This window comes from Macaca fascicularis, chromosome X (genome assembly GCF_037993035.2).
Source record: "Macaca fascicularis isolate 582-1 chromosome X, T2T-MFA8v1.1".
NCBI lineage: Eukaryota > Metazoa > Chordata > Mammalia > Primates > Cercopithecidae > Macaca > Macaca fascicularis.
The window spans coordinates 12,835,215-12,907,303 of NC_088395.1; the positions used below are offsets into that span (position 1 = coordinate 12,835,215).

General features: G+C 41.3%; 2 long non-coding RNA genes across 4 annotated transcripts in view; both read right to left on the minus strand.

Annotated features, from left to right (window-relative positions):
- Positions 1-24,740: 24,740 nt before the first annotated feature.
- Positions 24,741-39,609, minus strand: LOC135969334 (uncharacterized). Of its 3 annotated transcripts, none has more exons than XR_012430355.1 (3): positions 39,525-39,609; positions 25,612-25,715; positions 24,741-25,173 (listed from the first exon to the last, which is right to left on the minus strand). It is a non-coding gene; the product is annotated as an uncharacterized lncRNA (long non-coding RNA). The 3 variants fall into 3 exon arrangements; XR_010584515.2 differs by having other exon boundaries at positions 25,612-25,794; XR_010584514.2 differs by lacking the exon at positions 25,612-25,715.
- Positions 39,610-65,167: 25,558 nt separating this feature from the next.
- The window catches only part of LOC102142610 (uncharacterized), a 16,507-nt gene continuing 9,585 nt past the window's right edge, over positions 65,168-72,089 (minus strand). Inside the window, exon 3 of the long non-coding RNA XR_001487758.4 lies at positions 65,168-72,089. This exon is cut by the window's right edge and continues 840 nt beyond it. This is a non-coding gene — a long non-coding RNA (uncharacterized lncRNA).

Sequence of the window (72,089 nt, forward strand, 5' to 3'; positions counted from 1 at the left end):
AACTGTTAATTCTGTCACACACTGGGCCCCATGCTCTGACACTGGCACAGAATATTTGCAACAGGCATAATCTCAGGAAGTCTGAGCGTGAGTGGTTTTACAATCACAGGCAGGCCTCAAATATAAATATGCTGTGTTCCAAGAATTTGTTTATAAACCAATCATCTTTCTTATATCATAGAAAAGGTATTGGATACATCATCTGAAAAATCTAGACTCCAATACTGACTTGCATTTAGTAGCTGTGTGACCTTGGACAAGACTTAACCTCTTTGGGCTTCAGTTTCCTCATTTATAAAATAACAGAGGTGGACCAGATGAGCATGCAAGCTTCTTCTGACTTTAAAGTTCTGTACTTTTATATCCAATATATATTCTCCACAGAATTAGCACTATCGATTCCAAGACTAGCACCAGAATATTTTTTTCTGAGTAAAATGATCCTGGAAATTTGAAAAAAAACCCATAGAAATATTTCTGTGGACTGGAACCTGATTTTATTATCTGTGACTTGGGCAAGTCATTTAATAGATGTGAAGCTGTTTTCACCCTGGCAAAATGAAAATAAATAATATTTGTTCTGTGGGGAATCATAAAACTTCAAACAAGTTATCTATCTATCTATGTATCATCTATCTATCTTTATGTTTTATAAGGTGATATGTATTATACACACAGGTATGTTATTTGTTGTTTATAACCTCATTCATCCATTTATCTATCCATCCATCCATCCATCCATCCATCTATTCATTCATTCATAAAGCATTTATTGAATGCCTGCCCACTTCTTGTCAAGTACTATGTGAATAGTGGAGGTATAAGATTAGAATGCAGTGTGATAGAGGCTCTGAGAAGGGCAAGTACAGGGTGCTCAAAATGGGCACCTAATCAAGTTGGGTGTGTTTTGTGTGGCGAGGAGGGGGAGGAGAAAGCAGGGAAAATTCCCCAAGGAGTTAATATAAAAGTTGAGACTTGCGGGACAATGTTGACCAGACTGGTGGGAGTGGAGATAGAGCGTGGGAAGGGAACACAGGACACAACATGGGCCAAGGATAGGCCCAGGCTGAGAGGCATAAGGAAGCTGAATTATTTGTAGTCAGTGTGGTCGATGCATTTGGACTTCTCAGAGCCACGTTTCACGCAGCGAGTGTAGGGGTAGTGTAGACGGCTCCAATTATGGGATGGTGCAAACAGCTGTAGTTTGCAAACTTTCAACCTATGCTTAGAAAAGGATCCTTTCTTAAGCAGCTTTTCTTCCTCCAAATTGGGGGAATTGGGGGAAAGATCCCTGGAGCAAGTCCTGGCTTCTTTTGAATCCCTCTGAGAATTACTTTTCGTCAGAGGTTACGTATATAGTCATCAGCCCAGGATGTCCTAAACTCCACATCGGCCTGTGGCTTCATTCCTCACCTTGCACCTCTTTCTCCACTTTCCTTCTTCCAGCCAAGAGGGCATGGAGGCTGGAGACGGAGGCTGGAGACTGAGGCCATGTTTGGGGGTATACTTTCCTCTTTGAGGCTGGCTGACTTTAATCCAACTGCTCCTGGGTTAAGATTCTGGGAGGTGCTTCTCTTTCTTACCTTTCTCCTCTCAGCCTCCCACTGCCCCCTCCTGATCCTACCCTGGGCCTGACCTGTTTCAGGAGTCTTAAAGACATGCCTTGCTTCTCCGGAGCTCATGCAGAGGCTGCTGAGGCCAGAAATCTCACAGATTACTTTTGCTCCAGCCTCTGGTTTTTTTAAGAGCAATTGCCTGGGAGGAACTCTGAGGGAGGCTTTCTGCTAAAGAAGGGAAGTGCTTTCAGTTTCGGCGTTTTCATCTGGAGTTCAGCAGGGCCTCCCGCAGCCTTTCCAAACAGACCAGGCACATGCAGAGTGGGGAGATGGCGTCACCCAGAACACTTCTAATTTTCCTTATCCGAATGATTTATGTGACTCAGAACTCATTGGCTGATGCAAAGCCAGGGAGCTGGGAGCTCCTTTCGAACTGGTGGAAAGACTTTCTATGCATGGGAACTGACTTTCCTGGGCACCAAGTGCTCGTCTCTGGGGCCCTATTTTGTTTTCATAGCTGCCTTCTGGTGGAGGGGAGAATGTATTAAATACCATGATTACTTGCTCCCTGCCAGCAAGCACTGCCTGGCAGGTTGTAGACCCCTGGATGATTTGGTAGAAAAGGGAAAATGTGGTCAAAGAAGCTCAGGGCCTGGGTGCTCTCGTTATCCTCTTTCAGGATTTAGTCCAGTATACCACGGTGCATTTAATGCATCTGTATTTTTTTTTTTTTTTTTTTTTTTTTTTTGAGATGGAGTCTTGCTCTGTCACCCAGGCTGGAGTGCAGTGGCGCGATCTCGGCTCACCGCAATCTCCACCTCCTGGGTTCAAGCAATTCTCTACCTCAGCCTCCCAGGTGGCTGGGATTACGGGTGCCTGCCACCACGCCACGCCCGGCTAATTTTTTTTTTTTTTTGTATTTTTAGTTGAGATGGGGTTTCACCATCTTGGCCAGGCTTGTCTTGAACTCCTGACCTCATGATCCACCCACCTTGGCCTCCCAAAGTATTGGGATTACAGGAGTGAGCCACCACGCTGTGCCTGCATCTGTATTTTTAAGCAAAAACAATTTCCCCTTTCAGTTGGAGAATTTTCATTCTTAATCGTTACTGCCTATCTTTCTCAAAAATTCCTGTGTCAATTTTGGAAAACACTAATTATTTGGATAATGGGGACATCCTTATATTTAACAGTTGCTTGGCCTTTAATTACCAATGGAAGGGGGAAAATTATAGAATTTTAAAAAATGGTTGTGTTGGAAGAAGATCTTTTAAGCAGTCAAAGCAAGTGGTAGCATGTGGCAAAGGGGTGGCATTGATGGGAGAAGCATTTATTTATTTACTGATTTTTGCCGTTTTAAAATGAATTTACTAATTTGGGTTAGTAGATGACTCATAAAATAGCCCTGTATGTGTTGTATAAAATAGAAGTGAGATAATGTCCCTTTTCTATTTAAAAGCCTGCGATGATGAAAGTAGCCCTATTCACAATAGCTAAAAGTGAAAACAACCCAAATGACCATTAAATGGTGAATGAATAAACAAATTATGACATATGCATTCAACAGAATATTGCTCAGCCATCAAAAGAAGTAAGGTACAAATGCATATTTGAATGAACCTCCAAAATATGATACTAAGTGAAAGTAGTCAGTCACAAAAGTCACATATGATATGATTCCATTTATATGAAGTGTCCAGAAGAGACAAACCCATAGAGACAGAAAGCAGACTGTGGTTGGCAGGGGCCATGGGGAGGGGATGATGGGGAATCACTACCAATGGGTATGGGAATATCCCTTTGAGGTGATGAAAATGTTCTGGAACTAAATAGAGGTGTCGGCTGCACAACACTGTGAATACACTAAAAATGCCACTGAATTGTTCACTTTAAAATGGTTAATTTTATGATGTGTGAATTTCACCTCAGTAAAAAATAATAATAATTAAGTAAGATCTGGAATGGTTCCCTATTTCTCCAAGAATATAAGCCAAATCCTTACAGAGGCCTGCCAAGTCCTACAGGAGATGGCCCTGTTACCTCCTGGCCTCGTCCTCTCCTCCTCCCACAACTGTCTCACTGAGTACCTTGACCTCCATCAGTTCCTCCTAATGCCAGGCATGCTCCCACTCCCAAACCCCCTTTGCACTGGCTATCCTGTCTGCCTGAAAGACACTTCTCTCCAGTGCCCACATGGCTCCTTTAGTCTTTTATGGCAATGCCCAAGGAGGCCTGTCCTCACCACTCTATTTCCAATCACACCAGTCCCCAAGTATCATTCCCTTTATTCTGCTCTACTTGACTTATTTCCTTCTAACAAACTATGGCTTTTTACTTATTTATTCTGTTTATTCTCTTTCTCCTTCTCCTCCCTCTAACCATTGGAATGTAGCTCCACCACCAAAAAAAGAATTTTAATATGTTCTGCATTCTAGGCTCAATTTGTATTGATTTTTTTTAAATGTGTACAAAATCAAATAACAAAGAATTACACATTCAAACAGATTCAATTAAGTGGATTCTGAAAGAAATATCTGTAGAAAACGAAGTCTCAAATCCCATAGTAAAGCATCTTCATGGCTTTTTATTCTCTGCCAATGTTTATATTTCCTGGATGCATAAAATCATTCAGGCTGAAGTTAAAACATTTTTCTTTTATCACAAGTAGCTTGAGTTTTGAACCCGGAGGAGGCACTCTGGGTTGAAAGTTATTCATTATAGAAAATGGTTGAACTATAAAATGTCTTCTACTGGGAGAAGGTCAGCTTATTTGGGTTGCTACAACTTTATTGAGGGTGGGGCAGGGAAGAATATAAAAGTCTTTTTCTGCTGCTGCATTTGTTTATCAAATTTGTGCAAGGCCTTGTTGATCACGGGAAGCATAAAGAACCCAGATACTATATTCATGTGTAAAGTGAGGCAACGGAATCTATCACAAGGGGAGTGAAAGTCTAAAAAAAAAAAAAAAAAAAAAAAGGGGGAACAGAGAGAAAAGAAAGGGCAAGAATTTAGAAATAGATAGCCGCCTGAAATATTTTTGTACACGAACAGGAAGTTGCTTTCAGAAAGCCAGGCCACAGACTGTTGCACTCAGACATTGCACAAGGAGCTCTAGGATTAGAAAATAGCATCATGAGCTGAAAGTGATTACATTTTGCAGATGGGTGTCTCTATTAATTTGGATGTATACTGTGGCTAGAGATCCTGCTGTCTGACGGAAAAGCAAAGAATGTAAAAGCCAAAAAAAAAAAAATGCTGTAACCCTTCTCTTAATATTGGCATTAAAGCTGAAAATGTGCCTCTATTTATCCGAAGCATAAGGAAGTTGTATATCATAGTAGCAGAATGTATCAGCTATCTAAGATTGAGTGCAGAATTCTGATAAGAGAGCTCTTGAGCACAGAGTTTCAGCTTTGGACAAGGAAGAATTTCTCTGTGTCATTTTGCTTAGGGAACTGTTTCCCGAATAATACACATTTCATTTTTCTGGCATGGACTTGGACTCATGTGGATTCCATTTGAGGAAAGCAAAGCTCAAGAAGCAGAGGGGTGGTGGGATTTTTTTCTGACTGCTGCAATTTCACAGAATGCAAAACTAGCGTGACCCACTAATGGTGACTGTTGTGCTGTAGAATGTCCTGTTCATAGCCACAGGGGAAACCGCTGCGATTCTGAGGCAGAACTGGCTAGTTCAGGAACCAGCAAAGACACTAGAGTTAAAACCCACATGCCTCCCCTTGTCTTGTAATAGCAAAATTTTGCCTGATGTTGGAAGAAAAATTCCTTTTCTTAATCTGGTGTAAAGCAAGTGCATGTGAATGTTTCCCTTGATTAACTTAAGCTCCCTCAAACGATAGGTGCATTTGTGTTTTTGTGAAGAGTTGGAAGGTGGATCGGTGGTGAGGTGAGACAGGCATCATTGTCGTTTAGGATTTTTCACGTGTCCTTGGGACATAAACCAAGCTAAAGATATCCAAAAAAGCCAATTCCTCTTAGAGCTCTCATGATGTAGTGTGAAACCTGCCTAGGAGACTCCAGTGGTTCTGAATCAGAACACAAATTGGCGGGGGGTACATTTTTGGTTATCATGATTGGAGGCGGGAAAGGGGCAGTGGAAAGGCTGCTCTTGTCGTGGAGTGGGTAGATGCCAGGGCGGCTGCTAACCATGCCACCATGCACAGGACAACTCCCCTAATACAGAGTTGTCCAACCAAAAATGTCACTAGTGCCGAGGCTGAGACATCCTCATCCTAACACACCCCCTAAACAATAAACCCATTTGAAACATTCCCCAGAACGATAGTCTGATAAAACAAAAAACAAGCAACCTAGTAAGTAATATTTCCTCCTTCCTCTTTCCCATTTCACAGAAAATCGTTGAATAAATGCAAGCAGGATATTTTTAAGAAAACAATTCTGTAAGCAATCTCCTTAAATATGTTTCACTTCAATTTCTGCCATTCTCTAGAGGTTATTATATGCCCAGTACAATTATTGAAATCACTGTAACAGTAAAAATTTATAGCCATATTAGTGTCTTTTGGCTAAGTTGAAATAGCAGATGAGGGTAAAACACAAAAATCCTTTAAAAAAACATAGCTTATTTGATTGCTGCACCAGTTTGAGAAAAAAGGCTAGAATTTATGTTAAAACTGTCTTTAGGGCCCGGCACGGTGGCTCACGCCTGTAATCCCAGCACTTTGGGAGGCCAAGGCGGGTGGATGACTTGAGATCAGGAGTTCCAGACCAGCCTGGACAACATGGTGAAACCCAGTCTCTACTAAAAATACAAAAAATATTAGCCAGGCATGGTGGCGGACACCTGTAGTCCCAGCTACTTGGGAGGCTGAGGTGGGAGAATTGCTTGAATTCTAGAGGTGGAGGTTGCAGTGGGCCGAGATCACCCCATTGCTCTCCAGCCCGGACAACAGTGAGACTGATATGGCTCTGATGAGTGGAGAAACACCAGGGTTCTTGGTCCTCATGTTGGTTTAGATAAAACAACATGGACACACATGGAGTGGTTTTAAGGAGCGCAGAGTTTAATAGGCAAGAAAGAAGGGAGAAGAAAGAAGGAAGAAGTTCCCCTGTACAGAGACAGAGGGAGGGGATCTCCAAATCCAAGAGAGGAGGCCCCATGTGCCAAGGATACCAGCCAGTTTTATGAGGAGGCTGGAGGAGACAGTGTCTGATTTGCACAGGGCTCAGGGGATTGGTTTGACCAGGCATATCATTCATGTAGCCTGCGAAAAAATTGCCCCCTCACCCTAGCTTTTAATATGCAATTGCAGGGCACCATGACATTCTACACACGTGGGGATATGTGGGGGTGGCCATGTTGCCAGGCACATGTCTGGGGGTAAGGGCAAGAGGACAATGGTGGGAATCGCCATGTTGGGTGGACCCAGTTTCTAATGGCCTGCATTTGCATATCAAAGGTTGCCGGCCTGGGTCTAAGAGCCAGGGCTTTTCTGCTAGACAAGAAACGTTTCTGGAGCTGCTTTAAAAAAAATGAAAACTTTCCAAGGACCCCTTTTCCTCTCTATCTGCCTAAAATAATTTTTTAATAACTCCTACCACAAGACTTTGTCTCAAAAAAAAAAAAAACAAAAAACAAACAGAAAAACCTGGACACAGTTTAGATCTTTAGATGCAGGACAATAAGTGACTTACATAAAAATTCAAGCCCAAGAAAACAATGCCTGTTTCAATACTCCTGAGCTTGTATCTCTTTTAATTTATTGGCCAGAAAGGAAACAGCTTCAGTTACTCTTCCTAGTTGGGAAACTTAACATGAAAACCTAATATGAAGCCCAAGATCCTTAGAGAATGTTAATACAGAGAGTCCTGCCCATAGCTTGAAAATTTTTGTGCTAATAGCATTAATTGGGGTACTCAGGAGGTTTGGGATTTTAGGACAATTGGTGTCACCACTTATCTGTGTGGCCTTGGCCTTCAGTTTCCTTACCCGCAAAACAAAAGCTATGACTTCCAAAGTCACTTTCAACTAAAGAAACAATGGTTCAAAAATAGTCAAATACAGGCAGACCTTGAGATTTCTACCAAGCCATCAAATGTCTCTAGTAATTTTTACTGGTTTGGAAGTAAAATGATAGCTCACGAAGCCGTGAATGTGTTCTTTAACCAGTAGAGAAAAGAATATTTATTAGTATCTGCTTTAGAAGGATTGCAAATAGTTAAGACCAACCCTCTTTCCTTCATCAGAATGAATGAATCCAGGTCCTCTGTGATAGAGAAATGATTTTTTCTCCCACATACAAATCTATTTATTTTTCTGGGATATCTGGAGTTGAGTATTTAGATCCTTTTAGGCCATTCTATGTCAATTTAGCCTTGCGGAACCCCCTGAGACAATAGTACTTCTATCTTAATATTAGTGCGAATATTAATTTTTTTTTTTCCCTGAGATGGAGTTTCACTCTTGTTGCCTAGGCTGGAGTGCAATGTCGCAACCTCAGCTCACCGCAACCTCCACCTCCTGGGTTCAAGCGATTCTCCTGCCTCAGCCTCCCGAGTAGCTGGAATTACAGGCATGCACCACCACACTTGGCTAATTTTGTATTTTTAGTAGAGATGGGGGTTTCTCCATGTTGGTCAGGCTGGTCTTGAACTCCCAACCTCAGGTGATCCACCCACCTCAGCCTCCCAAGAATGTTAATGTTAATTTAGAATTTTCCAGGCATATCTGTGTGCAACAGAAATTACCTGGCAGCATGGTATATCAACATCTAGTGTACTCTCTCTGAGAGGCTCTTGTAAGCTGAAAACAGGAGAAAACACAGGGCAGGAGCACAGAACATGGGCAAACAGCATCACTACATGTTTCCTCCTTTACAGGAAGTCTCTTGCCGGAAGCCGTGCCACAGAGCACACAGGCAGTTTGCGGAGAAGGATGCAACCCACACTATGTCCGAAGCGGGCTCTGGGGAAGGCAGGGTTTGATTGTTTCTCAGGTTGTTTTACTGCCCTGCCCACACCCTCCCACCCAGAAAAGTTATTCCTTCTGCAGCTGTGTGCAATTTTTTCAGGAAGGGTTTTAGTCTTTGTTTTTCCCAAGACTTTGTCTTGCCTTTTCTCCTCTTCTTGGGCTTGAGTTTAGATGGGCCATAACAGGAAAGAGCAATGAATCCCAAACCCAGTTTATTTTTTCATTCATTTGTTTTTTTTTTTTTTTTTTTTTTTTTTTTTTTGAGACGGAGTCTGGCTCTGTCGCCCGGGCTGGAGTGCAGTGGCCAGATCTCAGCTCACTGCAAGCTCCGCCTCCCGGGTTTACGCCATTCTCCTGCCTCAGCCTCCCCAAGTAGCTGGGACTACAGGCGCCGCCACCTCGCCTGGCTAGTTTTTTGTATTTTTTTTAGTAGAGACAGGGTTTCACCGTGTTAGCCAGGATGGTCTCGATCTCCTGACCTCGTGATCCGCCCGTCTCGGCCTCCCAAAGTGCTGGGATTACAGGCTTGAGCCACCGCGCCCGGCCTCATTTGTTGGTTTATTTTTATCTCAGCAATAGTTTAGTGAGAAAGAAGGTTAATATGATGACAAAAATACGGGTCTGGAAGACCCTTCGTGAGTTTTAAGAAGACAGGCCACCATGGCAGCTGTAGCTACATAAGCATTTGCTATATAAGTCAATTACTAAAAATTGTGTGTTGTCTACTTAGAAATGTTTCTTGGGTTGTTTATTAAGGTGCGTAACTTTGAGAATGAGGAATAGAGGAAATGGAAGACGAGTAAGAGAAACCATCCTCCATTTGAGATCTTGTGACCCAGCTCTGTTTCCTTTGCTCTCTGTCTGAAGTTAAAAAACAAAAACAAAAACAAAAAACAAAACAAAACAAAAACTTTAAAACCCTCAATGGAGAAATATATAAATATTTACCAAGGCTTCCCTTCTATCTACAATACCTTTGTGCAAGATACATCATCTTAAAGTCTTGCAATTTGATTGCAGTTGAAATTAATGGTGCAAGAGGTTTTCTTTTTTGTTTGCTTTTTTCTTCATAACGGAAGTGTAATCTCCTTGCAAAGCTTGTGAGCATGCATCCTAAATTGTGAACTTCATCTGCCGTGGAAGGGAAAACCTTGACCCAATACCATTGGAATCTAAAAGTGTGGTCCCTAGGATTCTGAGCATACTAGACGAGATTTAAGGCCCCTTTCAGACTCTGCATTAATGCTTGTTCAGTAGTGATAAATAACATCGATTGGTATTGAGACCAGATTAATAACAGAAGGCAGCTAAAAGATATTCCCTCTTAGCCTAATTTCCCAAAGGGCATCACTCAGCTACCTTAGCGGGGTGAGGCTCTTCCTTCTCTAAGTGGTGTCTTTAGAAGCTTGAGGGATTATTGCTCAGGGGAAAATGGCTCAATCTGAGGGATTCTTTTTTATTGAGACGGAGTTTTGCTCTTGTTGCTCAGGCTGGTGTGCAGTGGTGCAATTTTGGCTCACCGCAACCTTTGCCTCCCGGGTTCAAGCGATTCTCCTGTCTCAGTCTCCCGAGTAGCTGGGATTACAGGTGTGCAACAACACACCCAGCTACTTTTGTATTTTTAGTAGAGATGAGGTTTCTCCATGTTGTTAGGCTGGTCTCGAACTCCTGACCTCAGGTGATCTGCCCTCCTCAGCCTCCCAAAGTGTTGGGAGGGATTCTTAAGAGCAGCTGAGAAAGGGGCCCTGCACTTCAGCTGGCTCCAGTTTGTCATTCTTTGTCTGGTATCTTCAGACATTGCAATAAGAAAAAATAAATACAGTGTGAGAAATCAAATGGTTTTTGTCAAAGTGTAAAAGGGACTGCGTCTGACTAACACTGGAGTTGGACAGAAGCCATAAAGGATGTTTTGTGTGAATGTTTCCGGCTGCAAAATCTACCTGACTGTTGCGCTGAAACCACAACTATCTATCACATGCTTGTGAGAAACCCCCAGGAGCTTCCTGTTTCGTGTGAGTCGTGAGAAGATTGCACAGCACAGTACAGCTCTCATTGTCTTTGAGCTAATCTCAAGCTAGGAGAAAGAAGGATAATTCATATTTTGTATGTTCAGGTATTTAGAAGTCTTTACACCCATAAATCGATTATATATAAATTAGTATGCAGATTCACTACCATGGAGAGGATACTGTGTACATCTGAGGATACTGTGTACATATGGTTGAGCCGTTCCGCCTAGGCCTTGGGGAGGAGTTGGGGCATCTCCAGGGCTAAAGTAATGTGGTTTGGTACGGGGACTTCCAAGGAAGCATCAGTATGAGATAGAACATGGCTGACCAATGGCGAGATGATGCCCCACAATGGAACAGATGGGATTGGCGTGGGTGGGGTAGTTTGTGAGACCAGAAGACTTGCAATCTCTCCTGCTGAGACCAATACCAACCAAAGAATAATTAGAGAGCATGGAGGACAACATGAACTCATGTGAATTTCACATCATACCTCACAAGTTAACTCTATATATCGCCTAAGGAATGGCTGAAGCTTCTTTTGTTGTAAATGACAATAGACACATATCCAATGCCATTAAGACAGCATCTGGTCACCCAGTGGCCAATAATGTCAAAGTTCTGATCACAAGGTGAGCAGTTTCCTGAAAATAGAAGAGCACTATGGCCACAGACATGGGTCCCAACATAGCCACTCTCTGGAGCCACCAGACACCCTCCTCACACTCCACAGAGTTTGCTTAAATGTGCTCTGAGCTGGATGCATTTGTAAAGGTTTTTCTCTTCCTCTTTGTTAACCCAAGAAAACAGAAGGACGTCTCAGCTAGACACCAGCCGCTGCCACCTCATCTCTTCTCTGACTCTGCTCCGGCAGCTGAGGTTTCCTATGTTCTCTCAGTGGGTTAGGAGAATAGGGGTGGCACATTGTCCCTTAATTAGACAGCAAGAGCAGCCATCTCCTGCTCAACTTGCCTGGGCAAGCTTTTTATTCATCATACCTGAGAGTAACAGTAGTAGCTTTTTGTATGGCATATGTTATATGTAATCATGATGACCTTTTTATAAGCAGAAGAGTGGACAAAATACAGGAGGAACTTAGAACTGACATTCTCGCTTCCATCATGTGGACTAGACTATCAGCATGTTGCTGTGTCTCCATTTCATGTTATTAATTATTTAATTAGGGATCAGGCTGGGCGGGGTGGCTCACATCTGTAATCCCAACATTTTGAGAGACCAAGGCAGGAGGATCACTTGAGCGCAGGAGTTCAAGACAGCCAGGGCAACATAGCTAGATGCCAGTGTTTCCATAAAAAATAAAAAATAAATTAGGCGTGGTGGTATGTGTTTGTGGTCCCAGCTACTTGGGAGGCTGAGGTGGGAGGATTGCTTGAGCCTGGGAGGTCAAGGTTGCAGTGAGCTGTGATCGCACCACTATACTCCAGCCTGGGCAACAGAGCAGCACTCCTTCTCAAAACACACAAAAAAGGATCAGCAAGCTTAGATGAAATATTATTTTCATAAGTGAATTTTTCATTATGAAAAATTTATTGAATTTTTCGTAAAACAATATTTTTTCATAAAATAATATTTAATTTTCAAAAACAATATTTAACAACTGTAAAAAATTTGAACAATATAGGAAAGCACAATGATAAAAAACAAACCCCGCAAAACCCTTATGGACTTCATTCTCAGCCAAAATTGCTGTTAATATTTTGATGTATTCCCCTCCAGTATTTTTTTTCTCTGCTTCTACATATGTTGGTAAACACGTGTCCCTCTTTTTACAAACCTAGATCATTCTGGATATTCAACTGCGTACCCTATCTTTTTTCATGTTATGTAGCATTTTAGCCTCATTTCCCCATTCTCTTATAACATGATTATTAATGGCTATGTTCATTTTAAGAATATGCCATATTTTTTTTTCTAATTGTTGTTGAGGGATATGAGGTATAGAATTTTTCTCCATGGTAAACAACATCACAATGAATATATCTGTCCATAGATTTTTAGACTATATCTCTGAATACTGACCAAACATGTGATCCTTGAATTAAATTTTTCAACATCAACAGAGCTAAATATTTTTATGGTTGTTGATGCATATTGTCAGCCTGACCTTGAAAATGACTACATCAATTTATACTCACATCAGGTCTTTAAAATTTTTATTATCAGATGATCCTTGGTACCAAGGACTAATAGTGACAGTGCAGTGTCTTAAGTGACAATGAAGAGCATAGACCAGCTTCATATATGGAATTTAAAGATCCAAGAGAAAAACTGATCAGATGTGGAACTAAGGGTGCTTCCCAGGGTTGTTCTAGAAGGAAATGGCCATTTTGGCAGAGCCACTGACCTTTTTAACAAAGATACCAGAATGAGTTGAATGCTTATTCTGCTTGAGCATGAAAAAAACATATACTTCATCCAGAATTTCCCTTCTATCCCCCAGACCCACACTTCTCTATTCAAGTCAGGGTTTGTGACAGGGTAGCCTAACAGGGTTTGAGGTTTCCATAAGGAGAGGGCTCATATGCATGAGGTTAGTTCTTGCAAAAAGGAAAGCATAGAAGTTGATCTTTGAGGTCATTTTGTGCACAACGTACAGTAGGCAACGAGAGGTGAACCAACCTTGATTCTTTTCTGCTTCTGGCCAGAGCTGACTCTGTCATTGTCTGTTTTTCCACTGATGATAATAATATCCGTTGGCTTCCAAAGGGTAGTTGGGGTTGAATTCCTGTTTATCAAAGGGTTGGAAGAGAGGCCCTCTGATAGCCTGTGCAAATGATTGATAGAAAAGTACAGCTGTGGCCTTGGAAGCCCACATTGTCTCTCTCAGATGGCTATCAAATGAGGCCTTGGGTTGCCTCTAATGTAAGGAAGCTAGAGTTAATAGTCTCCATCTTTACAGAGCTCCTGGGCTGATTGTGCAAGAGATTCATGATCTGATCACAAGAGCAAAAAGAACGCCTGTGTTGCAGATAACAAAGAATTACACAAGGCCTGAAACAAACCCCAATGTTTTAAAACACTTGGTGGAAATTTAAGTTGCAAAGCATTTTATCATCTCAGGCCATCTCTCAGAGGGGCCAGCTGAAGCTACCCGTACACATCATTTTACAAGCACTGGGCTTTCAATGGGTCTTTTAAAACCAGCTGAACTGTGGTTTGCTTTTCAGTGTGTAAGCTGGTCAGCTTACAGCAGTACAAATTGGCAGCGTGGCAAGAAAGAAAACTGAAATTCAATCCAACACTGGGATTGGAAGCTCTTGAGACTCAAATGTCACCGACACCAGGGTGCGGCTTCTCCTCTAATTATCCTGTTAAACGAGGGTTGAAAATGTCAGCACAGACTTCAGGCTGGGCTCCTCCAGCAACCAATGAGAGTGGGCTTGGGTCTGGTTTAAATGATGAAGAGCAAATTTGAAAAACCCTTCAGTTGATTTCAAGACTTCCTGGGACGGCGATGTTTAAACCACAATGTTCTTCTTTTGGGGCAAAGTTAAGAGCCAATAACAGTTAAGGTTTCTCTGCATGTTCTGCCCATATTTGGCTGTAATCTTGCTTCATCCAACTAAATTTATAATATACGTGTGTGAAAAGCAAGCCTTTGGGATTTGTCTCTCTCTTTCCTTGTTATAAAGGAAGCCTTATCTTTAAGCGTTTGAGGCTACCTGTGAACTTACAGTCTAGCTTCAAAGCAAAGAAAGGAGCCAGTGTAGAAAACTTCGTTTTTACTTTTATTTTTTTAAAACAAGCTTTAATTGTAGCTTCTGGCTTTATACCACTTACAGGAAAGTATGTAGAAAACCAAGTCTAGTTTCGGCCTGTGCAGTACTGACCAGGAGAGGCTTATGAGATTACGGGGATATTGAAGAACACAGAATGTCATATGGATGATTGTATTTTATCTGTAATGTATGTGTAGGAGAGATCCATTTCTCAGAGATGCCAAGAACTAAATGCACCCTTTAAAGTATTTTCTTAGGGGTTGCTTGAGGAGGATGATCAAGTCTTACAGAGAGATAAGACACAAATATGATAAAACTTATTCTCATTTTAAGTGACTATTGACCACTTGATATGTATCATCCATTTCATTCTCACCACAATCCTATGAAGGAGATTCAATTCTATCCACATTTTACAGTGAAGAAACTGAGGCAGATCATGTAACTTCCCCAGATGCCCGAGGGACCCCAGAGTCCAAGACACCAACTTCCACTGCCTCTCAGGACCCTAAGGAAAGAAAACTGAGAGGTCATTCAGCTTGTCTCAGGTCCAGAACTGTCTGGTCAGAGGGGATCCTGGGATCCACCAGTTGAGCCCTTCATTCAGGGCCCCAGTTATTCCTAGTCTTGGGAAACCCAGCTCTAGAAGCCCCTCCCGAGCAAGACTGAGGACAAAGGGGCTAGACTAGAGACCCAGCAACATGGTCCTCCCATGTTCTCAAAACTCAAGAGACCTAGGAAAGAGAAGGGTGACAAGGCAGCCCAGCACCTGCCCCCCCCCGCCACCCCCCACTGCCAGGGGCCAGAGAGGCCCCACTTCACTCTGTAGAGCAGTGGGATTCATCTGGGGGCCATTTGGCCCTCCAGGAGGTGTTTGGCAATGTGTGGAGAAATTTTAGGTTGCCACAGCTGGGTTGGGGAGGCGAGGGTGCTACTGGCATCTAGTGGGTAGAGGCCAGGGATGCTGTTAAATATCCTACAACATACAGCACAGCTCCTGCCACAAAGTGCTGTGGTGAGAAACCCTGCCCTCAAGTCTTGGTTGGGCACATTCCACCCACAGCTCTGAGGAAGCTCCATCTGGGGCTTCTTCAAAGAGTCATTCTGCAACCAGGAAGCTGGCAACCCATACAACTATGCAGAAGGTGAAAGAGAGAAGGCGGGACTATGAGCACGGGTTTTAATTACTGCATGTTTCTTTCTGACAGAGAGAGGTCGGTGTTTGCCTCAATTTGCAGGTATCAGGACCAAGGTGGGCGGTGGGCAGTGGCGGGGCGGTGGGGGCGGCACTGGCTCTGTGTAGCAGGCTGAATAATGGCTTCTAAAGATAGCAGATCCTGATCCTGGTAGCCTTCTATGAAAAAAGGTGGTCTTTGCAGATGTGATTAAGTGAAGAATCTTGAGATGGGGAGATTATCCCATATCATCTGAGTGGGTCCTAAATGTAATCACACGTATTCTTGAGAGAAGGAGGCAGAGGGAGATCTACATGCACATGGAAAAGGCGATGTAACAACAGCAGAAATTGGGGTGATGAGGCCATAAGCCAAGGAATATGGATGGCCACTAGAAGCTGGAAAAGGGAAGGATCAGATGCTCCCCTAGAGCTTCCTGGGGGAACATGGCCCTGCCCACACCTTTATTTGGGCCTAGCGAGACCGATTTCAAAATTTGGCCTCCAGAACTGTAAGAGAATAAACTGTTGTCTTAAGCCACCAAGTTGGTGGTCATTTGTTACTGCAACCATAGGAGACTAATCTACCCTGATACTCCTGGTGCCCCCAGATGGATCTTCTGAGGCTGAGGGGCAAACTCTTCCATGCAGGCAAAGCCAGAAAAAGGGGAATGGAAATTTCCTTTGCACTTTCCTTGATACACTTACCTTTCCCACCCCACCCTTTAAGCACCCTTTCCTGTGAAAACATGGCACCTGCCCCCTCATCGGCCTCTATCAGTCAACAATTTCAACTGAATGTCGGGCAAAGCATATGACATCACTAGTGCTTGGTTCAAACCTGTTTGAGTCACCTGTCACTTTCTACCTTGAATTTTTGTCACCAATGTACATGCAGTAACTTCTGTACTAAACTATGACTCAAACATTCACAATCACACTCAAACACAGTCTAGTGTTTGTCACAGCCTAGTATAGAAGGTACTGCATGTACATTAGAGCAGGGGAGCAGGAGCCTGATCTGATTTATTATGAAGTCTCCCAAGGCCTCCAGCACACAGTATCAGGCACACAGGAAACAATCAATGATTAATGTGTGCTTCCTCCATCCTGACTGTGAGAAATATTACTTAGGTCTCTTTATTGACGGGTGGCCAAAAAGCACAAAGCCAAATCTGATGCTTATTAACAGTAATCGCATGCATGCTGTAAGCCCTGCAACAACTATCATTATCCGTGTTTTGTTTTTCAATGGAGGTATAATTTACATACAGTAACATGCACACATCTTAAGTGTATAGCTTAATGAATTTTTACCTAAATATACCTCCTGGAAACCACTGACCACACAAACATCTATCTCTTTCCATCACTCCAGAAAGCTTCTTTGTTCCCTTTTCCCAGTCAATTAACCCCCATGCCCCTCACACTCCAGTGAACCACTATTCTGCTTCTACTCCCATAAACTAGGTTTGCTTGTTTGTAACTTCATATAAACAAAATTGTACAGAATGTACTCTTGCGTCTGGCTTCTTTCTCTTAACATAATGTTTCTGAGATTTATCCAGGTGATTGTGAGTATCAGTTTATTCTTTCTTTTTTAAATTTGCTGTGTATTATTCCATTGTAAGAATATGCCATAATTTGTTTATCCTTTCTTCTATTGATGGACATTTGGATCATTTCCAGATTAGGCATATTGTGAATAAAGCTGCTATGAATACTGGTGTATTTTATGGACCTGCACTTTCACTCCTCCTGGCTATGTACTTTTGTAAAATTGCTGGGCCGTGGAGAAGGCATCTGTTTAACTTAATAGAAGTTAGTATCACTATTTTTGATTTGGATATGAGAAAAAAAAGGTTTTTTTAAAGAAAGAAATGAAGCAGTTACAATGTTTCTTCACTTATTTTCCCAAATCCGTTCACTGTATTAACTTTTTAAAGAGTAGAGTGTCTCTTTCCTGTGCCACAGGCATGGTTAATTGAATCAGCAGTACAGAAAGTTAGAGGGTCACGAGGTACGAAGAATCCAGCAAACTCACATCTGCATAAATACACTCTCATATCATTTTATATGCATTCACACCAACCTGTATCTTTAAAACTGGACTTTCCTGACATGGGGGTTGACCACAGTGCTGACACAGACAGAATTCCTATGAAAGCAAATATTTTAAGAGGAAAATTTCCCCTATAATGAAATCCTGATTGAAATGACAATTGCAAGCAGTGAAAAGCGTGTGGAATATGTAGAATGAGCAAAATCAGATCTTTCTGTGGTGTCCTTTCTGAGTATCCAAGGAAGTCTCATTCCCCTGCCAAATGCACAGCTCTCCTAAGGCCTGGGCACAAAGAGAACTGCCCGGTCTTCCCAGCTGCCAGCTCCCTTCCAGAATGAATTCCCGAGTCCCAGCTGCTCCCCACTGGAGTGCCACTGAATTCTACAAAATCCTGACCAGCATTGCAAAAGCGAATAAACCGGGACAAGTATTTTAAGACCCTATGGTGTCACAACACTGAAGGCTGGTATGCTAAAGGGAAGAACAGAAATGTCCAAGCTTGTTTCTCTACAAGGTATATTTTACAACAGCCATTACTCATCACAAATAAAATTCCTTTCACCAAAATAGGCATTTCATACAATTTTTCTAATGATACACAGTGCTTATTTTCAGGTTACCTAAAGTCCCAACCCTTCTGCTATCTCAAACTTTGACCACTGTCTGTGAGGTGCATCTAGAGTCTAATTAAATGGCAGCTTGGTACAATTATACATTCCTTGGTCCTTTCTTACAGAATCTGAGATGACACCCCGGGATTGCCATGGGAAAAATTGCCATGTCTGTGTGATATCAAATAGTCTGATCAAGTCAGCAAATAAGAAATGTCAATCACTCAGGTTTTGTCGTTGGCACAAGGAAATCAAAACAATGGGGTGATTCAATATCTTTCCCTTTCTTTTCTTTTTTTTTTGGTTTGTTTTTAAACATTTATATTTTTTCCACTGCTCTCCTGTTGTGTTGATAGTCATTTTCTGAACAAAAACAAAACACTTTCTACTTGATCTTCTTTGCCATTTTTTGAGAGACTATCACATGTACTTGTCCTGAAACTGTTTTCAGAGCAGAATTTGGCTTTCTCAGTGGGGCTGGTAAACAATGCAATGGGAATTAGCCCTACATTTTCCACATTGCTTTCCTGCAGTTAAACTTCCATATGAGTTGTTTTAATATGTAACTTACTAGATCTGTCATGATTTGGAGTTAATTTCTCTCTTATTCTAAAGAGCACACTGGATTGCTTAGGGAGAAATGACCAAGGACTGGCAGAGGCTTCCTTATTAGGAAGTCAATGTATCTGCCACTGAAACCCCATATGATGAACCTCAGAAGCCTCCATCGTAGTGGAGGATTTAGTTCTCTCCTCCGCATATTTTTTTTTTTTGAGATGGAGTTTCACTCTGTCTCCCAGGCTGGAGTGCAGTGGTGCAATCTCGGCTCACTGCATCCTCCGCCTCCCGGATATAAGCAATTCTCTGCCTCCGCCTTCCGAGTAGCTGGGATTACAGGAATCCACTACCACGCCCGGCTTTTGTGTGTGTGTGTGTGTGTGTGTGTGTGTGTGTTTTTAGTAGAGACGGGGTTTCACCATCTTGGCCAGGCTGATCTTGAACTCCTGACCTTGTGATCCACCTGCCTCAGCCTCCCAAAGTGTTGGGATTACAGGCGTGAGCCACCACGCCCATCCTCCTCCACATATTTTTTATGGAATCACTTATTTCTTATTTTAGTTCCACTAGCACAAGTAAGTTTCAATTTGGGAAATGGTGAATATATTACCACAAATGTTTTTGTGGGCCCACAGACTCTATCATAGACTTTTTGTTGTTGTTGTTGTTGTTGTTGTTAATGTCCGATTTAATGATATAAAATTTACCTATGGTGTAATTTAACCCTTTTTTTTTTTTTTTTTTTTTTTTTTTGAGACGGAGTCTCGCTGTGTCTCCCAGGCTGGAGTGCAGTGGCGTGATCTCGGCTCACTGCAAGCTCCGCCTCCCGGGTTCACGCCATTCTCCCGCCTCAGCCTCCCCAGTAGCTGAGACTACAGGCGCCCGCCACCACGCCCGGCTAGTTTTTTGTATTTTTAGTAGAGACGGGGTTTCACCATGTTAGCCAGGATAGTCTCGATCTCCTGACCTCGTGATCCACCCGCCTCGGCCTCCCAAAGTGCTGGGATTACAGGCTTGAGCCACCGCGCCCGGCCAATTTAACCCTTTTATGAATACGATTCTATGAGTTTTGTGAAACAAATGTAGAGATGTAACTACCACCACAACAAGATATTGAGTATTTATATCACCCCATAAAGTTCCACTTTGCTTCTTTGAAGTCAGTCTCCTCCCACCAATCCCCAGTTCCTGGAAACTACTGATCTGTTTTGTGTACCTATAGTTTTGTTTTTTCCAGAATGTTGTATTAATGGAATCATATAAAACATGGCCTTTTGTCTCTCACTGTTTTCACAGCATGACGCTTTTGAGATTCATTTATGTTGTGCATATCAGTACTTGTTTCTTTTTATATCTGAGCAGTATTCCATTACATGGATATACCAAAGTTTGTTTATACATTTACCTATTAATAGAGCATTTGGATTGTTTCTAGTTTGGGGCAATTATGAACAGTGCTGCTATGAACTTTCTCTTAGAAGTACTTCAGTAGACAAGCATTTCCATTCTATGAGTAAATTACCTAGAAGTAGAAATGCTGAGTTGTATGCTATGTTAAAAGAAACTCCCACACACAGTTTTCCAAAGTGGCAGTATCATTTTGCATTTCCACTAGTAATTTATAAGATTTCCAATTGCTTTGCATCCTTGGCAGTATTGTCAGTTTTTGTTGTTGTTGTTGTTTGTTTGTTTTTTATTATAAGCCAGGCATAGCCCCAGTTACTTGGGACGCTGAGGCAGGAGGCTCACTTGAACCCAGGAGTTTGAGGTTGCAGTGAGCTAGATCACACCACTGTACTCCAGCATGGGCAGCAGAGTGAAACTCCATATCTAGAAAATATTTTAAAATAATTAAGTAAAAACTGTAGACATTCTCTTGGGTTTTCAGTGGTATTGCATTGTGCTTTTAGTTTGTATTGCCCTAATGACTAATGATATTGAACATTGACTAATGATATTGAACATTCATGAGCTTCATGAGCGCATTTGCCGTCTGTTTCTCTTCCTTAGTAAAGTGTGTAATCAAATCTTTTGATCATTTTTTAATTGAGTTGTTAGTTTTGTTTCATTATTGGAATGTGACAGTTATTTAGATACTTCTCGATATTAATTTTTAAAATGAGATACATGATTTGCAAATATTTTCTCCAAACTCTTGACTAGCATTTTTATTCTCTTACCAGTGTCCTATTATACACTGTCATTTGTAGTGAATTGGGGTTGTTTCTTGCCTTCACCCCTGTCATCTTGGACAGCAGGGTAAGGAGATAGGTGGTGCCATTGGCTTCTCGTCCAATGCATAACACTCTGGCTGTAGCTTAAGGTCTATTATAGGTTGAATGTTTTGTGTTTACCCCAAATTTACATGATGAAATCCTAATCCCCAATGAGATGGTATTAAGAGATGGGGCCTTCAGGACATAATTAGGTCATGAGAGCTTGTTCTTGCTCTCTGCTCTCCATTATGTGAGGACACAATGAGAATCTAGACATCTGTAAACCAAGAGGTAGGCCCTCACCAGACACTGGATTTGCCAGCACCTTGATCTTGGACTTCCCAGCCTCCAGAACCATGAGAAATAAATGTTTACTGTTCAAGCCTATGGTACTTTGTTATAGCAGCTCATACTGACTAAGACAAGGTCAATCTCCTGAGAGAAGAATATTGACCTAAACACTGGATTCTTCACTTCTGTAACTGTAGAGTACACAGAATAATTGGGAAAGTTTGGTTAGTATGCAGATTTCCAAGCTCCACTTCCAGAGATGTTTATTCAGTACCTGTGAATGAGACCTAGATTGTTGCAATATTTAATAAGCAGCCAGATTATCCTGATACAGGTGACTCTGGGATGAGACTTTGAGAAATCCTGAATATCTAAAGCCACTCATAATGCTTCATGTGTGGTGTGGTAAAGATGCAAAGTCTATGTCCAGGCCTAAACAAGATGGTGAGGTATAAGTCAGCGCAGGGGATGTTGCCACACAATTAGACAAAAAGAGAAGAATCACCAAGAATGCAGGAATTTTAGGACATTTTTACTCAACATTCAGCCTATTCCCTTATCCATCACTTTGCTATCATAGCTTTCGTGTGTGATATTTTATTTGAATATAAACTGGAGGGGAAAGGTTGTTGACAAATAAATAAATTATGGCACATTAAAAAATATCAATCAGGCTGGTGTGGAGGCTCATGCCTATAATCCAAGAACTTTGGGAGGCCAAGGTGGGAGGATCGCTTGAGGCCAAAAGTTCAAGACCAGCCTGGGTAACATAGCAAGACCTCATCTCTATTAAAAAAAAAATTAATTCTTAACTTTGATCCTGAATAAGAATATTGTCTCTTTATGTCATACATTACTGGGCTGCCAGCTATGGTGCTGTGATGGATTCTGGTTCATATTTTTAGGTCCACTGTTCTTACAGGAAGTCATCATGACCTTTTTCAACAGGGATGTGTGGAAGGTCTTTGGTCTTACAATAATACTTTTCTAGACAAAAGTAGAACTTGTCCTGCTTATTTTCAAACAAATTCATGAAGGATGTTGGAGTATGCATCATTATTGTTTTTCAGAGAAAAGGAAACACAAACAGTAGCAACAAAACACCCAACTTCTATGTAGGGGCAAAGGGAATTTTTCCCTTCCCCTCTGAAGGTTTGAGTCTGCTGAAATAAACTGACAAAGAGGAGAAAGGGCATACAAGTTTATTAATGTGTAAGTGTATATGGGAGTCATACAAAATATGATACTAAGAGAAGGGCCAGATGGGTAAAGCTTAAATAGTACATTCTTCATAGAAGGGAGAGAAATAGAGGAATGTAGGCAATTTTGAGGTGTAGTAAATGATTTTCAGGGGAAATGAATGAGCCCATAGAACAGACAATAGCCTGGGACAAAATTTCTCTGAGCTCTGGGAGAGGTGACTGACAAATTTCAAGAAGGTGAGAGGTAGAACTTCACTATGAACAAAGGTTGTCTTATCATGTAAGTAAAATCTTCCAGGTAATCTCTTGGACCTTCCCTCAGAAGAATAGAGGAAAAGTCTGCCTGGGCATGGGGGTGACCTTTAGTCTTTTCTCTTCTTTGGTGGCCAATCTTTCCTGGTTATTTGATGAGATTGATAGATAAGGGGTTTTAAGACAATTGAATCTCTTTTGCAAGAAGTTTTCTTCCCACAGATAAAGGAACTCCCAGAGAGAGCCCCTTCATGCACTTTAAGGGTAGAAACAAGGGAAGGTTACAAAATCCTTGGTTCTAAAGGCAGCTTTTAAGGACTTCCAATTTCCTTCACTTCAAAAGTGCTCAGCATGCCACAGCTGATACTTTGGGGTATCATTTTTCTGAGCCCCAACCTCTATAAAATCCAGGTATCCAGATATTTGGACTGTGTAATACCAAACAACCAGCTGATCTGAAGTTTTTCTTGAATTGGACAAACTATTCTGACATTGCATAAGTACAACCAGCATGATTTAAGTTTTATCTGCAGACAGAAACCAATTGGGACTGACCTGATTTTCTATGTTAATTAATCAAATATTGTTGTTCATTGGTACCTCTCAGCTAAAAGAATTTAAAAGACCTGTTACTTTAATCCTGTTGTGGAATGTTTTTTAAAACTTACAGCTAATTAACAAATCTTCATGGGCAACTGGAGCACCTCAGGCTCTGGTAAACGTAAGGGATCAATGGTTATTAATCAAAGGTGGTGTAGTTGGAAGACGCCTGGAGTAGGAGGCAAGAGACCTAGGTTCTACTGCTTGCTTGAGCTGAACTGTGCTTCCTTAAGCTTCCATGAGAGTAGATACCTTCTAGAAAAAAAAAAAAAAAGAGAGAGAGAGAGAAACTAGATACTTAAGGAAACATACATTTGTAAAAAGACTAAAACCAAAGTGATTACAGTCTAAATATAATTCATTCCCAAAACAGGCAAGCAAACAAACAACAAAACAATCCTAACAATGTAGGTGTTTATGTACCTCCCATGTAAAAAGGATCTGAAACCCTGAAGCCACAGGATTCAACCAGGCAAGTAGAGAATTATTTTCTTTATTTTAAAACAATACTCAAGTCATGCATAATTCATGCTGAAAAATTAGAAAATAAGGAAAAAGAAACTAATCAATGAATAAAATCAATTAAAACTCTACCACTCAGTAAAAACCACTGCTTAGCGTATCAGTGCTATATTCGTCCATAGATCCATATACATACGTGATGCATGTATATTTCAAATGGGATCATGTTGTAGCCGCTGTCCTGAAATCCTGAAATCTGCTTCTTTGAGCTAATGCCGTATTGTGAAGCAACTTGCATGCTAATAAATATGCATCGTCATCACCCATTGTAATGACTACATTATATTCCACTGTAGGCTTGAAAATATTAACAACTGCCGGGCACGGTGGCTCATGCCTGTAATCCCAGCACTTTGGGAGACCGAGGCGGGCAGATCACAAGGTCAGGAGATCAAGACCACCCTGGCGAACACGGTGAAACCCCGTCTCTACTAAAAATACAAAAAATTAGCCGGGCGTGGTGGTGGGCACCTGTAGTCCCAGCTACTCAGGAGGCTGAGGCAGGAGAATGGCGTGAACCTGGGAGACGGAGCTTGCAGTGAGCCGAGATCACACCACTGCACTCCAGCCTGGGAGACAGAGCAAGACTCCATCACAAAAAAAAAAAAAGAAAAAGAAAGAAAATATTAACAACTAACAAATCTAGTGCTTCCTCTGTGCCCAGCACTTTTCTAAGCACTATAACAGCATGCCTGTAAGGTAGGTAGTATGATTACTCCTGTTTTACAGACAGGGAAACTGAGTTAAGGAGAAGGTAATTAACTTGCCATCTGGGGTTCAACCCCAAATGGTCCAGGATCAGAATCCAAGCTCTGAACACCTGGCCATGCTGCTCCTTGCCTCTTCCTTTTGGTTGGATCTTTACGTTATGTCTAATAGTTCATTATTTTAAACAGTGCAGGTTAATTTAAACCTCTATGTCCTCAAAAGAGTGGTGGTGGAGGGTGGAGGTAGTGTCATGCGCTTCCGTGTGAAGAGACCACCAAACAGGCTTTGTGTGAGCAACATAGCTGTTTATTTCACCTGGGTGCAGGCGGGCTGAGTCCGAAAAGAGAGTCAGCAAAGGGAGATAAGGGTGGGGCCGTTTTATAGGATTTGGGTAGGTAAAGGAAAATTACAGTCAAAGGGGGGTTGTTCTCTGGTGGGCAGGAGTGGAGGTCACAAGGTGCTCAGTGGGGGAGCTTTTCGAGCCAGGATGAGCCAGGAAAAGGAATTTCACAAGATAATATCATCGCTTAAGGCAAGGACCGGCCATTTTCACTTCTTTTGCGGTGGAATGTCATCAGTTAAGGCGAGGCAGGGCATTTGCACTTCTTTTGTGATTCTTCAGTTACTTCAGGCCATCTGGGCGTATATACGTGCAAGTCACAGGGATGCGATGGCGTGCAAGTCACAGGGATGCGATGGCTTGGCTTGGGCTCGGGCTCAGGCCTGACAGGTAGAAGGGGAAGCGTTGATAACAGATGACTTTTTAATAAGAGAGTAAAAGAGAGACATTCTTTTGGGTAAAATCAGATTAGAAGGTGTTCATTCTTATGGTAAAAGTGAGAGTTCATAAAATTACTATAGTTACTTAGGGGAGGGGGAATTTTCAGGCATGTGCAGAAGGCATACTTGCAGGACTGTGAGACAGACAGATTCCACTGATTACATAAATCTACATAGAAGAAAATGTTAGTAGCAACTGCATAGTAGAAAATAGTAACCCTGCTAATGAAAATACAGAGTTAATTTTCTGTAGTCTGAACTTCGACCCATTGTGAAGACAGAATTAGAAGTCCTTGGCAATTAGAGTAGGAACTTGCTGTGAAGGAAGTGAGCATTCATTTGAGACTGGGTGTGGTGGGAAGTAAGCAAAGGATGACTCACAGACAGATCAGTGGACAAGGCGAGGCCTGGGAGGAGCGGGGAGATCTGAACGAAGCTAGGCAGGCGCTTCTCTGTTCAGACTCGCTAGGCATCACTGGCTCACTCTGGACACGGAATATCTTTACTCATAGCTGCACATCATTATTATTTCATTTTAAAAGTTACACAACTGGCATATTCCCACTGTAGAATAGTTTTAAAGTAGAGATGAATAATAAGAAAGTAAAGTGAAATCCATCCATCACCTTAAACATTCTTAGATACCCATATTAAGAGTTGGCATATTATTTTCACATTATTTTCCTACATACTTTAAAAACAAAGATGGGATTTTCACCACTCAACAATAAACATATAATTGCATCATTTTTCATATAATGGGATGCTATGTAGGCATTAGAAATGATAAAAATATGTTATTTGACCAAATAGTAATGGGCATTGTACCTACATAGTCTTAACTAGCCAATAGCCATTTTTCCTTTGGTTCATGGAATTCGTGAATTCTACAAAGTTAATCTTATCTTGGGGTGATCTCATTGACTTTTAAATGCTGCTGCAATTAAGTAAGAGTGGGGATGGGGTATGAACTTCAGGAGTAAAACAAAAAAAAAACAAAAACAAAAAAAAACCAAAACGCTTTATTACAATATCTTTTCCAAACTACTTTGGCTGGCCCAGAGGAGGTCAGGAAACGAGGAGAGCGATTATCATTAAATCTTATTCCTCTCTTTACAGCCATATTAACCTGAAAGAACAAAAATGTAGAATACTTTCCTCATCTTCTCACTTTTTCTCTAACTATCACATAGTAAGGAATCCAGAAGAATAAGGCTACAAAGCTACAGGCAAAACAGTAACAGGAATGGCAAGCGTGTCCTGTTTATGGACTAAAAACACAGAGCATTCCTTGGAAAGCCAACCTTTTGATAGTGAGATTAGAAAGAGGTTTTCTAGGGCAGCACAGGTCCAAATATTAAACACGAGTCAGATCTTATGAAAATCTAAGCAGGTCATAGAACAACCCAATGAGCTTAGAAGAGAGGAGAGCTATAGTTAGAATGCATGGACCCTTGATTATCTTATTTCCATGAGCTCTAATTAGCATAGTACAGAAGACATTAATGCAATCAGCCACAATATTTATTGAGTTTCTACTATGTGCCAGATGTTTTTGTGGGTGGTGGGTATGCAATGCTGAACAAAAGTATCATGGTGACTACCCTCACAGAACTTATAAATTAGCAGCAGGGTGGGGGTGGGGGATGGTAAACAAGTGAACAGGTAGACAAATAAATCATTCTAAAGAGGGACAAGATTCTAAATAGACATTTTTCCAAATAAGCTATTCAAATGGCTAATACCCACATGGAAAGATCCTCAATTAGTCATTAGGGAAATACAAATCAAAATCACAATGAGATATTTCATCAAACATACAAGAAGGACTATTATAAAAAAAAAAAGACAAACAACAACAAATGTTGGTGAGGATGTGGAGAAATTAGAACTCTTTTATACTGCTGATGGGATTGTAAAATGGTAGAGCCACTTGGGAAAACAGATTGACAGTTCCTCAAAAGTTTAAACACAGAGTTACCATATTGTTTCCTTATGCAATAAAGAATTTGGGGCAAACCCATAGGGTAAAGTGAAAGAAAGCAAAGGAATAAAAGAATGGCTACTTCATAGGAGTAGGATCACTCCATAGCAGTGGCATGAGCTGCCCAACTGAGTATACTTATAGTTGTTTCTTGATCATATACTAAACAAAGGGTGGATTATTCATGAGGTTTCTGGGAAAGAGGTGGGCAATTCCTGGAAGTAAGGGCTCCTCCCGTTTTTAGATCATTTAGGGTAACTTCTGGACATCGCCATGGCATTTGTAAACTGTCGTGGTGCTGGTGGAAGTGCCTCTTAGCATGCCAATCCATTATAACTAGTGTATAATGATCAGTGAGGACAACCAGAGTTCACTTACGTTGCCACTTTGCTTTTGGTGGGTTTTGACAAGCTTCTTTACTGCAACCTGTTTTATCAGCAAGGTCTTATTGACCTGTATCTTTTGCTGACCTCCTATCTCACCCTGTGACTAAAAATGCCTAACCTACTGGGAATGCAGCCCAGCAGGTCTCAGCCTTATTTTACTCAGCCCCTATTCAAGATGGAGTCACTCTGGTTTGAACGTCTCTGACAAGATGACCCTGCAATTCCTGTCCTAAAGAAAACAAAAACATACATCCACACAAAAACCTGTACACAAATGTTCATAGCAGCATTATTGATAAAAGACAAGAAGCAGAAACAACCCAAATGCCCAGCAACAGATGAATGGATCAACAAAACGTGAATAAATAAAATATACATACGGTGGAATATTATTCAACCATAAAAAGGATTGAATTATTGATACATGCTACAACATGGATCAACCTTGAAAGCATCATGCTAAGTGAAAGAAATCAGTCACAAAATACCAGAAATTGTATAATCCCATTTATAAGAGATGTCTAAAATAGGCAAATCCATAGAGACAGAAAGTAGGTTAATGGTTGCCAGGGACTGAGGGTATGGGGGAATGGGGCGAGACTGCTAATGGATATGGGGTTTTCTTTGGAGGTGATAAAAATGTTCTAAAGTTGATCATGGTGACAGCTACACATCTTTGTGAATGTACTAACAGCCACTGAATTGTACACTTTAACAGGATCAATTGTACGATTTGTGAGTTATTCCTTAATAAAGCTCTAAAAAACAAAAGGTGATGAAGTGTGTTGAGGAAACAGAAAGAGGCCCTGAGGCACGAAAGCGCCTTGTGTGCTCCAGGAATGAAAGAGGAGGCCCATGTGATCAATGCTCTAGAAGACTTGGAGGGGACAGCGGATCTCGTGCTTAGGCACATGAAGTCAGTAATTATGGCACTTTGGGATTATGTTCAATGGGCAGTGGAAAGTCCTTGAAGGCTGTAACACCCAGCAGTTATGTGACTCAACTTTTATTTTTAATAGCTCTTTGTTCCTGAATTGTTAGGGCAGAATTAGATTGCTGTTATAGCTCCTAAAACCAGATAGAGATCCTTAACTTAAAAATTTGGTGTTAAAATTAGCAAGGGGCTATTTTCTTTTGATTTAGTACACATACCAGGAAAATGAGGATATCAAAATGCTTATTCCTTAATAGCACAAAAGAAGAGCCTTATTATAGTAAATAATGTAAGTTTTTCATTTTTTTAAACCTGAGCATATTCTGTTGCTTCTATAGGACACAAGTTGAGAATTAAACCATTTATTCATGCTCAGTATCACACTTATATTACACATAGGTTCAGGTTTAATTGCATTGAAGAGAAGGAGGGAGTAGAAGATGTCTAGCAAAAGTCATGGTGGAGCGAGCCAAGGCATTCCTGTATGTCAAATGTGGGATCATCAGTCTATCTGCACAGGGCACAGGGGACTGGGAATTCATCTGGCTTCTTGGTTGAAAATGTGAAGATGTTATTGGGACTAATGATTGAATTGCACAGATTTGGAGACTAATACTCCCAGATGAAAAGAGATGGGCTTTGCCAACCTCAGGGAGGGCAAGTAAACAGCTCAGGAAAATGAGGAGCAGAACTGTGCTGGAAGGCAGCTGAAGGCAGTGTGCTCAGCCTGGGACAGCAACTCAGAGCCCAGCAGTGGGGAGTGAACAAGCTCCACTGTGGCACCTGCCAGGGGTCCCAAAAATGCCCAGGTTTTTGTTTTTGTTTTTGTTTTTTTAATGGAGTCGCACTCTGTTACCTAGGCTGGAGTGCAGTAGCACAATCTCGGCTCATTGCAACCTCTGCCTTCTGGGCTCAAGCGATTCTTGTGCCTCAGCCTCCCGAGTAGTTGAGACTACCGGCACATGCCACCACGGCCAGCTAATTCTTGTATTTTTAGTAGAGACGGGGTTTCACCATGTTGGCCAGTCTGGTCTTGAACTCCTGACCTAAAGTGATCTGCCCATCTCAGCCTCCCAAAATGCTGGGATTACAGGCGTGAGCCACCACGCCCGGCCAGATGCCCAGGTTTTTGTGAACCCTTCCCAAGTTCTTCAACAGCATGAGGCTTGTGAAACTTCCGGAAACAATTTCCCTTCACAGCTCCTGGTAATGACATGAGCAAGACAAGAAACAAAATATAGGAGGAGTGGCACTTAACAATTTTAGTAGAACATTCAGGTACACACATGTGCGCACGTGCACACACACGCAGGCCCCCCGCAAGCACCATGCTAGGGAATTCCAAATATGTTAAAACCTGGTGAAGAGAATCCATGGGGAGGAGAGAAGATTGGTGAGCCTGATTCTTCATAATTTAATTACCATTATCTTTGAATGCATTCCATTGCTTGATTGTATTATAATTTACTTAGTCTTGTAACTATAGACCTTCAGGTTTCTTTCAACTTTTTAGCATGACAATGTTGAAACATGTATCTATCTGTCTACCTCTCTGCTGGGACTACAATCATGTGCCATATAATCTTTAAAAGAAGTCACCAAATTGCTGTCCAAAAACATTGAAAAACTTTATTTGTCCATCAACAAGTGTATATAAATGTATGCTAACACCCTTGCCATTACTAGGTGTTATAAAATTTAAACTTTTTGGACAACCCATAGTTTAGTATAATATCTCATTGTTTTGATTTTCGTTTTGATTTTTCTTTTTTTCTTTTTGAGACTGGGTCTTGCTTCATCACCCAGGCTGAAGTGCAGTGACACAATCAAAGCTCACCTCAGCCTCGACCTCCCAGGCTCAAGTGATCCTCCCACCTCAGCCTCCTGAGGAGCTGGGACCACAGGAACGTGCCACCACACCCAGCTTTTTATAATTTTTTTTTTTTTTTTTGTAGAGACAGCATCTCACTATGTTCTCCCAGACTGGTCTCAAACTCCTGAGCTCAAGTGATCCCCCTGCCTCAGCCTCCCAAGATTTTTGATTCTTAAATTATAAGTCAGAAAGAGTTCACTGGCCATTTGTTTTTTTCCCCTCCCTTCCCTTCCAGAAACTTCCTGCTTGCCTGTTTTCTATTGGATTATCCATCTGCTCTTAATGATTTGTGTGAGCTTACTGTCATATCTGTTGCAGTATTTGCTCCAGTCTTTTGGTTTAGAAATAACGTTTTCTGAAATAAAGAAGTTTATATTTTTTATGTAGTTAGATTTATAAATAATTCCCTTTATGGCTTCTGGATTTTATGTCTGGCCTAGAAGGCTGTTTTTTCCACCAAGATTAAAAATACATTCACTCCATAGAATTACCATATGATCCAGCAATTCCACTTTTAGGTACATGCCTTAAAAAATTGAAAACAGGAACTCAAACAGACACTTACACACCAATCTTCATAGCAGCACTGTTCACAATGTGCAAAAGGTAGAAATAATCCAAATGTCCACCAACAGATGAATGGATAAATAAAATGTGCTCTATATACACAATGGGATATTGTTAAGCCTTACAAAGGAAGAGAGTACTGATCATGCTACAATATGGATGAACCTCAAAAACATGCTGAGTGAAAGAAGCCAGACACTTCTGACAAATATTTTACAATTCCACTTGTATGAAGTTTCTTGAATAGGAAAATTTATAGAGACAAAAAGTAGAATAATGGTTGCCTGGGGCTAAGGAGTAGGGGAATGGGGAATTGGTGTTTAATGGGTTCAGAGTTTCTTTTTTTATTTTTATTTTTTTTGAGACAAGAGTCTCGCTCTGTTGCCCAAACTAGAGTACAGTGGCAGGATCTCAGCTCACTGCAACCTCTGCATCCTGGGTTCAAGTGATTCTCATGTCTCAGCCTCCAGAATAGCTGAGATTACAGGTGCATGCCATCACATCTGGCTAATCTTTGTATTTTTAGTAGAGACGGGGTTTCGTGTTGACTAGGCTGGTCCTGAACTCTGACCTCAAATGATTTGCCTGCTTTGGTCTCCCAAAGTGCTGGCGTGAACCACTGCGCCCAGCCTGAAAGTTTCTGTTGGATATGATGAAAAAGTTCTGGAGATGAATAGTGTTGAGAACAGATTTAATGCCACTGAATTGTACACTTAAAAACTGTTAAAACTGTAAATTTTATGTTATGCGTATTTTATCACAATAAAACAATGGAATTAATTTAAAAATACAATCACTCAAATTACTTTCTAGGCCTTTATATTTTATTTCCTATATTTAAATCTTCCCATTTCTGCATTTACTATTTTTATTTTCTATCTCTCCTTGACTCAATTAAGGTAACGTTTTCTCTTAGGAAAACATTCATTTCATTGAAATTTTAAAATTTATTTGCATGAAATTATGGTGAATAGCAATTTAAAAAATGTTCTCTTTGCTCAATTATCTATTTTCATTCTTAATTCTGCACCTTCCCCATTTGTCTTGATGGAGCTAGCTAGCACCTTGTTTTATTTTATTACTTTTAAAAAGAGCCAGCTCTTCTGTTTCTTAGTTCTATGGTTTTCCTGTTTTCTAACTTATTGGTTTCTGCTTTTACATTTATTAATTCCTTTCTTCTCTTTTCTTAAGTTAATTTTATGGTTCTTTTTATAAATTCTTGAGCTAAATGTGCAATTAACTAATTAAAATTTTTAGTAAAGTAAGTGTTTAAATTCATAGCTTAAAGGTATAGAACAGCCATATTCCACACATTTTGACATGTATTATTTTTGTTATCATTATTTTCTAGACATTCTAGTATTTTAGTTAATATTTTCATTTCAAGACAAATGTACTTAAAAGGAGAATTTTCTTTTAAATCTCAGTGTTGGATTTTTTTTCCTCTTTTTATAATTATTTTCTACTTTAATTTACCATGGGTACAGAATAGCCCTGTTTTCTTTTAATATTTGGGAAGCTGTTGAAGTTTACTTTTGTCACAGTGGGTGAAAAACATACATTGTTTCCAAGAAGGTGTATTCCCTGTTACTGATTAACTCAGTGCACTCACTTTCTCTGCATTATCTGAGTTGAGAAAAGTGAATTAAAGTGTGGTTTCAAATTGATTATGTTATTTATTTTAGTATCTGATATGGTTTGGCTCTCTGTCTCCACCCAAATCTCATATTGAATTGTAATCTCTAGTGTTGGGGGAGGAAACTGGTGGGAGGTAATTGGATCGGGGGCAGACCTCCCACCTTACTGTTCTCATGATAGTGAGTGAGTTCTCATGAGATCTGGTTGTTTAAAAGTACGTAGCACTTTCCCGTTGGTTCGCTCTCCTGATCCACCATGTGAAGATGCGCCAGCTTCCCCTTTGCCTTCTGCCATGATTGTAAGTTTCCTGAGGCCACCCAGCCATGCTTCCTGTAAAGCCTGCAGAACCATCAGCCAAGAAACTGCTTGAGTCCTTGTTTTCAATTCTTTTGGGTATAGAGCTAGGTGTGGAATTGCTGTGTCATATGGTAATTGTATGTTTAACTTTTTGAGGATCTGAGTTTCATTTTAGTGGTTTTTCTCTTTTCTTTTCTTTTTTTTTTTTTTTTTTTGAGGTGGAGTCTTGCTCTATTGCCCAGACTAGAGTGCAATGGTGCAGTTGCGGCTCACTGCAGCCTCCACCTCCCAGGTTCAAGTGATTCTCGTGCCTCAGCCTCCTGAGTAGCTGGGACTACAGGCACCCGCCACCACGCCCAGCTGATTTTTGTTTTAGTAGACACAGGGTTTCACCATATTGGCCAGACTGGTCTTGAACTTCTGACCTTGTGAACCACCCACCTCAGCCTCCCAAAGTGCTGGGATTACAGGCTTGAGCCACCACGCCCGGCCGTGGTTTTTCTTTTCTCCCATTCTATCACACTATTTCACAATAAGAACAACTAAAATAATCAGATAATGGAGAAGTTTCTCACTATTTAATATCTCTACCTATCACCCCACTGAATGCCTTTAGTTCTACCAGGTATTCAAATTAATACATTTCATTTTATATCATTTATTTTCATTATATAACTCAACGTAGCAGTTTCTAAAGGGCCAGAGATTTGTCTTAAGTCAGCAAGCAGGAAAGTGGATGAGGGAAAACACAGGGCCTGGGTAACCTTCAAATTGCCTGTGAATAATCAAGAATCAGGGCTGGCTTCATGAGTGTGCAACTTACACCGTCACATAAGGCCCTGTGCTTAGAAGAGCCCTGCACTGAGAAGCGCCCTGTGCTCAGAAGGACTTGGTGCTGGGCTTAATGATCTGCTGTGACTGTTTTGAAAATCTTTTTTTTTTTTTTTTGAGACGGAGTCTCGCTCTGTCGCCCAGGCTGGAGTGCAGTGGCCGGATCTCACTGCAAGCTCCGCCTCCCGGGTTTACGCCATTCTCCTGCCTCAGCCTCGAGAGTAGCTGGGACTACAGGCGCCTGCCACCTCGCCCGGCTAGTTTTTTTGTATCTTTTAGTAGAGACGGGGTTTCATCGGGTTAGCCAGGATGGTCTCGATCTCCCGACCTCGTGATCCGCCTGTCTCGGCCTCCCAAAGTGCTGGAATTACAGGCTTGAGCCACCGCGCCCGGCCTGAAAATCTTAATAATTTTTGAACAGGAGGCCTCACATTGTTATTTTGCACTGGGGGCCTCAAAAATCATGTAAACAACTCTATTAAGAAGTGATGGCATCTATCTATGCCCATCCTGTATACTAAAAAACAAATTGTAAATTCTAAAAACATTCTAAAATGGGAATTAAAAAAAGATATGTCTACCACTCAAGGTGGAAGCATTCCAAATGTGGGTGGCTACTAAATAGAATGGTAATAGAATAACTCAAGTGTATTTAAAAACACAGATGACAGACCAAAGTCAGGCAGAGTTTTTACAAATGAATTTACTGTGTCTCCTATTGTTAGCCTGATAAAACAATTCAAAAAGTCATTGCAGGAAACTGAGCTCAAGTAAGAACAAATAGCAAACACATTCCTTCTACTCTCCAAGAAAAAGTGGGGAGGTTTCAGTTCTTATGCCTTCAAGTAGAACTGAAGGATGCTTCCCCCACCCCCGCCCCTCCACCCGTGCTTGGAAGGGCCTGGTAAAATCAAGAGTAAAATGCAATCCCAAGAGATGAACTATAAAGAAAACATAATACTTTTGCAATAGCCTGCTAGGCTTTTCCATCATGTTTTGATTTCAGGAAAGATCAGGCTTTATGGGCTAAAGGAAAAATAAATGAGTTCGTGATAAGCCTAAATCCTGCCCTCCCCTTTCCAGTATCAGCAGAGAGTAGAGGTTCTGGGTTTTTCCTAAGATCAGAGGGAACAGGTCTTAAATTCAGGGTGGAATCACAACTGGCCAAAAACCTCATCAAGGCCTTCTTATCTGCTCCATCTGCTGGCTCTGAGTAATCTTTAGCAATTGCTCAATGGTGACGTCTTTCAAGAAATCCTGCCAAGAGCACCCTTTCCCTAGCCTTTCCTTAGTTACAACAATCTACAAAAGACCAAGGGTGAATGTCTGGGTGGAAGAGCTGGCCACCTCTGTATTTGTTCCTTGCTACAAGTGGGTATGAGAAGTATCCTAGGAGACAGATTTTCCAGGACAATGATTAGCCAAACAGCCCTATCCAGAGGCCTTCCAATAAACCAGATTAGCTATGATGTGATTATGTAATTATATGGCATGTTTCAAGGAGACACCGTAAACTACAATCAACAATTTGGCATCACGCAGCAACTTGGGGTGTAACCTATTTCAGGAAGAGCCAAATTGGATACCAAAAATGGAAGGACTTGCTCTCATAGGAAAGAAGAGTGAAGGGAAGTGTTTGGTGATGGTGAAAAATATAACATATTTGGAATTTTTAATAAAGAGTTTCTTAGAAGCATCTTATAACATCTGTCCACATCCCTGATTCCCCTTTACAGCTCATGGCCTGAGTTTAAAAAGAAAAAAAACAAAGACTTAGGGTAGAAATAGCAGGGACAGGCTTACCTATCGTCTATGATTTTGTTGAGTTTTGTGGGAGGAAGACTCTAATATTGTTTTCATCCACTCTCATTCTCTATGGTGCAAATCCTAGGTTGGCTTTTTGTGGGTTTTTTGTTGTTGTTTTGTTTTAGTTTTTTAAAATGTATAATTGACACATAAAAATGGTTTTCACATAATCCTTCCTGCAACACAAAAGGCCCCAAGGGCACTTACCTAGCTTGCCTTCAGGGGTCAATTAATTCATGATGTGCCGGGTAGTCAGGTATACTCTATGGAGAAAAGCCTGTATCTTTGCATATCTAATTTATTTCCCAAGTTTAAAAAACAGTATTGCTTTTGATCTGACTAGAATGGCTTGAACTGGATTCTGTTGGAAGGTAAAGTGGTATTATAATTGCTTTTTTACTTAACTGTCTACCCCAGTGGAATGTACTCCTTGAGGGCAGGTATTACATGACAGTATGTTGATCATTATGTTCCCAGGGTCCCAGGGTCAGGTATAATGCCTGGCACACAATAAGTGCTTCATAAGTATTTCTTGAGTGGTTGCTGGATGAGTGAAGCAGACAGAGACCCTTTCAAGACCTTTTATAGCTGAGGCGTCTGTGACCAAGTAAGAATAGTGGTTAGAGGCAGAGTTTACAGAACTGGACAACTTGGTCTTGAATCCTGGCTCTGCCTCTTTCTATTGTGGCTAAATTATTTAACCTCTTCATGCCTCAGTTTTACCATCTTTAAACTGGGTGTAATAATGAGATCTATCTTATAGTGCTGTGAAGATTAAAGGAGTTGAGATTGGAAACGGTAGGTGCTCAACTGTGTTAGCTTTATTTCTTTAAAAAGTGAACAGATGACCCTTTTCATGTTCTTGCAGCTTTGTTCCATGCCCATTGCTCCCCAAAAAATTAATCATTGGGCAAAATATTTTATCATAATAAATTATTATATATCAAATCATCTCCCTTGTAATTGTTCCGTTATACAGGGCAAAAATCCTACAGGAAAAAGTGTCTCCAATCCACACTCAGTATGGCATGCTTACTAAATATACAACTGGCAAAAAAAAGTTGGTGGGGGAAGAGTGGGAGAAAATTTTGGAGCCATTTGAAGCTCTAAGTGACCTAAGCATTTGCACCATCTAATAAAATTTGATGAATCATTTTCAGTTATTAAACATAAAAAGGATTTGCTTATGCATGGCTATGTTTGAGCAGATTTGGTTGATACTTCATACTTTCCATTAATTATAAACTATAAAATGGGAACAAAATGAGAACAGTGAGTTAAGGCTTTTTTTTCTTTCTTTCTTTCTTTTTTTTTTTTGAGATGGAGTCTTGCTCTGTTGTCCAGGCTGGAGTGCAGTGACGTGATCTCGGCTCACTACAACCTCTGCCTCCCGGGTTCAAGCAATTCTCCTGCCTCAGCCTCCTGAGTAGCTGGGATTACAGGCACGCGCCACATTACCTGGCTAATTTTTTGTATTTTTAGTAGAGATGGGGTTTCACCACATTGGCCAGGCTGGTCTCGAACTCCTGACCTCAAGTGATGCACCCACCTTGGACTCCCAAAATGCTGGGATTATAGGTGTGAGCCATTGCACCCAGTCAGAGTTAAGGCTTTTTAAAAATAAAATTTCTGACATCTCTACCACTTAAGAAAATGTCTGCCACCATCTTTGTGGAAGGTTTGAAAAATCATAAATATGCCAAGTGGATCTTTATCCATTCCTCCAAGCGTTCCTCTTATGCTGCTGGGATGGTTTAACTCTAATTATACTGGAAGTTCAAGTTCAAAAAAAGTTTAAGGGGGAAAGGTGTGGCTGTAAGCTGACTTCTATGAAGCAACCTGGATTAGGATGCCAGTGAAAGAGGGCCTGGGGGTTGGTTGGTGAGTGTGGCTGAAACTTCTCTGATATAAATCTATTCATTTGTGTGCCCTGAGGTGTGGGCACTCCTGGGGGCTCTGAGATGCCAGGCAATGGTCTCTCCTGACTTCCAGTCACCAACACCAGCTTGTCCTTGTGGTTAATCACCTATTCCCTTTCTACATATGTCATCAGACTCCTCAAACAGTTCTTAAACAGCAATATAGTATTACCAAATGAGGAAAGAAAAGAAGAAGCAACATACACAAAATGGTCTCAATTGTTTAAAAAACACACATAGGCCAGGTGTGGTGGCTCCCGCCTGTAATCCCAGCACTTTGGAAGGCTGAGGTGAATTGCTTAAGTCCAGGAGTTCAAGACCATTGTGACAGCCTGGGCAACATATCAAGACACCTGTATTTACTAAAAATAAAACAAAACAAACAAAAAACACACACACTGGGGAATGAGATTGGAAGATTGGACAATAAATGTTAGCAAATGTTAGCAGAGTTTACACTGGGCTTTTAATTTGTAGCTGATTTATATTTTTTCCTTTATGCTAGTCTGTATTTTCTAAAATGTTTATAATAGACTCATGCTGCTATAATCATAGAACAAGGAATTAAGGGTTGGATGTGGCTGAGTCGCACCTGTAATCCCAGCACTTTGGGAGGCCGAGGTGGGCAGATCACCTGAGGTCAGGAGTGCAAAACCAGCCTGGCCAACATGGTGAAACCCCATCTCTACTGAACATACAAAAATCAGTTGGGCATGGTGGTGGGCGCCTGTAATCCCAACCACTCAAGAGACTGAGGCAGGAGAATCGCTTGAACCTGGGAGGCGGGGGTTGCAGTGAGCCAAGATCGTGCCACGGCACTCCAGCCTGGGCAACAGAGTAAGACTCCATCTCAAAAATAAAATAAAATAAAATAAGATCTATTTAGAAAAATATCCATACGACATGGTGAGAACTGGCTGGGCAAGTCCTCCACATGGCCAGTTTGCAGCCCCGTGTAAGGGGCGATATCTTGTGAAAGCTGATTATACAAATTGAGTCATTATTGTCATGCCCAACTAAATCAGCATCAAGGGCCAGGGGGAAAAAGCAGTGGGGGAACATAGCCACTGCTCCAAGAGTTGAATTTTCTACAAGCCCAGCTGCTGAAGCAACCGGCTGTGACTCCAAGACTGGTTTTACCTACCGCAGTCACTCACTGTATTCGTCCATTTTGTGTTGGTAAAAAGGAATACCTGAGGCCGAGTAATTTATAAAGAAAAGTTTATTGGGCTCATGGTTTTGCAGGCTGCACAAGCATGGCACCAGCATCTGCTTGGCTTCTGGTGAGACCTCAGGAAGCTTTTACTCATGGCAGAAGACAAAGATGGAACACACATGTCACATGGCGAGAGAGAGAGAGAGAGAGAGAGAGAAGGAGGGCATACTCTAACAACCAGATGTTGCAGGAACTAACTGAGTGAGAACTTGCTCATCACCAAGGGGATGACACCAAGCCATTTATGAGGGATCTGCCCCCTATGACCCAAATACCTCCCACCAGACCCCACCTCCAACATTGGGGATCACAATTCAACACAAGATTTGGAGGAGACAAACATCCAAACACCCACTCACCAATCAGAGCTTGCCAGCTCCCAAAAGCTTCTCTAGTGCCAATAAGCTCTCTTTCAAAATGATAACATAACATCTCTCTTTCTAATAAAACTCACAACCTTCTCTTTGTTCTTCAGACATACCGAAGACCACCCAGTCTGTGTGTATGCCCCGAACTGCAATCCCTGCTTCCCAAAATAAAATGTTAAATTTAGAGATTCATCTCTATACTTTATTTTGGCTTCGACAATCTGATTGAGAGAAAACTCAGCTGCCTCTCAGACAAACCCAAAAGTATTACCAAATGAGGAAAGAAAAAGATAAAGAATTTCTTACAAGCTTCTTATAACATCTGTCCATATCACTGATTCCCCTTTACAGCTAATGGACTGAGTTAAAAACAACAACAGAAAAAGACTTGAGGTAGAAATAGCAGGGACAGGCTCACCTGCCGAAAAGTCCTTACATCACACCCTGCTCCTAAGAGTTCTGCCTATTTACTTACTGGTAGTTTCCTGAGAACATGACCCCAGTCCTCCTCCATAGGTAACAATTGGGCTGCGGTTGGAGCTCAGAGCAGAACAAACAGCAACCAGGAAGGAAGCAGTGTGTGTTTCACAGTCCACTGTTGAGCTAATTATTCCCAGAGGCCTACGGGACTACACAGGCTTATACTGACCATCGTCAGCAGTCAGTGCCTCCCTTTTTTGAATATTGCTGGTTAACTCTGTAAGTTAAGAAGGGAGAGTATCCATTTCTTCACCTGCTGAACTAGAGCAATTTCCTTTCTTCAAGAAAAGGGAGAAGGTTATGGTTTCATAAAAGCTGCCACTTCTCTTTGGATGGAAGACTAGATTTGCTATAGACATTTTCACCTTGTTATGAATTTGTCGTTTGTTTTTGCTTTGGGAAATGGTATTTAGTAGACAAAAGGATAGCATATTTTTGAAGTGCCATTGTGGAAAACAATAGTTAAAATATTAATATCTATTGAAGAATCTATCAAAGAGTATACCATTTATAAAAATGGTAATGCCTTCGGAAAATATGGCTTCAAAGGGATTGTTATTATTTGTTTATAACTTAAGGAAAACCCCTATCTAGCAAGAGGAATTCCAATTACTTCACAGATTTCTTTCTTTCTCTTTCTTTCTTTCTTTCTTTCTCTTTCTTTCTTTTCTTTCTTTCTTTCTTTCTTTCTTTCTCTTTCTTCTTCTTCTTCTTTTCTTTTTTTTGTTTTGTTTTGAGACAGGGTCTCTCTGTTCCCCAAGCTGGAGTGCAGTGGCACTATCACAGCTAACTACAGCCTCGACCTCACAGGCTCAAGCAATCCTCCCACCTCAGCCTCCCTAGTAGCTGGGACTACAGGCACACACCACCATGCCTGGCTAAATTTTTTTGTATTTTTTGTAGACGTGGGGTTTCACCATGTTGCCCAGGCTTGTCTCAAGCTCCTGGACTCAAGTGACCTACCGACCTCAGCCTCCCAAAGTGCTGGGATTATAGGTGTGAGTTCCATGCCCGGTCATACTCCATGGATTTCTGATCTGACTTAAGAGTCCTCTTCCCCATCTGCTCCGCTGTGCTCTACCATTATTTCTTGTCTAGGCTTATATCATGTGATCTCCAAGGTCTCCCTTTGACTAAAGCAATTTGTGTATGTGTCTTGATTCCCTGCTCAATCAGAAGCTCATCAGGGGCAAGTGACCGTACTGTTCCATTTGTCTAAGGTCCACATTGCTTATCTCAGTTCCTGCCACATATTGGTAGCTCAATCAGTTCTTATCAAACAAATGAATCTTAAATATATCCATTGGTCATTTATTCATTCATTCAGTTAGTCACTCAACAGATAATGTTTGAGCACAACTATATGCCAGTCATGTTCAAGGCGCTGAAGATACAAAATTAAACAAATGAGACTGAGATCCCCATCTTTAGGAAACATATTCTATTAAGTTTGACCTGTTATTGTGAAAACCTTTAATTTCCGTGTTTAAGGGTCTAATTGCTGATTCCTAGTAGTTCATCTGAAAGGAGGTGGGAGTATATATTTTTTATGGCCTTTCCTTTTTCCAAGGATGTGTTCAGGATCAGGAAGCAAATAAAGCCTTTAAAGAAAACCTGAGTTCAAAAGTTTGCCCCAGAACATCGTGTGGCTAAAAGTACAGCCCCAGATAGATCCCTCCCTCACTGAGGAGTTGGGGCCCTGTGCATGATCTGAAATGGAGGGGGTGAAACAAAAGGATGTAACTCACCTGTGATAAAAAAAAAAAACAAAACAAACAAACAAACAAAAAAACACCCTTGAGTCACCCTTTCTCCTCTCCCTCCTCTTCCTAAAGTTAAGAATTTAGGAACTCTGTGGACTTAGAAAATGAGGAGCCAGGATAAAGGTGTCTGTGTGAATTGAATGGTAGCTGGTAATTCCAGAGGTGTTCAGAAGCCTAGATATGACCTAGGAGGAGGGAGACCCACAGTACCTGAGCCCAGTCTGGAGTTGGGAGCAAGAAGAGGCAGGCAACCTCTGGAAAGTGGAAAGTAATCCACTGGGAATTCTCAGAAATTTTAGGATGAGTGCAAGGCTTCCTAGAGCCTGTGTGATTGAGCCCTAAGCTGTTTTATCTAAACATGAAAGGAAAACCTGGACCTGGAAAGCTGGAATGCATGGAGAATTCAGACTATTCTTCAGTCTCAACCTTCTTTTCCACGCTAAGGAAAGCAGTTCATTGGCAGCTCTGTATAGGATGCCAAACGTGTTTATCTGGTGGGTCTTCATGTTCCCTCACTTCCAGAAAACCTAAGAACTTTAAAAGATCTCTAATAGTAGAAGGATCTCATTTTAAAAACTTTTACTCATAGTTGGGAACAATCTTTCCCTATATTAAAAGGAGACAGAACATCAATCTGAGTGTACACAATGCAAAATTCTGAACCAATTCCTGTTTTGTGGAACTGTTTTCTGGATATGTTATATGCGGTGGACTGGTAGGTCCTCGTAGCCCACGGTTTTCTTTGAGGGATCCAGAACTAATCCCAAGAAAAAGCAGAAAGGCTCTCAAGCTTGTGGTTTTGATGCCTCCTTTGCCCATGAAGAAGACACTGTTTTCCATCAACAATCTATTTGCACAAGCCACTTTGTATGTACAAACTGAAAATGAACAACATTGACCAAAACTCTCAGCAGTGGGGGCAATGTGACAAATGGATGACTCTTTCTCTCTCCCAGCCTCATCACCAAACCCCTCCATGTCAACGCTCAAAAAAGTAACTAAAATGAAGGAAACCTAAGGTTTCACAAAAATGACAAATTCAATTTGATTAGAACAAACTGCCGCTTTCCTCAAAGGTATACACTCCTGCACTGTTCTGGCTTTGAAATTGAACTTTGGGAATAAAGGTTCGAAGGATCACCTTGGTTTTGGGGGGACCCATGTGGCAAATTACCTCTCCTCTATTTCTGTAAAAAGTGAGGATTCAGAGAAAACTTGGAACCCCAAAACTTCCCTCTAAAAATGTAAACTTCTGCTGAAGAGGATGTCATGTTTACAACAATAACAACAACCAAAGCAGGTCATCACGATGACAGGCGGGTTAGTCACATGCCTGTTCACATTCCATCTGCAGCTCAGACTCTAAAACCCTTTGGCTTAACCTCTCCCCTTTGGAGGCTGAAAAGCAAATAGAATAATGGAGAACATTTAGCTCCAGAGGATTTAGTAATCTTTTCATCCATTTGATTTATAAAACTGATTGGAAGGAATGGAGAAGCTTCTCTTGTTGTTACCATTTAGCTCTCTACCGTGATGCTCTATTTTGCTCCCTTAAAGCTTTTAATGCTCCCAGATAAATCAGAGCTTTCACATCACCCTGCCACTTTCTACAGTCTGAATACTCTGTCCTAATCTAGGATCGAACACATTTAAAAGATCATTTGCTTTTGAACGGGGTTTGCTGAGTCTTTCTACCCTCCATGGAGATCTTCTGAAAAATTCACAATTCTGGTTCAGCATGAACTTGGGTTTTCCAAAAGTTTCCACTGGACTCCTTAAGGATGAAAAAGGGAAAGTCTTAGAGACAAGACAGAAGACAGGCGCTAAGGCCAGCCAGAGTGAAAAAGATTTCTAGGAGTTAGCAGCCAAATAAAACAACGCCAAACAAAACAAACCCAGGCTGCCCTTTCCTCTGCTCTGCAGGCTCTTATCTGCTGGTAAACTCAGCCTCCTCAGTCTAGAATACGCAGCTCCAGAGTCACTGAGAAGGCTGAGTTTGTGCCTGTCCGTCCCAGGTACCTCTCAGCACCCTGCACAGTCTTTGTTCCAGCACATTCCTCATAGTTTTATAACTATTTGTCCACTTGTCTCTCACCACTAACATCTAGCATCCTCTCCTCTAGTCTGTGTTACTTGTGTATATTCTTAACTAGCACTAGTGTGTTAACTAGTAGATAAATTCTATCAGAATTTAAATTCTTATTCTCATAGAACATGGATTTTCGACCTCAGTTCTTTTGACATTTGAGGCCAGATCATTCTTTAGGTGTGGGCTGTCTTATGTATTGTGGGATGTTTAGCAGCAGCCCTGGCCTCGGCCCACTGGACGCCAGGAGCACCCCCCCACCCCCCAAATCACTGCAGTGGAAAATGTTTTCAGGCATTGCCAAATGTCCCCTGTGGAGCAAAATCTGCGCCGTTCCCCCAAACCTCTTGAGAACCACTGCTGCAGAGTAATACGAAAAACATGGGTTGAATGATTTAGTCCACATGGTCTCTAATCACAGGGACTCTCCAAAGCTATCAAAATTGTCCCTTATTTTTATTTTTTAGAAGAAAGCATCAACATTTTACTAATGTAACAACCAGATTCTACTTTAGACACGTATTTTAAAATCACATTAAAACCAAAGTTTTTTGTTTGTTTTTGTTTTTGTTTTGTTTTTTTTTAATGTATCCCTGAATCCCTGAGAGGTAGGTTTACTTAGCAGGGTCTCTGGGGTAGTAGTTAAGAGCATAGAGTGTGGAACCAACTGCTTCAGTTTAAAATCCTGTTCTACCATAAACCACCTGTGTGATCTTGGGGAAGTTACCTAACCTCTCTGTGCACCCTCAGCTGTGTAATGATCCAAGTAATCTAAATTGGAATGTAGAATAATAATAATACTGCCTGCTGAATAGGGTTGTTGAGAGGGTTAATATTTGAGTTAATATTTGAAAAGCTCTTAGAACAGTTCCCAGCACAAAGTAAGCAAGATATAAACATTAGCTCCAAGCCAAGAAGTACAGGATTTTCAAAAAGTCTCTAAATTCAAGCACATTTGTTTAGAACTATTTGGATGCCTTATGTTTCTGCTGCCAAAGGGATCAGAGTAGATCTTGCAATATGTACAAAACATCTCTATACTTCCAACATTTTGGAACTGAATTATAAGTTTCCAGTCAGCCCTGTAACCTTCTACTCTGAAGACTTTACCTTCCTTCAGTTGTGACTTCAAGTACTCAATGTAGAAGTAAGAAATACAATGAGTCTCAGAAATAAAATGGGAAATCTCATTGCCTATTGAATGTGCTAGTCAGTGTTTCATACTTAACTACTAGAGGCAAACACAATGGAAACTTGTTGGCTGCCATTTTGATAACACATTCAAGTTGATTTGTGTTCTCTGGGCCATTCATCTCTAGGGAATTTCTCTTTGTTTATTCTTCTTCCCTTTTTGTGTACAAAAACAGAGTTTAAAATATGTCATGCCTTTGTCCTCACTGCGCAGTGGTGTTTAGACTGTCATCTGTGATAATAACAGTATTTGTTGCCATTCTTCAATATTGTATTTTGGAGGCAGCATGGTGCGGGGGTGAGGATATGGCTTTGGGGCTCAATTTCCAGTTTCACAACTAACTAGATATGTCACCTTGGGTGAGACACTTAATTTCTCAATGGCTGTTTCTCCACGTGTATGGTAAAACTGATGTTACTACTATCATCAGAGAGTTTTAGTGACTGAAAGGAAAGTTCATCTTCAGAAGTCGGCACAGAGCAAGACTCATGGTTGAGGTTCTGTAGATATTAGCCATTACTATTCCTAATATCTCACAACCACAGTGGAGGTAATACTTTTTCAAGCAGTTTTATGCTTATTGTCTCATTTGACAATGAGAGTATTGTTCAAAACGTAGGAGAAGGTGATTTTAATGAACTGAATATTTACGTCCCTCCCAAATTAACATATTGAAATCCTAACATCCAATGTGATGGTATTAGCAGGTAGGGCCTTTGGGAGGAAATTAGGTCACGAGGGTAGAGTCCTCATGAGTGAGACACATGCCCTTATAAAAGAAACCCCAGGAAGCTGTCTCACCCTCTTTCCTCCTGAAGAAGGATCTCACCAGAATCCAATCATGTTGGCACCCTGATCTTGGACTTACAGCCTCCAGAACGATGAGAAATAACTTTTTGTTGTTGTTGTTTAAGAAGCCCGTTCTATAGTATTTTGTTATGGCAGCCTGAACTAAGACAGTGAATTTATCAGCACATTAAAGAGAAGATGACCAAGGCAAAAAGATGGTGAAAAATTTGCCCAAGGTCACCAGTGAATTAGCATCAGTTCAATCTGGAACTGGATCCCCAAGACCCCAAGTCTCATGCACTTTTTTCCACCAGTGCTTCTCAAAAATTAATGTATACTCAGACAATCTGGGAATCCTGTTAAAACACAGATTCTGATTCAGCAAGTTTGGGGGAGGTGCCGAAATTCTGAATTTCTAACAAGCTCTGAGAAGGCGCCAATGCTGCTCGTTCATGGATCCCACTTGGAACAGCGAGGGTCTATGACTGGTTTCATCAACCTCTGGCACTTATGATGCCTTGAAGCTAATCTTTCATCAGAGTTCAAAGAAAAAAAAAAAGTGTGCCAAAAAAAAAAAATCACAAAACACATAATGAGATAACTCCCAAAGGTATCATAATCTCACTACTGTGAAGGGAGTTTATTACCAAAAGACCCATCGAACTTCAAAGTGTCAGTACAAACAGGCAACCCTCAATTTTGCCAAGACCCACAATCAATGAAAAGTTTCTATTCTGTTGCCTGATTGGAGGTCCTGCTGGGAGACACAAAAGTCCCTTCCCTCCTTCCCTTCATTTAGCACCAGGGAGTTCATTACCAATGGGGGCTCCATGCAAAAGAACATTTCTCTATCTTCTGAAAATTGATTGCTCCCTCTCTCTGTACATTTGTTTTTCATTTACACAGATATTTCAGCTATTTTTGATTTGTGGTGTAACCTAGGTAACCTAAATCAGCTAAAATTATCAACTAATTCCAACCTCCAGACCCCAAATGGCAAACCACACCTGAGCTTTGCACAGATCAAGTAGCAGAAAGAATAGCGAGGTTTTTGTGAGGAGGGCTGCCTTCTTTGATCTGATGTGGCTGGGACAGCATGGGAGCCAGTGCAGATGTGTAAGAGAGGCTCAAGTGCCACTTCGGAAGATTCAGCACGAAGAGTGCATTCTTCCCTCTTCTGGTTTCTCCATAGTGTTCTTTTGAGTGTTCACTTTCAGATTAAGCTGGCCTTTGCATATTAGAGAAGGGGTTGGCAAACTTTGTCTGTAAAGGGCCAGCCAGTAAATATTTTCGGCTTTGAAGGCCACATACACAGTCTCTGTCACAACTACTCAACTCTGCCCTTTGAGCTCAAAAGCAACCACAGACAATATGTAAACCATCGGGCGTGGCTACGTTCCAAATCAACTTTATTCATGGACACTGAAATCCTAATTTCAATTAATTTTCACTTGTCATGAAATATTATTTTTCTTTTGATTTTTTTCACCATTTAAAAATGTGAAAAACACTCTGCTTGCAGGCTGTATAAAACCAGGCGGCAGGCAGGAGGACTTGGCTCACAGGCCATAGTTTGTCTACCTTTATACATATTAGAGTCATACAAGTACAGCCAAATGCAACATTCTCATAAAACATAATGTTAAAAATCAGATGGAGAATAGACCTCCAGATTTCCTGCGTTTATGATGACAGCTTTACAGGAAACCAAAACTGTGTGCTGGGGACTGTTCTGGGTATTCTGTAAATGCTTTTTCGTGTTTGTCTTTGGTATATAATACATTCTCATTTCCTAGGGCTGTTTAGTTTGTGAATGTGAAACCGTCAACTTCCTGTGTCAACTTCAAGTAGCTAAGTTTTCCTATTTGTTTGAATTCCTTTAGTGGACCCTCATCTTATATTTATTTCTTTTGGCTCCAAAGACTGACCATATTCATAGTAAGAGTTTGGCAATGTGAGTAGTCATTTTCTGCAAAGAAATAGATTCTGACCGAATCATTTCACTGAAACCTCCTAAACCATGAACTTTTATTCTAGAACTATTAAATGTTTGTGGCGAAGTTCTTTAGCCCTTTGGCTTGTACATTTTATGGCTACAAAAAGGTAGTTGGATTTTTTTTTTTTTTCATGGAGGAATTTCATGCATAGCCCAGGAACTGTTTTAAGTGTAGAATTTATCTTTGCAACATGCATCTTCAACACGCATGTATGCTTTCTGAGTATGTGCAATTATGCTACTTTTCTGTTAGATGTTCTAAGCTTTTGTATCTTTCTGGTCACATCATATACAGATTCCTTTCAACCATTACCTTACACATGCCCTTTAACTTCAATAGCTTTAGCTGTAGGAATGTCTGCAAAGTCACAAAATTAATTTTCTCCAAACACCACATTCATTTATCCCTCCCCTTAGTGACACGAACTTAAGGCACATGAGCTTTCAGACTTGAGATTCTTTTTTTATGACTTCTGTAAACCATCACCTAATTGTTGATCTGACAGATTGCATACTCAGAGTAAGTTTATTAACCAAAGCATCTTTTTTGATACCATAAAATTAATTTATTTCTGCCCCCAAGAGTGTGTTTCGGGAGTGGGTTAGTAAGAAACATCTGAATCATAATCATTTTTGGAACATCCCTTGTACTCCATAAAAATAACATTGTTTCAGAACCACTCCCAATTCTCTGCTCCTTCAGGAGAGAGGATAGTGGAATTGACTAGCACTCAGCTGCTGAATGCGAAGGACGCCCACAGACCTGGAAAAGACTTGGTCAGGCCTCTGCCAATGGAAGAAGGGAACATTGGTCGTCTCCTCTTCAGATAATGTGCTTGGGTTTTGCTGTACCTTTGAAAAGACATTGAGACACAAAGGCTTTGTCAGAAGAGGAGGAGGATGTAGGAGGGTGAAGGCTGCAGCCTTGGCCCAGCTGAAGTGCCCCACACAAATTTTCAGATCTCCGACATCTGTGTTTCCTCTGGCCTGACCTTTTCCTAGTCCTTCCCTGGCTAAGGGGTAGCACTCCCAAGAATGCAAGCCTATGTCACAACACCCTGAATGATCAAGGACGTCCCTGGGTGGCCTAACAATAAAAGGACAGCATTCTGGAGGAAAGAACAAAAAATGGACAAGAAGAATGCCAAATAAGCAAATCTGCAATGTCATAAGGGTCAAGCTAGTTAATGTCTGTTTTATTGAAAATTCACAGAACAGAAAAAAATGTAGTTTTAAAACTATAACAACAACAATAAAAGCATATCCACTGGCACATCTTCCTTGTTTTCAGTGATTAATGCTTTGAAGAAAGTTGATTGGAAGAGAAACACAGTCATCTTAAAATACAGACAAGTGCTTTTTTGCTTATAAGCAACTGTAGCTCAGAACTCCTGTCACTTCAGGTTTGTCCTTCAAATTTCCACCCATGGTGGACATATCAAGAAGGAACATCCCCATTATTCTCAATTAGCTACCCTCCTGGAGGAGGTAGGTACACACGTGATGTCATTTCTGTTTGACTCAAGATTAATTATTATTGTTATTATTATTATTATTATTATTTTGACACAGAGTCTCGCTCTGTTGCCTAGGCTGGAGTGCAGTGGCACAATCTTGGCTTTACTGCAACTTCTGCCTCCTGAGTTCAAGTGATTCTCCTGCCGTAGCCTCCTAAGTAGCTGAGATTACAGACATGCCACCATGACTTTTTAGTAGAGACGGGGTTTGCCATGTTGGCCAGGCTAGTCTCGAACTCCTGGCCTCCTGCTATCTTTCTGTGTCGGCCTTCCAAAGTGCTGGGATTACAGGCGTGAGCCACTGCACCTGGCCAGCTCAAGATTAATTACATGGTATCAGTTGCACCAGATGTACCCTTCTGATCTTTGAATGATGCTTGCGTTAGACTAATGTTAGGTGCACTGCTATTCCCTGAGCACACCTTCTGATGAAATGCACCCAAACACAAAGTTCCCAGAGCTGTCCCATTGCAGCTTGAGGAACTTTTCATTGCTATGACCAGAGGAGCAGCAAGATTTCTTCTCTAAAGACCGTGCCCAGGAATCATGCGCTTTCCCATTTGCTTTTTTTGTAGTAACAACCCCTTATTCACACAATGTGTCAACTGAAGCAGAAATCAGTGGACAAGTCTGGTCATCTGTCGAAAGTGCACAAAGCCCTTTATTCTAGTGCAGGATTCTCGGCACTATTGACATCTTGGGCTGGAGCATTTTTTGCTGGGGCCGGGGGACTGTCCTGTGTGCTGTAGGATGTTTAGTAGCATCCCTGGCCTTCACCCACTAGATACCAGAAGCACTTTCCGCCCCTGCCCCTGCCCCTGCCATTTATGACAACTGAAATTGTCATGGAACTTTGCCCAATGTCCCCTGGGGGCAAAATTGCTCCTGATTGACCACCACTGCTCTGGTATGAGAGAATTGTGGGGGTACACAGGGCAGCCAATCTTATTTCTTGCAGTTTGGCTCAGTTTGAATCACCAGTCATTCTTTTCCAGACCTTTGAAGTATAGGACAGGCAGTCATGCAAGTTAAACTGCCATCCCCATGAAAAAAGTGACCCTCCCTTATATCTAGCTCCTAGCCTGGTGATTAGTTGAATTACATTGTTTTTTGTTTTTTGTTTGTTTGTTTGTTTTTTCCTGTGCATTTTCTCTTTCCACTGTGCACTTAAAGTCTAGAAACTGTTGACTCACTTTTCTTGGTAACCGGGACACCTTCGCTTCAGATTCCCAGTCCTGGCTCAGTTTCAGATGCCAATTTCCATTTCATACACAAATATCTTAACTCAAGGGTGCCTCCAGAATCTTGCTCACAGTATACGCTTGAAGGAACTTTTCTGTCCTGGGGAAGGTTTATCTCTGTACATTTTCTTCCTCATAGTGTTTCTTCAACTTTCTCTGTGAGCCTAGCTTTTCACAGTCCTTGTTGGCCATCAGTGATCTCCAAGTCTCTGTTGCCGGTCACCACATTCTCACTACTCAGGAAGCCCCCTTCTGGGACCTCAGTCCTGGGCATTGTCTCTTCACAGACAATCACTCATCCACAGTAGAGAGAAGAGGGTAAATCTTGGAATTATTGGCTGACTCTTTGTGGGCATCTAAACCTCCCTCAGCAGAATGTCCGCAGCTTTCACTGCATATCCAGAGGGATTTAATATACACACAAATCTCCAGGCCCTAGCCCATCAGAGGTTAACTGCACTTCGAGATCCTTGGAATAGTGGCTCATACTGTATTAATGATCTTTATGGGAAGGCATTAATTTCATTATTTCAAAAATGCACATTGAGCACTACTGTGTACTAGGTACTGCGCTAAGTATTAGGGATTCAGTATTAGCAGGAGAAGCAGTCCCTACTCTCGTGGAGGTTATAATATTGGAATGAGCTGGCTCAAGGAGACGAGGGTCTGGCACACAACCCTGAATGTGGTCCGTGTCTCCGGTCATTTTAGAAAATTTAAAAAACAACAGCAACAACAACAAAAACTTGTGCAAGTTTCACAATGGAAGGATCCTTCCATGCATCCATATAGATCCAAAGCATTGCTAAGTTAAAGCAAATATCATGAGAAACATGGAGTCAAAGAAAGCAAACAGACAGAAAGGCACATGAACCTTTTGTATCAGGGAAAACTCATAAAGGACTTTTGGTCTAGGTTTTTGAAAGAGGAGTGTTAAGCTCAAATACTTCTTCAGAAAACTTAAAGAAAACCTGAAGAATTCATCGAAGTACAAATTGAACTAGAGAAACCTTCAATGATGATGTGAGGTGTTTTATCTTGGTTTTACCCCTTCATCTTACAGTGCTAGAAAAGAAAAGCTGCTAGATTTGGGGGAGTGGACAGGTCTCCTCAAACAACCTTGTTCCTTGATCATTTTGATCTCTTAGCCTTTGGTGACTTTATTCTGCATGGAGAATGGCTGTGGGAAAGGACATAGACCATTATTTCTCTTGATTGAGTCAAGTAAACATGCTATTGCAAAATATCAGAAGTTATGAGTCAGAAGTTATGCCAGAGACTATTATATAATAGGTTCCCCTATTTTAAGAAAAAAATATGGTCAAATCCCATTTTAAAAACTAGATTTTGATTTTTTGGCATACTATGCCTTGGGGGATCTGTAGCAAGACACAAAGCCATCATGCCCCACTCATGAACTGTTAAAGAAACTACTGTCCAGGAAAAGAAAATTGAGAGCACGATGATTGTATTTTAGATCAGAGAGACAAGCAATAGAACTAACATGGTTATTTCAGTAAAAACACCTAAGAAATAAGGTGTTTTTATTTCTTACATCACTAGACAAGAGAAGGAAGCTTTTTGACAGGGATATATGGAAATAACACCTTAAAAGACAGATGAGAGAGTTTCGGTTTTGGTGAGAATTATTTGACATACTTCAGAGTAGTCTCATTTTTTTCAAATATTTCCAAAATGTATGCATGCTAATATATTGTAAATATTTTTGAGTCTCCTTATTGGGATAAGAGACATGTTCAGGCACTGAGAAAGCTTAACCTGAGCCCTCTTACCCATCATCAAAGACTCAAAGAGAAGGGAATGGGCACTGGATGACTGAAGAATTGGGATTCTAATGGATAAGAGTCTAACATGATCACCAAAGGTTTGGTTTCTGAACTCCTAATAGAAAAAGCAATTATGGGCCAGGCGCGGTGGCTCAAGCCTGTAATCCCAGCACTTTGGGAGGCCGAGACGGGTGGATCACGAGGTCAGGAGATCAAGACCATCCTGGATAACACGGTGAAACCCCGTCTCTACTAAGAAATACAAAAAACTAGCCGGGCGAGGTGGCGGGCGCCTGTAGTCCCAGCTACTCGGGAGGCTGAGGCCGGAGATTGGCGTGAACCCGGGAGGCGGAGCTTGCAGTGAGCTGAGATCTGGCCACTGCACTCCAGCCCGGGCTACAGAGCGAGACTCCGTCTCAAAAAAAAAAAAAAAAAAAGAAAAAGCAATTATGATCAGAATTGAGTGAGGGTTCTCTGGGAGGAGTAATGTCAGACCAACCTAATATCTTTAAAAATATAAAGTTATTACATTGGTGGGACAGTGATAGGATAAACTCAGGGAGAAGACAATGAACCCATTGCTTTACAACAGACACGATTCAAAGATTCTCCAACACATTTATGATTTCCTACTGGTTGGTATCTAGGAATATGACAAAATACATAAAATATTATTTTTAGTGAGAGAGATGAAAGGCCCTATATTAAACACCACCAATGTTATTTTAAAAAGTCTTGTGATTATATATATGGTTCTTGCTATTTTTCTTGGAATGACAGGCAAATTGTTTGAGGGCCCATGAAGCGACAGATAGTAAATAGATTGCAGACAGAAATAAAAATATTATCATGTTAACTTACTATTTATAGGCATTTGGAAATTGCACGAAGCATGCATAACAGAAATTTGACATGGATTATCCCCAGAGCTCTTTCCTGTGACCCATCTGGTGGAAATCATCCCAGATATCCTAGAGGTTAGGTGTTTTTGCTGGGAGGAATAACACTACTGGAGTTAAACAAACCAACTATTTGGACACTCCCAGTCTCCCCACATGCAATTGCCTCAGCAGTGGAAACATGTGGCCAAAGATCAGAGGAACTCATGTGAAGATGCCTCTAAGTGGTTACTATTCTTGGAACAAATTTACCAACAAAACACATGGATCTTCAATTATCTCTGTTTAAATTTAAGGAGAAGTGCCAACACTGAAGGGTAACCTCAAATAGGAGCCCTCTTTTACACACACATGTGCACATGTACACACACACGATACACACATGATAAATAGCAGGACATAATTTGTTTATTTCTCTAACACTTCTCACTCACCAAACTGTCAGATCCATTACCAAGATGGTTGAAATAAATAAACACAATTGTAATCCTTTGTCACTAGATCACAGAGAAACCATTTCTAGAACCTGAAACCAGACGAGTCCCTGTTAGTGGACAGGGGCATCAAATGGGAGAAATAAAGACTGTTTAAGGCTTGTATTCATTTGAGATGGCACTGGCTTCTGGATCCTTACAATGTGTCTCCCCTCTCCTGAAGGAGAAAATGACTGCTGTGGAGATTAGGATAAAATGCACTTGATTCAGCTTGTTTTTCCTTTGCACCAGAAATTCCATCAAATGCACATGGCCTTGAAAATAGATGCTGGGCTTGGAAAGAAAAAGTAAGTACCTGCAGAGAGACAGAATTCAGAAGCAAGAAGGATCTTCTCTGGGTAGCCACCACTACCAGATTCCATTTTATTTCTAAAATTATGATTTCTGTGTTCATCCATTTGTTCGCATTGGGCTTTCTCATTTTGCATTGTTTTGTTTATTTTGATTTTGTTCTGTAGTCCAATACCAACACACTGAGGAATAGCTTGTAGGCAGTGTTTATGAACAGCTGAAGGCAAGGATCAAGTTAAATAGCACATATACTCCCAGTGAGATTTTCCTCTTTGCACTTTTTATAATCTTCACATTGCTAAATTCCTTAAACTACAATTGATTCTCTCTACAAGAATTGCCAAGACACTGTCAAAGTCAACTTCAAAAAGCTAGAAACATGACTTTTAAACAAATATATGGTGAGCATGTATCAAAGACATATTTAATTCATTAATGAGGAAACCAGCATGTAGGAGAAGCATAAACACACACACACACACTCAGTGGGAAAAAAGTTAAAATGTGATTGCAAAGATAGATACAAAACTTTTGTGTCCTACACGGCAATAAAACTGTAACCTTTGGGTTTTGGGGGGTTTTTATTTTGTTTTGTTTTGTTTTGTTTTGTTTTTTACCAAATAGAAAGGAGCTGCAACTCTACTTTGCAAAAGTCATTTGTAACTTATCAAACTACCAGTTACAATCTACCTTCATAGAGTAGATGCTTCAGATCCTAGTCAGTGATAAATAGGTAAGTCAAACCAAGATACATTTCCCTAGAGAATGAAATATTCTTGGATGGTTTTGGTAGACAGTGCTTCACTATGAGTTGGCAAGGACGTGCAGTCATCCTTCTGCTTATTTCCAAGTATTGTATGACTTTTCTTCACAGAGCCACACAAAGGCATTCTGTCTACAGTTTAGTGGATGGCGTTTTATGGGTCTTGGTCACTGAAATACCCTTGTAACTTCCCTCAAAGTCCTACATCATAAAAAGCTTCAGCAACCAAAGGAAAATGCTAATGTTTCAAAATGGAACTCTTGAAGGATTTGTCTTTCTAAAAACAAGCTTTTGTCATGCACCCAAGGCAAAGGTGGCCCCCCCCTCCACCCAGCACCTCACTTGACTCTAGGGCTGCAATCTGCCGTGGACTGTTGGTCAATGCTCCATTGTGTGCTGAGGTTCTGAGGGGTGTGACCGCCCACAGCTGGCCACAGCTCCTCCATCTACATTTGCTAGCCCACGCTTGCAGCCAGAAAGCCTTTTAGAATGTTGCAACAAACAAAACCAAAAGCCCACAGGCCATCTCAGGCAGAGGAAACCACAGACAGACATACTGTCTTCCACAGGCTCCCAACTCTAGTTGACCCTGTTTGTGTCTAGTATTTTAAGTCTATGACCTTAGCAAAGGTTCAACATGCAGTGCCAACTGAGCAGGCAGAACCAGAAATACAGTTCTTGCCGCAGGATTTGGAGGCACAAGAATTCGATTTGAGTTCTGTGTCCACCATGTACACATTATGTAGCTGTACCTGCCCTGAGTCTTGGTTTTTTCATCTGTACAGTGGGAATGATAAGACTTAACTTACTACTCTATAGAATTGGTTTAAGATCAAACAAAAATATGTGTTCAAAGGGCTTGCTATAGTAAACATAGTTATCCTTATTGTTAAAAGCTACCCCATTCTGGATGCCAACTGTAAAGGGTGCTTTTTATACATTAACTGGGATCACATAAAGAGCCCCACAGCTGTTGGTTATTAGGAGCATGTATGACAAATACTGTCACTTGCATACAATATCTCTTGATCCCTTTCTTCCATGCTAACATAACCTCAATTCTCTTTGCAGTAGCAGTATGCCCAGCTCTGTTCCCTAGACCTTTTTGTAGCTAGGAGAAGCCATGTGACCTGATTCTGGGCAATGAGACCTAAACAGAAATCTTCCACGAAGCCTTTGCCTCTGTGATAATAATGGCAGCAGCCACTCCAGATGGCCTGCTGCTACCATCACATTGCCTGCAGCAGGGAGGTGCAGGTGAGGCTGCAGCTCTGTGGAGCCAGTGGGACCCCACCCCTTTTGAGTTGGGGCAGGAGCTCCTTGGGTGCTGCAGCAGCCACCCAAACCTTGGCTGCAGACCCAGGCCTCCCACTTCAAGGAGCAGGTGGGAGCCCTGCCCTCCTAGGCACAGCTGCATCTGCCCAAACCGCAGCTGCAGACCCAGGCATCCCTGCACTCTTGGGGGCCTGGGAAGGCCCCCGCCCTGCTCTCACAGGCTTGGAAGTGCCCGGTCCCACTGCCTGGTTTCTCCCTGCTGTTGGCACCTGCTCCAATTTTGGATCAAAGTTGGGCCGAGCCCAGGCACCATGAGCAACAGTGGGAGGCAGACAGGTTCCTGGGCAGAAGGGGGTGGGTCCCCAATGAAGCCCCACCTTCAGGCTGGGGAAGACCTGAAGCCTGGGGATCCAGCTTCCAGTCCTGTGGACCAGAGTAGGGGGGTTGTGGTGCTCTTTCCTGGGCCCGCCCATGGCTGCACATGAAGCAATCAGCACACACTTTCCCCTCTGAGGCCCATAAAAGCCCCAGGCGCAGACAGGGCAGAGCAGACGAGGGGACTACCATCTGCAGAGAGGACCTATCCTCTCACCCTCTCTGCTAATAGCAGGAGACATCAGGATGACCAGCTGCATAGAGGAGCTACCCACTCTAGGGCCTCCTCTCTGGTAAGAGCTTCAGAGACGTCCAGAGATGATGGGATGAACTGCCTGCAGAAAGGAGCTTCCCACTCCAGGGTCTCCCCTCTGCTAAGAGCTGAACACTCAATGGGACACTTTGGCTGTGAAAGGAGCTGCTCCTGCAGGTCTTCTGTGAGCTGTTCTATTGCTTAATAAAGTTCCTCTTCATCTTGTTCACCCTCCACTTATCTGCGTACCTCATTCTTCTTGGTTGCAGGATAAGGACTCAGGACCTACCAAATGGCAGAACTAAAAGAGCTATAACATAAACAGGGCTGAAATGTGCCCCATGCTCACCACGCTGTGGGTGAAGAGAAGGAGAGAAGAGATGCAGCCACTCAGGGAGCCCAGACCCGGGAGCTCCCCGAGCCTGGGCTGTGACTTCCTCTTGGAGGTCCTGTGGTTTCTGGTGTCGCTGAGCTTCTGAATGCCACCACATTCCCTGGTGCCTGCTGGGGAAGCTGCTTGCCATGCACCTGATCAAGCCACAGCCTCGCAGACAGCCAGTGTCTGTTTCAGCACCGGAAGCTGCCTGCCCCACTGCAGCACCCAGCGTGCCTGACTGTGTGCAGTGGCCAGACCCCAGGCTTGCTCATTCACACACCCCCGCCACTCCCTGCCTGGCTCACCCTTGGCAGGTGTGGAATCCAGGCTGGTAGTGTGAGCCAAGCACAGCCTGCCACGCCAAGTGAGCAGAACGAGCTGAGCAGGCCTGAGCAAAAGTCAGGCAAAGGCACCACCAGCCACAGAGGTTTCTGGCCAGAAAAGCGACACCCCTAAGATCCCATGACAATAAAAGGAGACTGAGCCAGCTGGTGTGGCCTTTCCCTTTTCTCTTCCTATTTTCCTCCTGCTTGAATACAGAAGGGATGCTTGTTACCATGAAAATGAGGGAAAGACTAAGAGAACTGCACAGACATGGACCCAGCCAGAATGGGGCACAGCTTTGATCTGAACATTGACAACTGCCTATCTTCAAAATTCTTGTTACATAAGAAAAAAAAAACCTGTAGGTTTAAGTCATTCAAGTTGGGTTTTCAATTATTTGCAGCTGAACACAACACTAAGCATACAATGTGCATGAAGCAATAAAAGAGCTGTGTCTATGGAAGTTTGATTAGTCAACTAATGCCACCTTCTCTGTGAAATCCCAGAGACTTTGAGTTCTGGTCTCTGGCTTTTCTTTTTTTAAATGTTTTTTGTTTTTGAGACAGGGTCTCACTCTGTCACCCAGGTTGGAGTGCAGTGGTGTGTATGATCACGGCTCATTGCAGCCTCGAATGAGCAGGTGATCCTGCACCCTAGGAGCAGGTAATCCTCCCACCTCAGTTTCCCAAGCAGCTGGAACTAGAGGCATGCACCACCACGCCCAGCTAATTTTTTATTGTTTGTAGAGACAGGGTTTCACTACGTTGTCCAGGCTGGTCTCAAACTCCTGGGCTCAGGGGGTCCTCCTGCCTTAGCCTCCCAAAACGCTGGGATTACAGGCGTGAGCCACCATGCCTGGCTGGTCTCTGGCTTTTCTTATGGAACCACAACAGCCTCTATAACCTTCTCCCCACCAAAGACTTTAAAAGTTATCTTCTAATGGCCAATTCTTCAAAATTAAGCATGTATTTAGTTCCCAAAACTAAGATTGGCTCTTGACATGAAGCAACTGTTTCTAAGCACATTATCCATTATTTCTATAAATCATATAAATACTGTGGAATTTAAAATATTCTGCCATTCAAACTTAATTGATTTATTACATCAAACATTCATTGGATATTTGCTAAGTGACAGGCTTTTTGGAAAGATAGGAATAAAACAAATGGCATTCACAGTCCAAGGAAAAAGATAAACTTAAAAATAAATAATGTCAAAAAGACTGAAAGGAAAACCACCGAAATATTCTTTGTGGTTATCTTGAATAAGAAGGACCCATGGGTGATTTTAATTTTCTTTTTCTGTAATTATCTTTCTTTTTCTGTTATCACTTTACTGTGAGAATTAAATTTATTAACACATATATTGTGTTATGGTTAGTGCTTAGTACAAATTAGCTATTAATAACATATTTATATGCTCAATTTTATTAACACATGCTTTTATTAACACATTAATACAGAAATATCCTTTCATTACTCAGGAGTTTTTCAATCAATGAATGAATATATATTTAAATTAATTTTTTTTTAATTTGGTATATATACACAATGGAGTACTCTTCAGCCTTAAAAAGAGGGGAATGTTGCCATCTGAAATAATATGGGTGAATTTGGAGGACATTATGCTAAGTGAAATAAACCAGGTACAGAAAGACAAATGTTGCATGAACTCACTTTTATATATGGAATCTAATAAACTGGAACTCAAAAAAGTAGAAAGTGAAATGATGATTCCCTGAGACTCGGGATGGTGGAGACGAATAGGGAGTTGTTGATCAAAGAGTACAAAGTTTCAGATAGACAGGATAAGTAGGTTTTGAGATTTATTGCACAGTAGGGTGACTATAGTAAACAATCACGTGTATTTCAAAATAACTAAGAGTATATTTCAAACGTTTTACCCGAAAAAAATGATAGATAAGTGAGGTAATTGGTATGTTAGTTAACTTGACTTAATCATTCCATGTTATAAACATATATCAAAACATCACATTGTACCAGGTATGGGGTTTCTTCATGGGGTGATGAAAATATTCTGGAATTAGAAACTGGTAATGATTGAACAACTTTGTGAACCTACTAAAAACTGCTGAATTATATATTTTAACACCATGAATTTTATGATATGTGAATTATATCTCAATTTAAAAATGGATTCTTAGACTGGTTATCTTTTAAATTATATATTATAGGACTAGAGCCCTATAGCAAAGTCAACTCTGTATTTTACAAAATTGTAAGGGTTCCTTTTTCACCATAGTTCTCACTTAGATGTTAATAGTCCCTTAAATGGAAATGACATCGTATTTATATCCACCATGGTTTTTACTGACCTCTGTCTCATGAGTTGTGTTCCCTTCCTTTCACAGTGACATTTGGTGAGCATTTTTACAACTTTCTTCTGGAAGTTCAATAAAGGCCAGGAAATATAAAGCCTAAGATACCTGGTGAAAAATGGTCTCCTAAAATATAGTAATTATTTTGTATTTTTGATTTTGAAGTTGTATAAGTTTTATGGTTTGGGTTTTTTTTTTTGAAAGGGCTAATCCAGCTTCTTTCTTTTTATAGTTATAGGCCCAGAGATTGTAGTGAGGGCAGTAAAACACTCCCACTGCCGGCTGCTGCTGCTGCGAGGCACCTCCCAGGCACAGAGGCAGGTAGAGTAAACAGATTGCCTTATCAAAAGATAAAGCCAGAGGTTTGGCCCAGAGGGAAGCTGAGAAGGGCAGTGCCCGGAAGGTGAGGGTTTGCCCATGATAAACCATATCCTGGGGCCTCTCCCACTCCCCACAAGGGAGGGCCAATTTCATCATGACCACAGCTCCAAAGAATCTTCTTCTATTAGCAAGGCATCTCCAGGGTGAGAGCCGATACTGGAGGCCTGTGCTCCCCTCTGCTGTGTGGTTTTTAGACAACATGTCTTGAGGATCTCAAACATTCAAATACTGGTTTGTCATGTCAAGAAGTTTGCCCCAAGTGCCTTCATTGATGGACAGAGAAGGCATTTACTTCCGGGTTCTTGGGCGGGTAGGGGAGGGAGAGGTTACTTTTCTCCTTGAGCCGTGCGTGGAAAGTTCAATAAGGAATCAGACTCACTTTGCATGAGGGAGTTTGGGGACTCTCTGTCAGGAATTTTTAATTGTCCCAAGCCCTCTGTAAAGCAGGGATGGCCCTTCACCCAGGGTGGGACAGGGCCACACCTACAGTCCAGGAATGGCACATTGTGAGGGACATTTGACTCACTTCATGTAGCAACCTTGTTCTTGAAAAGTTCTGTTTAAATCAAATTGTTCTGGAAGGACTAGCTGCTTAGAAGAATCCAGAACTGTATTCCTTCATAATTGGAAAAACCATGGAGACCCCTATAAATCAGCAATTTGGAAAATTAGAATTATTTTCAGATGTGCTATCACTGAAGTCTGTCTGTCTGTATGGGGAGAACGATGAGGGGGATTGAATATCTTTTTTCCTCAATAAACTTGAAGTTGTGTGAGGTCAAAACACTGAGTCTTCCATCATTTCACCTCCAGTCCCCAGCCTAGTGCCTGGGGTATAGTAGAGGTTCCCAGATATGTGCTAAATGAACGAATACATAAAGATTACATTATTTTCCTTAATAGTCAAAATAACCTTTGAGGTATGTGTCATTATCTGTTTACAGGCGAGGAAGCTTTGGCTGTTGTGAATTAGCTAATTTGCTCAAGATCATCCAGTAGATGAGAACTAAGGATGGGATTAAACTCAAGTCTATGAGTTCTGAATCAATGCAAAAAAATGAGGTGTGGAGAGAAGATACTATGCACCCCACCTCCATAATCCTACCACTCAAAGATAACTAAGTTAACCACCGTTCAACTTTTGACATATTGGTATTAATTCACAAAATAGGTTTAAAGTACTTTTTGTCACATAAATTATCTTTTAAGGGTAATAATATAAAGAGATTATGTCATCACATATTCCTGTATAGCAGTGCTTCCTGAAGTGTGGTCCAAATATCAGCAGCATCACCATCCCCTGGGAACTTGATAGAAATACAAATTCCTAGACCCCATCCTAGATTTACTGAATCAGAAACTCTGAGGGGGTGGGGAGGAACAGCAATCTGTGTTTTATTTAACAAGCTTTCTGGTTTGAACCCCACTGATGTATAGTATTTTATCATATACGTCTTAGCTCTGACTACTATAACAAAATACTACAGACTGGGTGGCTTGAACAACAGATATTTATTTCTCACAATTCTGGAGGCTAGGAAGTCCAAAATCAAGGTTCCTGGTGAGGACACTCTCCTGGCTTGCAGATGTTTCTTGCTGTATCTTCCCACCTCATATTACAGAAAGAGGAAGAGAGGGAGATGAGGGCTCCACCCTCATTACATCATCTAAACCTAGTTACCTCCCAAAGGCTCCCACTTCTGAACACTATCACATTGGGGGTTAGGGCTTTAACATATGAATGTGGGGGAAACAAAAACAGGCCACTGAGCAGCCTTTAAACAATATTTTTTTTCTTGTAAAAACTGTGGTCATAAACATCCTTATAACCAAACCTTTGGGCATATCTACAATTATTTCTCTAGGATAGATGTAAGAGATATAATTGCTAGGTCAAAGGGTATGGACAATTGTAAACACCCATGATTTTTTTTGCTACAAGATTACAGGGTCAGTGCAAGGTGGACTGTGGTCTGGAACTAATATCGTCTCACTCCACAACTTCCTGATGCCTTTGTGCAGGTGATCTCATCAAAGATATGAACATTTCACAGCAGAATTTGGAGCAGGCTGTGGATATCCAGATGCCTGTGCAGGAAACCATTAGGTCATAAGGAAGGTTTTGAGGCTGAAGAAAATGGAGGAGAAAGATAAGATGAAAATCAGAGAGAGCACCCCATAAATAAGCAATAAGCCGAGGAAGTTATAGCAAATTCAGCTCGCTTGAGGATCAACTGTGATTAAATTTAAATGCAAGGAAAACCTAAAGCAAAATTTAAACCCCACAGTGATGAGGAATTTCATATTAGCACTTGCATTAAAATTCCTTACTTCATACAGATAAGGAAATTATTAAAACACAACATTCCAAACATTATAAATGTTTCCAGAGACATTTGAGTCATTTTATAAAAATAGACTTTTTTTCTTATTACTAAGAGTGGGTATCAAAAGTTAGAAATGGAAACCAGAAACCCCACTCCAGGGCTGGTGATACATGACAAGGGACTTACATGTTCCTCGAGCAAGTCCCTGTTCAGATGAGGGTCATTGTTTGAGGCTCAAATGACAAAGCAAATGAGAGACAGAACAAAACCAAATTGACAATGAGCTTGTGCCCAGCAGATACTAAGAGCTAGACTGTGCTCTCTCTTAGATATCACTTCTGACCTGTAAAAAGTGCTGTTATCCCACAGAACAAAGTTCTATTCACAACTATGTTGCTTCCAGGTGCATGACCTTGGGCCAGATCACTCTCTTAGCCCCCATGTCCTCATTCATGAAGTGAGAACACAGATATCTGCCCTTGTTTATCTCCCAGGATTATGGTGGGCATGAAATAGTAGCTCTGAAAATGCTTCATAAAGAATGGCATACTGGTAGGTATTGCCATTGTAAAAAGTAGACTTGACAAGGCAGTGCCAAGGCTGAGAGATGGGTTTTAGTCTCGATTGTGCCACTAACTAATTTGTGGCTTTGGGTAAGCAACTAAAGTAGATCCTGGTGGTGCCCCCTACTCACCTTCTCTTTATTGGGCTCCTCCCCCAAATGCTAGGTGCTCACAGCTGTCCCCTTCTCCAGAGAATTGCTTCTGGTCAAAGGGAGTTGCCTTGTTTCCTCCCTACCTCCCTGCAGCCCACAGCTGGGGGGATGCTGAAAGCAGACCCTCCTGCCTCAAGACATGACTCTACAGTGCTTTTTATACACCAGAGCTCTCCATGCTGATCACACACTCACAGTTCCAGAGGCTGGGAAGTCCAAAAGCAAGGTTGAAACTAAGCTTAGCCCCCGCCCTTGGCTTGTTCCTTCCCCTGCTCTGCTGGCTTCCTTGCTCCTTTTCTCCTGAGAATATCCGGAGTGTCAACTCAATAATTCTCATGCACCTAAATCCTGATATCAGGGTCTGCTTCTAGAAAACCCAGTGTAAGACATTACACTTTCTTAGCTTCCTTCTGCTTATTTCTATGGTTTTGCTTCAGAGCAATTCCTCAATTCAAAGAGTTTGAAAGTTCTGGTCACTATTGTGCTCTGTGATTCCTATACCAAGACAAGCATCATCAGTCTCCTGGTTAAACACTCATTTTTATACCAAATGTTGCTCTTTAAAATTACCTTGGTGCTTCTCATATTACTTGCATCTTGATTAGATTCTACTTTTCATACAAAATGGCCCCAAGAAATGACTGGAAAATGACTCTCTCTATATAGGTTATGGGGATTCAATCAGGATGGTGGAAGAAATTGTAAAATTATAAGGAAATAAACACAAACCCTCTTGGAATGCCTGGGGGTTTGCATAGCATTTGGCTGAAGGCAGCTGAATTCTCTTAAAAGCTTAGGGCCTAGATACAAAGAAATGTAAAGTAGTTTACCTAAATAACTTGTTTACAAATGTGGTCCTAAAACCAACCTTTGATGAACTGTGGGTGCATAATTGCTCTCTACTGGGGGGTTGGGGGGTGGCAACCAGGTCAATTACCCTCTAGTGGTGTTTACTCAAGACCTTTGTCATTTAATCTATACTGAATAAATGCAAGCTTCACTGGCTGAACGGGGCCATGGCTGCTACTCTTCACTATACCTTCCTTTGTGTCTGTGAGGGGCCCAGACCCTTAACTGGACTGACAGGCAGAATATCTGTGTCAATGTATTTTATTCATCCATCATTGGGTCAGGGCCTGTGGGACGGACCCCACAATAGGTGAAACACAAGTACAAATGCTCCTCAATTTACAATGGGATTACATCCCAATAAACTCACTGTAAATTGAAAATATTGTAAGTTGATAATGCATTTAATACACTGAACACCATACCTTAGCCCAGGCTACCCTAAACATGTTCAGAACATTTACATTAGCCTACAGTTGAGCAACATCATCTGACACAAAGCCTATTTTATAATCTTTAGAATCTGATATTTATAATAATGTAATACTACAAGAATATCTCATATTTATTGAATACAGTACTGAAAGTGAAAACACAATGGTTTTGCACCATTGTAAAGTCAAAAATCATAGGTTCACCATCGTAAGTCAGGGACCATCTATAATCCTTAGCAAATTAACTCAAAAGTCAGTCAGTTTTGTTGAGCCAACCAAGTCATAGCCCTTATTGATTCTTTCCCCAGGAGTGTAAATGAACACCCTGTTCTTTTAGTTTTGTTTATAAAATGCTCTTTCCCCAACCAGGCAGTCTTCTATAGCTTGGATGAAATCCCAGAGGGCCATGTCTGTGAGCACAATAGTGTTGTTACTGGAACCTCCCAGGCTGCAGACATGACTACTGTTTCAGTAGGGAGAGTTTCCCATAGTAACCTTCACATGGGACCTGTTGACAGGAGAAGGCAGGAAAATGGTCTAGTCTGTGGCATTTAATAGAAGTCTTCCCATAATTACCTCTCAGTGGCCTATGATAAACACAATAATCATATCTGAAATGTTAGCACATCACATCATACTTCTAAGGAATTGTTAATACCTAGAAAATATAATTCACTAGCAAGTGTTTCTCTGCACCTTCAAAAATGGACAACATAAGGCTATGAGCTTAGAAGCCTCACTAGATGGCTGTCAGGCAAGTGAATTCCCAAAGTCTCCGAGCTTCCCTGGAGTTTCCCTAGCTGCACAAACATTGGTGCTATACTCTATCCTTAAGCTAAGAAAATACAAAATAGAAGAAAATGGCAAAAAACAATTCTGATTTTTACATTTCTCCTGAACCCCAGAATCATCCCTTTGTTCCCTTCATTCTTCTAACAGGTAACTTGAAATAGACCAAATGGGCAAAGAAAGAGATGATTTTAAAAGCAAAGAAAACCCAGTCTTTGCTTTTAAGTTAGTAATAGTTAAGTTAGAGCAATAAGACAAGGCTAAGATGGACATCATTATGCACATTTCTCAGATATAGAAGTGGAGGCTGGAAGAACTTGACTGATTGGTATGGGGTCACCCAGCTGCCCGAGATACAGCTGAGACTCAAACCCAGACATCCCATTTTTGAAAAATACATTTTATTGTGTATATTTAAGGTTTATAACATGATGTTAAGAGATAGATATATACAGCCAAATGTTTACTATAATGAAGCAAATTAACATATCATCATCTCACATAGTTACTTTTTAAATGACAAAAGCAGCTATAATCTACTTATTTAACAAAAATCCTTAATACAATTTATTAACTATAGTCCTTATAGTTGTACATTAGATCTCTAGCCTTGTTCATCCTACCTAACTGCTATTATTCAGCCATTAAAAAAGAGATCCTGCCATTTGCCACAAGATGTGCAGACCTGGAGGACATTTTGCTAAATGAAATAAGCCAGGCACAGAAAAACAAATACTGCATGATCTCACTTATGTGTGGAATCTATAAAAAGCAACAAAGGTGAAATATACAGAGTTAGAGAATAAAACAGTGGTTGGTGAAGGGAGGGAGGAGAGGAAATGGGGAGTTTTAGTTCAATGGATATAAAGTAACAAGACTAGATCTCTGATTCTGGGTCAACCCTCTTTCTACTGACTCTAATTGACTGTACAGGAGTGAGGTGTATACTGGCTGTATTCTATGGCTATAGAATAAACTAGATAGAAAAGAGAGACAATCAAAGTCACAAGAAAAATCTAGGGATGACATGGTGGAAGTCTAGAATATGGTTGCTGTGAAGCTATTAAACATCTATATTCGAGGCACCATTTTCTGATCAGTGAGCAAACCAATTCTACCATCCAGGGATTCTATTGTGTATTTCTTTGGGGGAAAAAAAAGAAATGTACTATGTGTTCAACACTGTGCTAAGTGCTGTAAGTAGCTAAAGTATATAAGAGTGTGACCTCAAATAACTTACACTTTTCTTGGAAAGAAGTTTTATAAAACAACTGTAGTTACTAGGAAGAATTCCCACAATAGCCATGCCATCAGCTGCATGATCACATCATTCACAGTAGTATAGAAGACACTTAAGGAAGTTTAGTCCTATTGCAAGGATGGGGGCAAGGAGGGAGCTTGTCAGTTGGCCCAAGTTAAGTAAACTCTTGGAAGAATTTTTAAATTATACGTTACAGATGCTTACCAGGCACATTGTGCCCATGTTATGTGTGCCTGTCAGTGAATACATGCTGAGCTTTTTTCCTGAAGAAATAGGAGCTTCTTGCCTGTTATATCTGTTCAAGAAAATGATCTAAGTTAAAGCAGGCAACCCAAAGTGAAATATCTGAATAATTGGTGAAAGCAGCTCTAGGGAGGATCAGCTATAGAGGTCTGTATCTGTGCTGTAAGATGTCTGGTTTATGAAGTAACCAGAGGGAACGGATCAACTCCTCCACTCCATTCCACCAACTGAATATTCTACGAGCAATTGTTCTACCAGGTCCTCCATGAAATGGCATCTAAGGACATATTTTTTGCCAAGACATCAGTACATTGGATTTCATTCCTTAGGAATTTATGCCCCAAGATTTTTATTTGAAATGCTTCTGTTATTATTTAGACTTAGTTCTGGGGGAAAATAAAAAGAATACAGGAATAGATATTGGCAGACTAGCACTGACATTGTCTGGAACTTTTTGTGAAGTTTCCTCAGGCCTCTCCCAAGCATCTCTGTGCAAAAGTCACTTTTCTTTTCCTATTGTATCTCCCTCCCCCACTTCTTTAGGTGATAAATAAATGCAGTGAGTGGTTAATAAATATTACCTAAGATGAGTTGGGTCATGGTTCCCATAACCATCACCATAGCTTGCTGATTCCTGCCCCGGAACTTGCTACTGCTCATTCTGACCCAAACAGAATGCCAGTGTCTTCCTCTAGCTTACTCCAAATCCCACTCACTATAAGAGCCCAATCCCAGGCTCATCTTTCAGAAGCATCATGAGACCTAGAGCTAGACAGAAGGGTCTAGACTGTAGAGGATCCCTGGTTCACTACATATGAAGTGGGGCCCTGGTATTTATTAAATATTTTCCAGGTGATTCTGATGACCAGCCAGAGTTGGTAATGACTAGTTTAGCTTTTCCTCGGTGGTTCTCAGTGTGTAATGAGCCATCACCTTCACTGGGAACTTGTTAGAGATGGAAAATTTCAGGTCTCCCCCTTAGACCTACTGAATCAGAAACTATAGAAATGGGAACCAGCAATCTGAGTATTCGCAAGTCCCAGGGGGTTCAAGTCTGTGAACTACTGGTTCATTTCCAAGGTGCCGTCTCTCCAGCCATAGGGGAGTCTATGTTTTAAATGTTCCACAGACATTTGTGATGCCAGCTCAGTCTGGGGAAGCACTTAGCGAAGAAAGCCAAGACCCAGGAAGTTACATGGCATGGCCAAGTTCATAGTCATGTAGTGACCTAACCAAGGTCTAGACAGTTCTAACTGACTCCTGATTCTCAGTTAGAACTCAGGCCTAGTCTGTGCTTTCAGCCTGCGAGGCATCCAGCTTCTGAGAGCTCTTCCATCTCTAAACTCTCATTAATATTTACTATGCTCTTTATCACTCCTTTGAACTCCAAACCAAATTCTGCCTTGCCTTTCTCATTAACTTTTCTTAAGATTCAAGCTGGGGCAGGGTGTGGCCTCCTAGTACAAGGCATGCTGTCAATATTTGTCTTCTATGAGCTCTTTGGGCAAAGCAGCTATCCCAACTCCCACTTTCCCACCCCTGCTCCTGTCCTTATCACAGCAGTGAGCAGTCTGTTTGCCTATCTCTCCCCCTCTAGTTGAGAACAGAAGGCTTAATATTAACAGAATGAATTGAATACACCTGTCTATCAGTCGGCTTTAATTATATAGTGTTATCAGTACTGCTTTACTTTTTATGGCTGAATAATTTTCCATTGTATGGATAGACCATATTTTGTTTATCCATTCATCCACTGATGAATATTTGGGTTGTTTCTACCTCTTGGCTATGGCGAATGGTGCTACTATGCACATGCATGTACAAGTATTTGTTTCTGTCCCTACTTTCAATTCTTTTGGTAGCCTACACAATTTTAAACATAGGGTGGATACATGTTTTGGTGGGTGATAAGGGACAGTAGGCACCTATTTCACCAGAGGAGTGGCCCCCAATGGACAATGCAGTGTCATGCTTACCTTCACAAACATAGTCACATATTTTGTCCTCTTTTGGGGTCTCACATCATTATTCTTTTGTAAAAACCCAAATAGCTATAGTGGAGAAGTTGCGGGGACTCTAACTCAAAGGTGGGGACCCAGAGCAGCTTTCAATTTACATGAGTGACTCATTCCTGATGAAGGACTTCCACAAAACTAGCACAGTGTCAAGGGAAGGGTTTTTTGCTTCCTCTACTTAATTATAACTTCCAGTTTTTTAGGAAGGAGAAAAAGATTATTATTAGTGTGAAAAAGCCCCAGATATTAGACAGCAGCTCAGAAAATATGTTCTGAGAATAGTTTTCATGACTGAGAAAATGAATTTCCATTTAACATGACTGTTAACTGAAGAATTCCAGTCTTAGGCCCATGTACCCAGCTGTGGTAAATAAAAATTTCCCTAGTTTTGGGGTGTGTAAAGAAAACACGGCTTATCTCCAGTGGCTACCAAAAGGAAACAAACACAAAAAGAAATGGAAGCTGTGAAATGCTAACATCTCTTCAGAGACTTGGAGCCATTTCCAGAAGCCTGGGCTTCTCTTTGTAGTCTGGTTGCTATGGCTCTGTCTTCGTTACTGCAAAATACCGTCTGATATACTCTGGTAAGTGGTTACATGAAAGAGTCGATAACCACAGAGGTGCTGGCAGATCCCTATCTTTCAGGTTCTCCTCTCAGCCTGAAGCTTTCTGACAAAATCTTTCCTCCCAGCTTCTTATTGCTTCTGGAGCTCCCAGTAATTAAAGAGACACAGGAAGAAATCAAAGAAAATGCCACTCAGAAGGAATCAAAGAAAATAACACTCAGAACACATCAGCCAGTTCTCTGCTGAAGCTGTCAGGGGTTGTGTGTGGCAGGAATACCAAGCTGAAGGTGGGCTGAATTTTGATTTAAAAGAAGTTTAGACCTTGCAAATATTCTGTCTGGATAGCACACATTGTGGGTTAAGATGTGTGAGAGTCTCCAGTCTTCAGATGCAAGTTGAGCTCATTATGATCGATGTGAATCTGCATGTTAAAAGGAGACTCGTTGCTGTGGGCAGTAATGCAGGGAGCTTCTTGAAATTGCCTTTGCGAAAATTATATCAGTGAGAAAAGTTTTAACAGTGAGCTGAGCTAACCCACCCCACATTTTGCCTTTCTCTTAATTACTCCTGGGCTTTTGGACCAAGCTGATTTTGAGAGACATTTAGGCTATAGTTTAAATGATGAAAAGCCTCCCATAAAACTGAATCGCTTTTGTAACGCTAATGGAAGGCCATCAGGCTGCAGGGAGGAGAGGAGCCTGAGTTCTGCTAAGATGCAAACATGAACCATAGACAGCCATTATTCCAGAGGTTATAAGATATGCAATTTCCCCAATTACTCCTGCAAATAACATCACTATTGTAGAACTTAAGATTGGCCTTTTGAGATATCTTTTCAGGCTTTTTGTATGTCTGACACCCATGGCTCCACCTGGACCCTCCAACCCTGCTCCTGTGGTCCCACCCAGAAGCGATTCAGCACACAGGAGAACAGCTGCAACTGGCTATGATTTCATCTCTGCTCCAACCAACCAGCTGCAAGCCTAGCCACCCCCACCCCTTCCCCCAAAGTTGCCTTTGAGGAACCCCTAACTTGTGAGCTTTGGAGAATGATTGGAGTACTGACTCCATCTCCCATGTGGTATGGCCAGCCTGTCTATTAAACTCTTTGCTACAATACCATGGTCTTTCTTTGTGCAGGGGCAGGAAAGAACCCCTTGGGCCATTACATCCTAAGAAAACATTAAGAGTATCGTGGCTAACCACTGTCTTCTCTCTGAAGCCTCTTCTCATCTATGAATGGATCTGTGACCATTTCTGCTTTGGCCTCCTTCTGAAACCGCCTTTGCAAACATCATGACAGTGAGAGAAGTCTAGCATGGCTGATTCCATCTTGCTTCTAGCCTCACAATCTGGCTATTCTTGCTTATTCCTGGGCATAGGCCAAGCTAACCGTGGGAGGAATTTAGTTTACAGTTTAACTTTGAAGCAAGGATGATAATAGTCCCTCCCAGACCCCCTCCTTGTTCAGGGACTAAAACTACTTTTGTAAAACTAATACAGGGCCACAAGATTAGGATTATGGGAGAGGCCTGAATTCTGCTGAGATATAGGTATAAACGATAACCAGCCATTGTTCCCTAACTTGCTATTTTATTTTTATTTTTTAAAGAGACAGGGTCTCACTATATTGCTCAGGCTGGCCTTGAACTACTGAGCTCAAGAGATTCTCACACCTCAGCCTCCCAAAGTGTTGGAATTACAGATGCAAGTCACCATGCCCAGCCTCCTAGCTTGCTTTTCTGTAATCCCTTACTACTCAGGAGTCATGTGGCAGAAATTACAAGATTTGTGACTTCCCCAATTGCTCCTATAGATAACATCACTGTTGTAGAATCTAAGATTGGTCTTTTGAGATGGTTTTCAGATTTTTGTATACTGACAACCAACTGACTCTACCCCAACCCATGACTCATGACTCAATCAGTCCTGTGGCCCCCACCCAGAGGCTGAGTCAGCAGATAAGGATTGTTTTCCACACCCCTACAATCTCTTTCCTAACCAATCTGCATGCCCAATCCTTAGCCCCCTGCCTGCCAAACTATCCTTGAAAAACCCTACCCTCCAAGCTTTTGGGGAAGCTGATTTGAGTACTAAACTCTTGTTCTTCCACTTAGCTGGCCCTGTGATTATTAAAGTCTTTCTCTACTGCAATACCACTCTCTCAGTGAATTGGGTTTATCTGTGCAGTAGGCCAGAAGAACCCATCAGGTGATTGTACTTTCCTTCTTTCCCAGTGGAAAAGGGGTTCCTCATCCAGTCCTTGGGCCCCCAAGAAGCTTCCCTCTTTTTGTAAATCAGTTTTATTGTAGTATAATTTATGTACAGTAAATGGTATCCATTTATAGTATACAATTTGCTGAGTTTTGACATCCGTGAAACCACTGCCATGATCAAGATACAATATTTCCATCACCTCCAAAAGTTTCCTTGTGCCTCTTTGCTGTTCATTCCTTTCTCTCTGCTTCTAACCTTAGGCAACCACTGATCTCCTTTCTGTCACTATAAGTTAGTTCACATTTTCTAGAATTTCATGTAAGTGTACTTAGGTAGTACGTACTCTTTTATGTCTGGCTTTTTTACTCAGCATAATGATTTTACAAGTCATCCATTTTGTGGGTAGTGGCAGTTGATCGTGCCTTTTCATTACTGAGTTGTATTGCATTGTATGGATGCACCAGTTTTTGTTTAAGCATTTTCATGATGGTCGAGCTGTTTCTAGTTTGTGACTATTGTTTCTCCTCTATCTTTAATTGCTTTCCCTCTTCTGCCTCTACCCCTTAATACAGAGATATGCTCAAGTCTCTTTCATTTAAAAAAATATTTTCTTGACCCAGCAACTTTAGGTGCTCAGTCTCAGGACAGTTTGGGATTTTCTAGTGTATTCTGGGGATTTCTAGGCATAAATTCTGAATAAACCTGGCAGGTAAATTCAAGTGGTCTGTTGCAGTCATGGGACAAGATTATCTTTCCAGATATAGTCTATCTAATCTGGACATTTCTCAGAGCTGGCCCACAGTCTCTGGAAGTGGCTGCCTCAGACTGGCATCCCCCTGGGTTATTTTTCTTCCTCTTTCTGGACCGAATAACCATTCTGTGCCCCAGTTTATCCCCTGGAAATCAGGAAGGATCTTTACTTATAATTATTTAAAATTATAACTAAGTTAAAATTAGTGAACCAGGTAAAAATCAAAGAATATTGTCATGGATGGTTTATTACT